This window comes from Acomys minous (assembly GCF_964271855.1).
Source record: "Acomys minous genome assembly, chromosome: 13".
In the NCBI taxonomy this organism is placed as follows: domain Eukaryota; kingdom Metazoa; phylum Chordata; class Mammalia; order Rodentia; family Muridae; genus Acomys; species Acomys minous.
Window position 1 is genome coordinate 32,305,236 of NC_140495.1, and position 60,948 is coordinate 32,366,183.

Sequence of the window (60,948 nt, forward strand, 5' to 3'; positions counted from 1 at the left end):
GACTACGATTAGGTTGAAATGGAGTGCTGGTCATCCAAGCAGAGGCAGAGAAAAATGTATGTGGCGTCAAGTCTGAGGAAGCTTTTATACTCTCCTGTCAATTTGGATGAACAAATGCTGCGGCCACAGTTTGAGAAGGGCACCATGGCTGGGTGCTCAAACCACAAGATAAACTATAAAAGACACCCTGACAGGATGAGAAGAGGTGCCAAGGCTGAAGGTCTTCTCATATGAAGGCCAGTGGAAGATGAAAGGACCAGCTGTGGCCTGGAGACCAGCTGCAATGGCAAATGTGTTTATATGTGGTATATACACATGTGTTCGCATGTATTTATATGGTGGGCAAAGACTGATACCCAGTGTCTTTCCTCTGTCAGCCACCACAATACTTTTATGAGACAATGTTATTCCGAATCTGAAACTTAGCGATTTGACTAGCCTCCTCAGCCGTCACGCTTCAGGGATCTGCTTGGCTTGCGTGTAGTCACGCCCACGGCTGGACTACAGGCATGCATTGCCTCGCCTGACTTTCCATGTGGGATATGGGGACTCCAACTCAGGTCCAGCTGCTTTCATAGTAGGTACTTTGCCAACTAAGCCATCTCTCCAGCTCAAAATTTGTTTTTTAAAGGGAAAAAGAGACACCCCTGAATCTTCAAGGGGCTCTTTCTAGAAGTTCAGCCAAGCACATGGATCTATGGCACAGAAGTGGACTCTCCACCCCCACCTTTTGCCCAGCTTCAGGACTGAAGTAGTTCTTCCTCCTCCTCCTCCCTTCTTCTTCTTCTTCTTCTTCTTCTTCTTCTTCTTCTTCTTCTTCTTCTTCTTCTTCTTCTTCTTCTTCTTTCTTCTTCTTCTACTTCTGTGGCTACAGGGAGTGTTGAAAGCTGACGCTGTAATAATCATCATGGCGATCTCTACTCCGAGATTTCTGAGGCCGACTCTTTTCCCGTGATCTACCATGGTACCTTTCTCTTGATCGTTCGGTTCTTGAGCCAGAGCCACAGGACTTGGACTCAATTCCATGAAGGCAATCTTGCAAAGAGCTAATAAGAACTTTGCAACGATCAGCTGCAGACACTTTGGATCGTTTAATTAAAGAAATTGCTGTTACCAATCTCGGAGTAGAGATCGCCATGATGATTATTACAGAGAAGCAGAGAATGAGGGAGACACCGAGATCGCGATCCGGACTGGAACCGTGAGCGCGACTGAGAGCGAGAATACCATCACCATTAGAAGCTGAAGGAAGAGGAGCACCTTCCAAGACAAAACAGTCTTCATGGGGGAAAAGTGACGCTGGTCCAGCAGTTTGCTTCTTGTGATTGAACTGAACCTGTAAGGAAGGATTCATGGATAAACTGAGCAGGAATAGATTTGAATAAAGCAAATCTGCATAAATGGTAACCAGTAGCTCTACTTTATTTTTTTTTAATATGTTGCTTTAACTGTTTTATTTGAAGGAAACCTGTGTGATTTTAAAAAGTTAATAGCTTTTGCAACTTTATTACTGCTTATATATATTTGGCCATTATCATGTGCAAGCAATTGGAAAAAAAAAGTCAAAGAAATGCTTGTTTTTATAGTAGTTTGTTCTTGTTAAAATGTTCATATGATAATGTCTGTAAACAGCACCACTTTGATTACAATAGATGTAGTGTTGTAATAAACTGTTTAACGGGGGGGGGGGGGGAGAAAGCTGACACTGTTTAGCTGTGTTTTTCTTTTCAGAGATTATCCTTGGCTGGAGAGCCAACTCAAAGTTGTGTTCCTTGGTGGTGCAGTCTACATCTCATGACGCTTAACATGGCGAGTAAAAGATCTGATCCTCTCTCCCCAACATGGGAACACTCTTGAGGGCTATCTAGTTGCCAACGTTTTCCTCACATGATTGGCTGAGGTCTTATTTCAATACACCACAACCAACTTTTGTCCACTCAGCCCACTTCCTTGACTCATCTGCAGACGCCAAAATCAGCGCCACATTCTAATTAACTTCCTTCATGCAAACATGCATCTTCAAGTCTGTTCCTGAGAAATGTAACTTAAAACAGCCCCATTCATTATCCCTCTGTAGGGGAGGGGCCACTCTGAGTTGGCTCAGAACACACCTGGACCTCAAATTCTCAGCACAAAGGAGATGTTTAACCCGGAGGGACACATGGAGAGGGAAGGGAAGGGGTTGACTTTGGATCCTGCAAAGGCAGACAGCAAGCAGCAGGTGTTTTTGTCTTTTCCTTTTTTTTTCTTTGTTGTTGTTGTTTCACAGAAGTGGGTTTTTAAGGAGGAAAGAAGAAGAAATCTGTGTTAGGGTGAGTGGTAAGTCCTGATTGGACAGATTATCCAGTGGAGCCAAGCAATGAATTTTGATTGCTGGACCTTGGTGTTTTGATAGTTGGACTTTAGTGATCAGACTCAAGAAGGAATCAGTGGTCAGATAAAGTAATAGACCTTGGGATTGCTTTAGGAATGCTGTCTAATAGGTTTGCAAAGGAGAGAGAAGGGAGAAAGGGCAAAACCTGTCTGCAGTGCTTGGGCCTGCTAGAGAGCCCTTCACCCTCCTTTTTTTACTAACTGCTAAAAACACTGTTGTGGAGAATTTGAGGGGATCAGTCTTGGGCCACGGCGATAGGATCACATTATATAAGTCTACTAAAAGCTAACAGGACTATGGGATCTTCAGGTGTTTCAGATAGCTTTGAAGCCGTCCTATCAGCCACAGATGTGTGATATGTGAGCTTCTGCCCTTTAAAAGTCTCTGTTATTTTGGATCTTTGTTACATGAAACTGGGCAATTCAGGTACATATATGCGGGAGTAGAGATGGAGAATATGAATTAAATAAATATAGAGATGAATAAAAAAGATTTGGGAAATAGACACTTGAAATAAACAGATAGTATTGAAAGCTGTGGAATGAGAAGAGAGAAGGAAGAGGAAGAGGTCAACAGAGGAACGTGGGTACAGAATTTAGAAAGAAAAGAAGAGGAAAGAGAAAAAAGAAGTTGAGAAACAACCCTGAAGGGTAACTAAGAAAGCGTTGCCAGCTTTGGAAGCCACAGGGAAAAGGAAAAAAGAAAGATGCTGCAAATAAAGTTTAGCTCGTGGGTTCTGATTCCCAGCGTGATGAAAAAGACTTGATAAAGAGCAATAGCGGTGCTTCCTGGTCAGTCTTTGACTTGATACTGTGAGAATAATCCGCTGTCTTTGTCACCTCTGCACCCTCAGGCTTCCCCTTTGCCGTCTCACCAGGCTAGCTTCTACTCGTCTGCTTTCACTTGGCTCACCACTAATCCATCCAAGAAGCCCTCTCTGAGTTAATTCTCTGCTCCATTCATTGCCTCCCAGGACTAGCTGTTTGCCTTTGGACAGCCATCTGTTTTCTATCATGGCCTGTTTGCTTTGCCACCATGGCTGACACTATCTTTTCACTGTCTGCAGCGGTTTGTGAACCTCTATGACACATAGTGTGGAACATCTATTTATATCATAGGTTATATTTGGATGCTAATGGGCACTCCTCTACAGGTATCTGTGGAATAAAATAAGAGTTCACTGCGACTTATTTAGCTTATTTAAGTCTTCCATCTATATAGGAATCCCATCACGAAAGTCTTTGTTAGGATCTTATACACATTTTAAGCTATTAGACACATTGAAGAGATCACGAGATCAGGGGTAAGAACTGTCCACACTGCTGGTTCAGCTTCCATCTGAACTCATGTCTCAGCCATCGGGGGGGGCCCTGCTCACTCTTCCACAAATTCTTGTTACAAGAAAATTTAGGTTGAGTTTTCTCATTCTCCCCAGCTACCTTTAAACCCTGTTCTATGAACAAGAGATGTTACCTCCCACTCTTGATAGGTTTCTGTGCTAATCCTAATTTGGAAATAATCACTACAAATTGGATTTCTATTCAGTACCTCCTACACCTCCCTATGAACTCTAGCACATTAACAAATACCGAAATATTCGTGCAAAAATATTTCTCCCTTTAGAGAACACTGTTCTCTGTCTCAGGTACCTCTGTTTAATGTCATCTGATCAGAGTTGACTCTGTGTTTAATTATAATTTTACTGTAGCCTGACATCATTGTGTCAGACATGCAGGGAACAGAACTCTGAGCTGGGGCTTAGGGAACATACAGTAGTAGAAATATAACGGTCCATAGGGTCCAGAAAACACCTCTCCTAGAACGTGAAAGACACTAAAGCAGAAGACACATCAAGGAATAAATAGATAGCATTCAAATAATGAAGGGTTACAACCTCCGACCCCGAATTTCAAAAGTGTCATGGGAGACAGAAGTTTCTAGAAGAAGCAGAGACTTTCTTTGCTGCTCCAAGGAAGTCCATCTACCACACATCTCACTCTGAAACCTCTGTTTGGCAGAAACCAATGGGAGCAGACCTGTGGGGAACCCCGGAAGAAGGCATGGAATGGCCCATTTTAAAACAGTGTTCTCAACGGGAAAGATTTCATCCCTCCTCTGTTGTGGAAGTTTCAGTTGCTTTAAAACCTCAGTTATGTTATGTAAACATGTTTTTGTTTTAATCCCAGGTGTGGGATATGGGAGCTGCTTCAGTTTGTCCACAACAGGTAACGGCCTTGTGAGAGGATGCGTGATCTTTTCCAGCTGGAAAACATCCTATTGGAGACTCTGAGAGGGTATAAATATGAGATCTGAGGGGTGGGGGGTAGGAGAGAAGAGAGCCTTGGAGGAGGAGATGGTCAGAGGAGGAAGAGAAGGCTGGTGCTGTGTTTGCTGTTGCTGGCTGAATATCCTGAAGACAGAGATTGATATTGCCACAAAGAACACTCAGCAGCCAAAGAGAACTATGTCCCTTCTTCCCACCAACCCTCTTTCTCTTCTACCTGGTGTTGCGGTGTTGAAAGGGATTGAGGTGGAGAAGGGAGAAAGAGATATATAAAAACACAATAAAATAGATTTTAAAAGTATACCAACACCCATGCAATGTTTGGAGCTGAGACATTCTTAGTTGTCAAGACCAAAGGTCTGGGTAGGGGTTTCTCTGGTAAGTGGTGGGTAAAGGCTATGAGTACACAATGAAACGCCATGTACAGGCAGACACACTCTATAACAGAGATCACTCAGCCTCCTGTGTGGTCAGTAGTGCTAAGATGGTTACCTTGAAGATAAATCATATCTACAGAAGGGAGGAATAATTTTGTTTTTCTAAGATCATAATTTTTGTGTTTAATTGGTCCCTTAAACAGTGTTTATCAGTCAAGTACAAAAACATAGCTATGCTGATTACAAGAGCTCATCTTCAAAGGCTGCTCCAGGGCATGGTACTTATCACAGAAACTCACAGCTGGCCATCGTGCAGAGAGCAAGCACCAGTAAAGTACTTAGACTGAAACCATAGATCTCCCCAAGACTCAGGCACCTTCTTAGACGAAGGGGAGGAAACATTGTAAGAACAAGGAGGAGGGGCCTGAAACAATGCCTTCTGGATATGACAAGGTCACTGCACTCGTGAACTCACAGTACTGTATTTGCCTGCACAAGACCAGCACACAGTCAAGCAGGTCAACATTCTAGTATGGAATGGGGAGGGAATCCCAAAACCCCAACCTTAATTGAAGAGCTATAAAAAGTGGATAGCTTCTGGGAGAGAACGAGTCAGTTTTCTCAAAGGGCGTGGCACCTGGTAAGTCAGCCATGCTGCAGTGGAAGGCCCCCTCCCCCACCCCCACCCCACAGGAGTATGTATATGGCCACCACAAATTGGAATTGATAGGTTATTTTAAAAATGAAGACCAAAAGTTGGGAGTACGCTGGATGTGAGGCTGGATCTAGGGGGAGTCTAGCAGATATGATCAACGTACGTGCATGATAATTTCCAAGAATTAATAAAAATATGTTTAAAAGGCTCTGCAGTCACATCAGAAAACTATGGTTTAAATATAAATAAAAGCTTACTTCAGGCAATAATAAAGATAAAAGTGGAAGTTTATGAAGAAGTGGGCAATGGCCAAAGTTGATACAGCTCTTTTAATCTGTCATTAAAATATCAGGACAAAAAAAAGTTGTAAAATCCACCCAAGAACTAAAAAGGAAAGGAATAGAGACAAAGTGGCAAGAGAAACCATTAGCTTAGCTTGCTTATGGTGCACTGGAAAGAGTCTGTTTCCAAAAGAGCACAACATTGTGGATGATAAAGTGAGCGCTGTACTAAAGACCAGAAAACCCATGCCCTTGTCAAGAACCTCTGGAACGTTCATTTCAAAACCGTAAAGCTGACTGTCAAGAGAAACAGTAACCTACCAACAATCAAAACAAAACACCAAAAGGACTGGTTCAAATAATATTTCAAGATCTTAATGCAACAAAACTAAAAATAAAGATGAGAGCAATAATGAAATGTTGGAATGTTATCTTTAAACAACTTATTTTAAGGAGAAGAACATAAAACTGGAATTCTAAGACTGAGCTTCATGCTGTGGCAGCCATTAGCTGCATGGGGTGCTGGAAACCGGGTCGGTCTGCACTGACGTTGCTATGAGGATAAACAGTGGTTTTCTAAGATATAGCATAAAGAAAAAGTGTGAAAGGTTTTATTAGTATGCTTTTTATTGATGACACCTTGAATGGATAGTATTTTAAGTATAATAAATTAACACATTATTAAAATCAATTTCACCTTTTCCTTTTTTCCGTATCTCTAAAAATATAGGTCCTATGTTTTGTAGTGACAGCCATCACGATATTTTGATGGAGCATGTTCACACTTGAATATCTGTGTTCACAAGAAACAAGAATATCTGTGTTCACAAGAAACAAACGGTCCCATCAGACATGATGAGATGTGGCTGAAGAAATCTTAGCAGAGAAGTTTATGCTACTAAGAACGAATAAAAAGGAATAAAACTAGCGAGTTAACTTAAAAAATGTAGAAATGGCTGGTCGGTGGTAGCACATGCCTTTAATTCCAGTACTTGGGAGGCAGAGGCAGATGGATATCAGAGTTTGAGGCCAGCCTTGTCTACATGGTGAGTAGTTAGGGCTACACAGAGAAACCCTGTCTCAGAAAACTTCCCTCCCAAATAAAAACAAAAACAAACAGAAAACCAAAAAAAAAAAAAAGTATAATTGAAATATAACAGTAATACATTGTCTGTGGAGAATATCACAAAATTTGAGTACAGAAAAGGAGATTTTAAGGTACTTTGCCTAAACTTGATGGTTAAATGTTAGAAAATCTAGATAAAATGTTTAAATTTTTAGACTGTATAAAATTTAAAATCTTCTGAACAGGAATCAGATCCAGGAGGTAAAATGATCTTTTAAAGAATCAAGTGCCCTGTCTATAAGGTAACAGCCCAACAACAGCACAGCTTTCTGGTCCAACACCAGCGCCTTAGGATTGTCCAGGCAGCAAGTAATCACAGTGTTTACTTACATGGCTTTCTGTGGCTGGAGGTTCCTACAGAATACTGATACACGTAGAAGAAAGATGAAAGAAATAAAACTGTAGATAGACCTACAGAGCAAATTATGATGACCAGTGCAAAAATCTTACATAAAATATCACCAGATGGGCTGGAGAGATGGCTCAGAGGTTAAGAGCACTGGCTGCTCTTCCAAAGGTCCTGAGTTCAATTCCCGGCAACCACATGGTGGCTCACAGCCATCTATAATGAGATCTGATGCCCTCTTCTGGCCTGCAGGTGTACATGGAGACAGAACACTGTATACATAATAAATAAATTTAAAAAATATCAACAGAGAGAAAATAGGAGACATTTAAAAAAATACGTTAAGAGAAATGAAACCTGGGAGTGTAAGGATGGCTCCACGTGAGAACAGCCCATGGGAAAGAATTTGTATGGACCAGGGCAGGTGGTTCTTCCTGTAATCCATGAATGCAAAAACTAGAGATAGGCAGGAGGTTACAGGTTCTAGGCAGGCCTGGGTAAGAGAGTCATACCCTGTCTCAAAAAGCCCTCTCCAAAGAAAACATTTGCAATTCTCAGCCTTTATTTTGGACCTTTAAATTGTTTTTTTTTTAATAGATGTTAATAGTTCCCCAACTTTATAAGAAGACTAGCGCAGTTTAACGCAAAGAGATAAAATCATTCCATTGAAATCAGAACTCCCATTACTGCTTATGAGAAAGACAAGTGAGGTACTGAATTTGGAATTATCTGCAACTAAAATTTAGAAAAAAATTAAAATTTGATGATTATAAATACTGGCCAGATAGAAAATTTGATGAAGAAAAGAATCCATTTATAATAAAAACTTCGACCCCAAATTCACCCTGCAGGGTTGTGTGGTGAGCACTTGTATCTGTGCTGTTATCTTGCTGGCTCGAAGTAAATTTTATTTGATATATTCTGTCAGGATTAGAAACAGAAAAACACCTGCAAACGAAGAGCAATACTGTGAATATGCTTCTGTTAGGTCTTAAAAACACTGTTTAGAACCCACAGAGCAGCCTCAGTGGCCCATGCTGAGACCAACCAGGGCGTCCAGATAGGATACTCACTTGCTTAAGGTCGACCCGATCTTGATAAATGAATTCTGAATTCTAGGCTAGTTGGGGCTACAGAGTGATACACCAAACCTGCCCGCCAGCCACCCTACTAAAAACATAGAACATAAACAAAACAATGCAAAGTGCTGCGTAAGCTTTACAGACACTTAACTATGTTAAGATTTTAGGGCAGAATTAAATGATGAGATCAATGTGAGAGAATAGAGAATCTAAAAGTGAATTTAAGGCCATTTGGGGAGTTGAATGTTTGATTAAGATGGCATAATGACGTTTTTTTTTTCCCCCAGTAAGAACAGGTTATTCCAACTGTGGTGCTGGGAAAGTGGCTAGTTATTTAAAGAGACTGCATTCAAACAAGAAGACAAAAGGCCTCCTGTTAGGTGAACACAGAAGGCCGGGTAAAGGCCAGGCAGATGGACAGAAGGCAAGACTATTCCAGAAAAATCCTGACTCCTAAAATGTACTTTTGTCAACCAGGCTTTGTCAAAGCCTGTATTTCCAGTTATCTTCTGAAGCAGAAATAAATGCGCACAACAAGTGTTAGGCCAAAGAGTCAGCCGTACTTAGAGCACATCTTTAAGAGGACACAAATAGTCTACAAAGACAGGAAATAAAGTGCCTAGAAAAGTGACCACTGACCAGCAAATATTAGGATGCTCAACAATTGCTGGTCAGAATCAGTTGAGAAGGTTCCATGGAGACCCCATTCTCTATGGCGAAAAGGAGTAGTGGATTCAGAGTGAACCCAACCGAGGATGTTTGTGACTCATGCTCAGAAAGCCACGGTATTTTTTTTAAAAAAGCATGCTCATGTATGCATGTTTGTGTGCCTGCATGCACATTCTTCTGTTCCAGCATGTGTGACGTCAGAAGCTAATGTCAGATTGTCTTTCATGACCGCCTATGCACCTTCCCTTCTGAGGCAGGGTCTCTCATTGAACCTGAAGCTTACCATTTTGGCTCAGCTGCATTAGCCAGCCCCAAGGGTCTGCCAGTCTTTGTCCCCCCCAAACCCACTGCTACACCTAGTTTTCCCACAAGTTCTGGGTATCCGAATGCTAGTCCTCATACTTATAGAGTAAACATTCCCCCATGGACCCCTTTCCCAGCCCCATCCCACCCCTTTGATTCTTTCAGGAGATCAACTTAAATGGAGATCGATTTTTTTTTCTGGCATATGGGAACAAAAGAATAATGAAAACATGTTTTTTTTTCCCTTGTATTACTTCACAGGGTGGGTGCACCCGATGCAGCGACAGTGCCCCTGCCTTTGTGTCTACTGAACGTTCGATGTGCCCTTCACCTTGCTGCTAAGAGGCTGGAGAGGTGGTCAGCATACCTGAAAGAACAAGGGGAGGTAGATTTTTGAGAAAATCCACTCTCATTTGGTCCACTGGTTGTCAAATCTTAAGCTTTTCAGGACACACACAGGTCAGCATGCCTATGCCCAGGCCTCCTGATTCAGTCAGCTGGGAAGAGGCTAAGAATATAGCTGGAAAATGCCCAGTGCTGTTGCTGCTTTTGGCCTGAGATCCCACTTTGAGACTTTCTAGATTATTCATGTGTCTTAGACACCAATGGAATGGAAACTGGAGACGTGGTATGGGTTCCGGGGTTCTTGGCTTCTCCTTTATTGCCAAGCACTGACCAATTTTTAGCATCATCCTTATAAATTTCAGTGTAGGCAAGGTGAGCTTGACAGGGGGCATCCAGTCAGTTTTTAGTGTCTTCTTCTGCTACTTTGTCAGTGAGGAAGTATGAAAGGGCTAGGAGGAATCCTTTCTTCCTCTCTCCCTTCCTCCCACCTCTTTTTGTGGGACTTAGATACACATATCATGAAAGTGCCAGCCCTTGCTTTTCAATGCACCCAGCTATTCCTAATGTAAATTGTTCAAAGCTATATTAAAACTTCATAAATACTATAGCTGGAAGATTAATGGCCAAGGATAAAAAGAGTTTTGATTGGGTGTAGAGAAAGCAAAGAAAGGAGGATTTAAGGATTTACCTATTTGGCATAAAATGAATAAAATCAGCCGGAGTGCAGATACAAAAAGATTGGGCCAAGAATTAGATCAAATTACATGGGAGACTCTGATGTATATATCACTAAACAAAAAGGCATGACCATGAATACCTGTAACCCCAGTACCGTGCTCAGTGGAGACAGAAGACTCTGGGGCTTGCCAGCTTCCAGCCTAGCTCCAGGGTTAGTGAGAGACCCTGCCTAAAAGAAATAAGGTGGAGAGTGATAGAGTAGGACATTTGATGCCCTCCTCTGGGCTCTATGCATACAACACACACACACACACACACACACACACACACACACACACACACACACACACCACTTAAATACAGCAGATCAAGAAGAAATGGCAACGAACTTCAGATGTTACCCTTTGGTATATCTATACCTCAGTGGAAATGTGTGTTGATGAAGGAAATAGCGCCGTGGAATGATTACTCTGTGCAGTGTAGCTTATCTCATTCAATTCTTATAGGAACCGTATGAGACAGCTATTGATCTCGGACTAAGAGAGGGAAACTGAGTCGGGGGGTGGGGAAGAAACCCAGTTGCTTTCTCAATACATGTCAGACTCCGTGTTCTATGTTCCTTCCCCGCGCTTGTCCATCAGACCAGGTCCAATGGAGACTGCTGAGCTGAGAAAATGGAGCTGGCTATGCCAGCACTTGACCGTAATCCAAGCATGTGAGGTGCTGAGCCAGGAGGTCCATGAGTTCCACGGAAGCTGCGGCAGGAGGCTCGGAAGGCCCTATGTAGCAAGACCATATATCAAAAATAAAACTAAAAGAGATGGAAACTAGTTCTATACAGGTGTGGGATGGGACAGCAGGGAAGGAACCACTGAGAACAGAGGTCGGACGGGGAATGAGGTTTTATTCCAGAGCTACAGAATGGATGACAGTCCCTGAAGAGAAGTGCAGGAGTGTGAAGCACTTGGTCCCAGGGAAGGCTGGATGCTTGGTAAAGAGAATCACCCTTTGTCACTTACCCTTAGGGACCAGATCCCATCTACCCCAAATATCCCCGCCCCTCCCCCATTATGGAAGACCTAGAGAAGGCAGGCAGTGTCCACAAAGCCAAATACATTGAATCCAGGAACTTATTTTTGAGCTGTATGGTTAGGTGGATGACTTGATCCAAAGTCTTTGTTTTCTCCTTTGTACCACAAACAACTTTGGTTGCCCTATAGAACTTAAGTGGGATTTAGTGAGACAAGTCAGGTAAAACATTAAACATCATAAATGGTACAAAGCAGGGTTTAATCAATATTTGTTGCATAAATGAGTGTATATACATACATAAATACATACATACATACATACATACATTTCTTCAATACATGTATTTGCCCATTATCTCTGAAGAAGTCTTGATGTCCACGAGGCTTGTTAACTACCTCTGCTTGGAAGATAGGAGTTACACTTTTTTCATCAGTTGTAGTTGAAACATTCCAATTTGGGAATCTAGGTCAAGCTGTATCACTGTGCATTAATTAATTAATTATAAGTTGTGATTCCAAAAACCTGTGGAAAGATGAGAAAATAGTCCAGCGCCTGCAGTTTCCCTCAGCAACAAACATGCGTCTGGTGACTTCTAAATGCACAGATCTTCACAGGTCACACGGAGGATACATGTAACCTACCTTCAAGGACTGTCATTGTGAGTCATTGTGAAGCGGATGAGATCTACAGTCATTTGGGTGCTGTGCCTGTGTCACACCTGTGGGGGATTATCTGTATTTGGGTTATTTGAGATAGAAAGACCATACACTGTGGGCTGCACCATTCCTAAGGCCTAGGATCTTGTAGTATATTAAAAAGGAGAGGGTGAGCTAAGCACGAATGTTCATTCATTGCTCTCTGCTTCTTGATTGAGGATGCAATGTGACCAGCAGCTTTAAGCTTCTGCAGATGTGTCTTATTCATCTGGACTAACTGTGAGCCAAAATGAACTTTTCTGCCTTAACTTGCCTGTGTCAGAGTGTTTTATCAGAAGTACAGGAAAAAGCTTGAGACGGTGACTCTGTCCACTCCTCTACTCTCTGTGCCTTGCTAGAGACCATGGAAACCTGCTCAATGATCTGGACCCAGCATCTGGTTCATAGCCCAACAGCCTTGATAGAGCTGAAGGGTGGGATGTGCGGATGGCTATACTCATTCATGACCCACTGAGAATATCTTGGTCAGCTTGACATTCAAGGCATTTACCACCTAAAGGAAGAAACTGACTTGCAAGTAGAAAACTGTGAGTGTAGGCTCCACTAGAGAGGAAGGGAATGGAAAATGTGAGGGAGTTGCTAATCACAATATTGGGACACACACACACACACACACACACACACACACACACACACACACACACACCAAGCCAAGCAGAGCTAGAGGTGGTTAAACTATTTCCTTTGTCTGTCTCAATGCATTTCTGAAACCTTGTATGGGTTTTCTTTTTTAATTTTAGCTGTACTGAATATTTCAGCCTTCAAGAGCGACAGCTGCAGATGGAGATGTGAAAAAGGCAAAGGTGTACTTGGGGCTGTAAAGGAAGAATTTTTAGGCTCCAGAAGCCACATTCTTATTCAGAATAGCTGGTAGAGGTTACAGTGGAGGGTTGGACAGTGGTATAAGGGCTTATCAGGCTAGGCCAATGATTCTATCTCACGAGGACAAAAAATTTGGTTACTACTGTTAAGCGTGCAGGTAAAGTTCTACCTGAATAGATGTGGAGAAGGTAACTATTTTGTAGGAGAAATAGACAGGACTGGGTGGCTGATGAGGGTGGAGGTATGGTTGGGAGAGGTGACTCACATGGGTGGTGGATATGTGGTAGCATCCATCATCAAGCCATAGATTCAAGGAGGAAAAGAGTCTTGTATGGAATCTATACTTAATTTTGGATGTGTGATTTACATCTTTGGACCACTAAGTGGAGGCATCCCTTCACAGAGAGGAAAAAAATGTCTGAAACAAAAGAAAGAAATATGGTTGGGAAGAAGTGCCCAGGTGTCCAAGGCCAGGGGCTGAGAGGGGATAGTTACTAACAGCAGATGTGAGTGCAAAATTTGGTGCCTCCAGTCTAGGGCTAATAAGAGGGCTGATTCTTTTCCTAGAGGAAGAGCTAATGGTTGAACCTGCTGGACCCATTCAGCATACTGGCAGTACTCTCACACTGAGTCTGCCCCTTGGGAATCATCTGGAAAGTCTACCCTTTGTTTCATGACCCAGTTCTAGACAAAATGACACTAATAATACACATTCGCTTCTCAGGATTGTGAAGTCAGGAGCTAATGCATGCACTGGGCTCATTATGCAAATGTCCTCTGGCAGAGGCATGGCAGGATCCCTCACTGTTCATTTTTCTCCTTTCCCTTTCCTGGGATTCTGAAGTTGTAGCAAGTCATAGCCCCCATATTCTGTAGGTATCTAAAAGCTTTTGCACGGTACCTCTTTAAAGCAGTAATCTTTGTGGTCAGATGTGTCTTTCAACTGTTTTGGGTATAAGGATGCTCGCTCAGCTTAGGTGATTTTCTATATCAAGATAAGAAAAGGAAGCACTAAAAGCACAGAGCCCCGGGACATGGGAGACAGATGCCCTGTGACTTAGGGGGAGTGTTCATGTCTGAATTTCTGCTTAGTAAGAGTATGATGTTACCCAAGTCAGCAAGACCCAGCTCAGAAGGCTGAGTCTATGACGTCTAGTTAACAAAGACGTTGTATCTTGCTAGTGCGCAAGTCAGGAATACTCAAATATATTCTGAAGCGAGGAGTTAAAATCTTAATTTTTATTATCTTTTTTATTCAGTCAGTAATCAGGTACTGAATAGCCACTAAAGGCCAGACCCTGTGGTATCAATGAATGGAGCATTGGCATGGAAACACACTGGCAGCCCTCTTCAGCATCCGAAGGGAGGTGTCTGGTTAAGACACTAGCTTCAAATGTAAGAAATTCATGGAGGGAAAGAGACTGGCCATCCCATGCCCCCCACTTGCCTGTGCCCACCTACCTTTGTTTTATAGAAAACCCTGCTGCTAGGCCCTAAACATATGAAACACCCCACAAAGAGCAGCCTGCCCCAGGAAGGAATGGGCCCTGTCCCTCAGCTCGCCACATAGCAGAGCCTTCCCAGTGTCACTGTGCATTGACTCCTCAACTTGTGACTAAACTATTTTTAACTGCCTGTCTCCATGGCAGCATAAGAACCAGGGGGAAAGATGTGGCCTTTCTGGCAGCATTCAGGATGCTGGCTGCCCTCTCTCCCCTGCGCACTGGGGCCAAGACAATCCACCTTCTACTAACAGAGATACAGATAAGACTTCTCAGTGTGCATCCTTGTCCGCAAAATAAGATTTTAATTTCAACAGAAAACCTCCCCCATAGGAGTCTGTCATAGGGTCCAGTTAGATTATTTAGAGAAATGAATGCATCTTTCAACATCACTTTCTGTTACAGTCTTAAATTACACCAGTCTCCCCGCCCCCTATCTCCATGGCACATACAACTGTTCTTCCCATTTCGTGCTTGTAAGCCTCCCACGAGTGTTTTTACAGGTGCCTGTACAGTCTAGAAACAGACAATAGCATTTACCTTTCTGCACACTGCTGATGCCTTTGTTGACATTGCCCACACTTGCCTGGGTTTCCAGACTATTTTGATTAGTTCTTTGAGAATTTCATGTATCTTGTTCGTCATATTCACCCCCTCCTCATTCCTTTCAGACCCCCCCCCCTCTTTTCCCCATCCATCTTGGTGTCCACTTTTCCTTTTTAGCCATCAAGCCTGTTTTGTGCTTCCCGTGTAGTTTTGGATGTTCGGTCATCCACTGGACTTGTATGGTCAACATCGCAGAAGGCACACACTTAAAGATCACTGACTCGCCCTATCCCGGTGGCTCTCTCACGCCTTCTGATGTGAGAGGTGGTGCTTATGCAGGACCATGAGCTCTCTAACTTCTTTTGTATTTCAGTCCCACCACTGCATCCTTGCCTTGCCTTCACATCTTGGGGAGCAGGGAATGAGTGCTGTTTCTCGGGTTATACCCTGGACTCAGCCTACAGCTGAGGACAGATCGATACTTGGTTAATTTGTTGTTGTTGTTGTTCTTTGAAGAAATGGCTGTGAGGCCAGTGTAGACTGAACAGTGACTGGGTTATCGCTAATGATGGGAACAAGTGAGACTCCATCAAGGACCTCGGTCAGGATGTAGAGGATGGGAATCAAAAGAGATGGCGTCTCTGAATCAACCCTTTAGCAACATCCACACTTGACTTCGGGGAGGAGGATGCTGGGGCTCAAGGGATGAGTGAGGGGCCCAGGTCACATGATCAGAAAATGGCTGAGACATGATGTGCATTTACTGGCCCTCTGGGAACAGGAAAGGAATCAGAGGTGAGGTAGGAGACATTTCTAGGAGAGACACAGGGAAACTATTGGGGAGGAGTCACAACCTTCATGTCCAGAGCCCTTTCTGCTTAAGTTCTCCCATGTCTGAGAAGTGATGGTACTAGGCAGTGATGGTGCTAGGTGGAGGATGCAGTTATATGATATGCAGTTATATCTTTTCTCCTTCTCCTTCCACAGTGAACTTTTGTTCTCTTACACCAAGACTAAGCACTCAGTTCTCTTCTTTTTGGGACACTGGTCATGCCCTGTGGCACTAGTTCTACTCTGAAGCCATGGCCATGTATTTTTTATTTTCAAGTTTTGGGGTTTTTTTTGTCTTTGCCAGAGAAATTATAAGATTTATTAGTTAAAATTTGAGTAACATCAGTGTCTTATAGAATCTAGTAGCTCAAACAGCTCATTATGAACTCTCCAGCTAGATAAGCCTCATGGCCACTAAGGCCATACACAGCTGAATGTGGCCTCTTACTGAGGACATCAGGCTGTCATCTGCCAGGGTCACAGCATACCTGCCTTCATAGACATGATGTCTTCTCAAGGAAGAGTTGTCATGATAGGGAGAGATGGCTCCAAGAAGTAGGAGCCAGGGACATACAATGAGAAGCCACTTTGGGATGTCATGGAAAAATGGATTCTCCTCGGACATGTTCCAGCAAAGTTCATGACCTTTGATTTAGTGTGAGTTCTGCAGAAAGCAGGAAATCTGCATCTCTAAGCTCAGCACAGAAGCATGCCTATAGGGGATGCAGCTTCATGATTTCTCCTCAGGGAAACAATAGGACATAAGTAAGGGAGCCTTCTAATCAGAGAGGCTAAGGTCCCTGGGTCCTGGCCAGCATAGCTTTGATGCAGTGAAAAGATAACACTCTCTAGGGAAAATTCACCCAGCTTTTGTGCGTGCTAAGCTGTAAGTCCAACTTTCAGGAGAGTTGAGAGGACACGCTGTGGGGTGTGTCTGAGTGGGATAAAGGGGACACATATGGGCTCTGAGTGGGAAGATGCTGAGTCACCCATTGCTGCATCATCCCTGCTCCTCCCAAGCTTCTACCAGAGGCAAGACTTGAGTAACAAGGCTCTGCTCTACATCCTTATCCTAGTCTCCCCCGCCCCTAGGATCATTTTGGAAAACACTGTTCTCTCCCTTTATAAGAAAAAATGAAAGAGTACAAATAATATAAAAGCTGTAAGCCAGCTGTAATCCAAGCAACCAGATATTAACCCTTCTAGGCAGTCCTTTGTGAATAGGTGGTACATGGGTACATAAGCGCCCGCACATAGAGACATTTATATCTACTCAACGAGCATGATTTTTTTGTTTGTTTTGTTTTTGATTTTTTTGTTTGTTTTTTGTTTTTTTGTTTTTTTGTTTAAAGAAAACAAGGCATCACTTTGTGTTTGAGAACTCCCGTCCTGGCTCTGTAGGTGGCTCTCATATTATCAGTCTCTCTGTGCCTCGGTTTTCTAATCTTTAGAAAGCAGACGAGGTTGGTGAGACATGGTGTTGCCAGGATCTGTAATTCTCTATGGGTGGTTTTTGCTTCTTGCCGTCTGCGTCTACATCCTTTCCTTCTATTATTCACTGTCATTGATGCCTCTTTAACTTCCATCTTGATTTCTTTCTACCAGCATCTCCCCCCCACCCCAAATTAATGTTCATTAAAGCATGCTCCAGGGCTGGGGTTATGCTCACCCACCATACACAAGGCCCTGGGTTGAGTCTCCAGTGCTGCATAAACCCAGCATGGTAGCAAACGTCTGCAATCCTTGCACTCCCCCCACACGTACCTCGTTCATGTCCCTTTCTCTACCTCAGACTGGTGGCTGACCTACAAAACCCCTTGGAGCAAGATTATTAATGACATGTCTATGCTGAGTTCAGCCAGTGTCTGTGTTTACTCTCAACGGCTGCTGGAGTTTGTCAATAATGCCATCTCGCATCTCACTATCTTTTTTTCTGTCTCCTCTGACCATATATTCTCTGTCTTCCGGTCTGGTTTCCTGTGTCCACTCTATCACATCCCTTTATCTCTAGGTATTCTTTCTTTTAGTTTCTTTTTGCTTAGTCTTTTCTCCTAGACCCTTCCGCCCTCTGTGATGCTGACTGTATTTACCCACATCAGCATCTTCATTGCAGTGTAAGTGTAGACAGTCCCCCAATCTCCATCTCTACCATATACTGTTTTTCTGAGTCCCAAACTCAGATACCCAACTAGGTATCTCCATGGAAGACATCTACACAGCTCTGGAAATCTATATGTTTCCCAAATCCTCTTCTTTGGTTTCTGTCTTTGGAAAGAAAATGTCAAAACCACATCCTTAGTCAAGCATCAGCAAGCCACTGCCATCTCAAAGGGAATCGACTCAGTAGTTACACTTATGTTTGAAATTTTGGAATGGGAAGTTGGAGGTTCCGTATGCAAGGGGCGTCTGGCCTTGCCAGGGGCACGACTGCCACAGAGGCTGCCTTGCTTTATATTGTCCTACATGATAACAAACGTGCCTAACTACTAAATTATTGGAGACACGCTTCATCAGGAAGGGCTGTTGTCTAGGAAGGGGTTGGTGTTTCTCAATACGTCACAAACAAAAAGATTCTTCGAGATCCTTAATATATATATTTTTTTAAATGTAGGATGCTGAGATTGAAAAAGGTAATGCTACTTTGAATTTGTCTAGAAATAAATGAAATGAACAAACAAAGCGTTAATAGGAAGGAAGACAGACATGAACTGTGGGTATGCAGCTGGGAATGAGGCGTGTCCTGCCTTCTCCGGTACCTGGGGATTTTCTTCTCTGATACTTTGTTGGCATATCATAAGTGTCATAGTGTTGGTTGTGGGACGCAGGGTAACCCTGATAAAACACCCAGCTTCCCTTGCTTCTGGCCACTTTGATCACCCATTTGAGAAGTTGTTCAGAGAACAGTAGTAAAGCGATCAGCCTTCCTATAGACACCATCACTGCACGCCATCGCTATGGCAACCATTACTTGCATGCATTCAGGCATCTGGACATATCCTTGTCTGGCTCAATCACCAGCCCTCCTTTTAGGTCCATGCCAGTGTTGTAAGGGCCACTTTACAAAGTAGAGGACCTCCAGCTCCATCCGTCGTGCCAACACCATCATTTTCTGAACACGCATTCTATGAGGAGTGGTGACGCTGGGTTACCCACACCCAGACCACCAGTCAGTTCACTTCCCCCCAACACCGCAGGCAATCCTGCTTCTTTATCCCACAAATATTCTTAAGTGATATCTTAAGGAGGAAGATTTGAGACTCAGGGCTTCTGCCTCCTTACAAGTAAATAAGCTTCTTAGCTGCTGAACGTGATCTCCACGAGCAGCATACAGTGATTAAAACAAACAAACAAACAATCAAACAAACACAATACCTGTTTGGGTAGCACTAATGGTGATGAATCTCAACTCTACTGATGTATTTTATATATTCTTTATATTAAAATCTCAAGAAAATTTGCTCAACCATGTTCATAGCAGCCTTATTCATAATAGCCAGAACATGGAAACAGCCTAAGTGTCCCTCAATAGAAGAATGGATAAAGAAACTGTGGTACATATACACGATGGAATACTATTCAGCTATTAAAAACAAGGAATTCCCAAAATTTGTGGATAAATGGATTGAGCTAGAAATGATCATAATGAGTGAGTTAACCCAGAAGCAGAAAGACTCAAATGGTATATACTCACTTATATCTGCATATTAGCCCAAGGGTCATGTCCCACAAAAGCCTTCACTTACCAGGAAACTGAGACAGAGGGGAGGACATTCTAGTGGGACTCTAGATGAGAGAAGCATGGGAGAATGGCAAAGTAGAAGGATCCAGAGGGTCCTAGAAACCTACAAGTAGAACATTATGATAGGCAGATTTGGGCCCAGGGGTCCCGCTCAAACTAAGGCACCAGACAAGGACAATACAGGCGGTAAACCTTAAACCCCTACCCAGATCTAGCCAATGGACAGAACACTCTCCACAGTAGAGTGGAGAATGGGATATTACTTTCTCACATACTCTGGTGCCTCACCTTTGACCATGTCCTCTGGAGGGGGAGACCTGGTGGCACTCAGAGGAAGGACAGCAGGTTACCAAGAAGAGACTTGATACCCTATGAACATATACAGGGGGAGGTAATCCCCCTCAGGAACAGTCATAGGGGAGGGGAATAAGGGGAAAATGGGAGGGAGGGAAGAATGGGAGGACACAAGGGATGGGATAACCATTGAGATGTAACAAGAATAAATTAATAAAGTAAAAAAAAATCTGTTGTCCTCTTTGTACTTTCAGTGTATCTTTACACACAAGTGTTTTTTCATTTTATTTATCACTGGTCATTTGGAGAGCCCTAGCTGACTAATTTGTACCAATCTTAAAAATACCAATGTCTTTCCTGATACAGGATTCAAACACACATATGTTCACATAGACTTTATCAGAACATCTTTAAAGTCTGGCAGGCTGGGGATATGCATTTTTAAAAATTCTCATTTTTATTTGAAAGATCAGATTTTTATGACTGGCTCTACTTAAAGGATGCTTGATTTGATTGGCTTTTCTTTTTCTTTTTCTTTTCTTTTCTTTCTTTCTTTCTTTTTTTTTTTTTTTTTTTGAGGCAGTGCCTCTCAAATACTCAGGTCTGACTTGACAATTATTTATCTGATATTGTTTTCAAGTAAACATTGTGTTGCATGGAAAAAGTGCCCAGCTCAACCTGAACCTGAAAGAACATAAATTCTCTTCTGGGAGACAGTGAACACTCTGTTGGCATGCAGTGTGATTGCTTCTGTTTCCCCACAAGAAATATTGAAAGGATATAGTGCAGAAAGGTCAAGTTTGTGCAGAATTTATGATCTTTATTGCTTTGTGATGTACATCCAAATTGACTGTTTGGATGTTTTGTCTTACTCTGGGCAAGTGGCCCTGAGGAATTCGTGGTTACCAGGATATTCACACCATGTTACATCATCGCTTCTGTGTCATCAGCACAAATGTTAAAGCAGTCCCAAAGGTAAAGAACACCTAAGCTTGTGACAAAAATAGTTTTAACTCTGGAAACCACTGGAAAAAAATCTCAAAGATCTCCAAGGGTCTAAAAACCATTCTTTGAAAATTCAGCTTTTAAAGCAAAAAAAAAATCCAAGATTCATATTAGTCACCCATGTATACCTAATAGTCATTGCCAATGAGAGCTTAAAATAGCTTGGACACTGACAATCATATCTAATACAACTTACAAACATACTTTAATGTCATTTATTAAGAGTTGGGTTGCACCTAAATTTTTTATGATGCTTCTTTTTTTTTTTTTTTCTTTTTTGGTCATTTGCTTTGACTCAGGATCCAAACAGCTACACATGGCATTTTTTTTTTTACACATAAAACTTGATTTCATCATCTGCTGTTCTTTCCATTTTCATTCTGTTTGTTGACGAAAACGAGTCACCTGTGTTACAAAATTTCAAGTGTTCTGAATTTGACTGATAGCATCCTTCTGCTGTCACTGAACATGTTGTTCCCATCACCTTGTGAACAGACAGTAGGATCTAGAGCAGAGTTTCTCAAACTATTGATGTCTTCATCAAACTGATTGGTTGCTGGTGGGAACTGTATGTGTACTGTGGTTTCCAAGCATCCCTGTCCTCTTCACGTTGAATGCCAGCCATGCTTTCTTCCATGTTGCTGTGACACCTGAAATTGACCTTAGACGTTGCTAAGTGTTCTCTGCTGGGGACTGATAAAGACTTTACCTTCAGTTTGTTGAGGATCAGTTACGGGACTCTAGAAAATTAGATTCAAAGTTAGCTTTTGTTTTGCTAAGACTAGGTCACTGGAATGGAGGTGTGGTTCAGAGTGGCTCACAGGGCCTGCCTAGTGTGTGCAAAGCCCTGGGGTCTGTCTCCAGCACTGTGCAAAACTAACAGAAACAAACAAACAAACAAACAACACTAGTCATGGGTGAGGTCACTTTATCTCTATGATGTTTCATTGTCCTGTTTTCAATAATGCTGACATTCATGCCTGAGTTCCAGTGTTGTCAAACAGCTCTATCAAGTTTAGAGGTGCTGAATAAGCCTAAAAATTCTATCACATATTATATTAGTCAGGGTTCTTTATTTAAAAAAACATATAGAATAAATCTCTGTCATCTATCTATCTATCTATTTATCTATTTATCAATCATCCATCTGTTTAATCATCTATTTATATGGTATTAATTAGAATGGCTTACAGGCTGTAATCCAGCTAGTCCAACAATGGCTGTCTACCAATAGAAAATCCAATAATCCAGTAGTTGTTCAATCCACGAGGCTGGATTTCTCTGCTAGTCTTCATTACATGCCAGAATCCCAAAGAAGTATGCTTAAATAATTGTGAAGAAATTGGACTTGCCAGTGAGAGTGAGAACAATCAAGCAAAGAGAGGAAGCTTCCTTTTTCTATGCCCTTCTACAGAGGCTGCCCTAGAAGCTGTAACCCAGATCAAAGGTGGATCTTTCCACCCCAAAAGATGCAGATTAAAAATGGGTCTTCCCATTTCAAACTATTGTATTAGGAAAATAATCCACCATAGATGTACCAAGCACTTAGGCTTTAGTTAATTGCTGATGTTGTCAGCCTGAAAGAATAATAGCCATCACACATACTGATGAATGTGGTCTAGATCTGTTATCTCATTGAGGATTGAAAAGTGAGAGGTTGATTTCTTCAGCCACCACTACTACTACCCAACCCCCCCAAATGCCCCCTGACACCCGTTATCCTGAAATTAGAACTATTAGCTTTTCATTTCTATGACAATCTTTATGATTAAGAGAAAAAGTTTATTTCTGGTTACAGTTTTATACATTCCAGCCCATGATCGGTGGCCCCACTGTTTTGGGCCTGTGCTGGGGCACAGCATCATGGCAGGAATAGATGAAAGAGCAAAGCCATTCACATTGTCAGAGGAAGCAAAAATGAGAATGAGAAAGGGGCCATGGTCTCAGTATGCCCTTTGAGGGAATGCCACAAGCAATCCAAGGACCTTACACAAGCCTGCTTTCATCCCTTCCCAGTAGTACATCTTGGGGACCACGCCTTTCTGACACAGCAGCCGCTGGCACCCATTCAAGGCTCAAACTACAGCAGCTTCAGAGCAGGACAGGCATCCATAGTTTCCATTTATTCACTAACTTGCAGAAAAACAAGTCAATGTCCTCCTCATATTTTTGCTATCTTTCCTCTCTACTTTAAAATAGTTTCAAACTTACAGAAAAAGCTACAAGAGTCTTTCAAAGGGATTTTTTTCCCTTTGCTTGAACCATTTGAGAGTGAACTGTTGACATGATGTCCCTCGATTTCTACAGCACATAAGAACCATATAGTGCAGCCATTGACTGATACTCTGTACAAGACAGCCACTGTCATCACCACCACACTCCATCCCAAGAACACAAATGTGCACGTGCGTGTACACACACACACACACACACACACACACACACACACACACACACTCATCTCACCACCTGGCTTCTCTCTTCAATTCACACCAGGCTTCACAGGCTGCTGAATGTGGGCGCTTTAGGCATCTCTGTGCAAAGATGTGCAAAGAGAAGCTCAGTGCAAGCAGTGTGTGAAGTCACTTGAGTTACAGTTGTGTAACAAACCTGTTAAGTAGTTTGTTTCAGGTTGTTTTCAGTCTGGTAAAATGGAAATTTTATTTACTTGACATTTTCTGTTATATGAAACCATTTCAGGGCTCCAAATTCAAAGCTAAAATACAAGATAAGCGTAGTCTCGGGAATTCAGAGGAGGCTTCCTGCCTCCCATGTGCCCCCAGTTCTGGCTGCTTCCTCTCTTTAGAGATTAATGCTGTGTTAATTTTTGCATCCTAATACCATAACGTCTGCTGTAGATATATACTCCTTCTCAAATAAAAAATAAGTCTCACTCAAAATACTCTACTTCTCTTTATTTTCAACTTGGTACTATGGCCTGGAGATTTCTTATATTTCTAAATTTTCTTTTTTCATAACAGCATAATATTGATGGAGTAAGTTACAAAGATGATTATTTGGGGTCTTACTTAGTTCCAGAGACCTGAAGTTGAGGGATCACATATAGTAATGGACATCTTATTGTCAGAACCCAAAAACAGTGCAGAACATCAGATGGTGAAGTGTGTGTGTGTGTGTGTGTGTGTGTGTGTGTGTGTGTGTGTGTGTGTACGCTCTCAGGTATTTTTCCCTCTTGTAAACCCTCCAGTATTTCACCATAAGGTGGTATCCTACCGGCCTGTCTAATACTCATTAGCTCCCAAAGGCTATTTATTTATTTGAGGCAGGCTGGCCTTGTCTCAACTCCTACGGTCTTAGCTTCCCAAGTGCTGGGATTCCAAGCCCAGAAGGCTCTATCCGTAAACATCATAGATTTTGTTTCCTTCCTCTTAACTCACAGTGGTGATTAAATTTAATCAAATGATGCCTTAGGGAGCCACTCAAACCATAGCCGTACCATAGTGTCACCTCTGGACAGAATGTTGGAGATGGCCTCAGTCATTTTTGCTTAATAGTTTAATTGAGGAATTCTTTGTATGCTATAAAACTTGACTGTAAATGTAAATGTATAATTTAGTGATTTTTAATATATCTCAACCATTGTTCAAGCATCATCTTGACTTCAGAACATTTTCATCATTCAAAAACCCCTGCTGTGCTCATTTGTTAATGCCCATCCCTTCTTTAAAAATTCATTTTTTTTTTATGACCACAGCCTGTCAGGTCTCATCTGGATAGCTGGCTTCTCTGTGGCCATCTGGTTGGGGAGGAACTCCCTTCCTGTCAGACATCTAGGGGAGGGGAAGAGGGAGGAAGAGGGAGGGAAGGTAGGAACAGGAAGACTCAAGTGAGGGGATAACAATCGGGACATAATCTGAATAAACTATGATAAAAATAATTATCAGTATCAAAATTATTTTTTATTTGGGATATTTTTTGGGGGGAGGGAATTTTATGTATGAGTGCTGTGTTTATATCAGTTCCACCTCCCGCTTCCCCCTTGAAATATTCCTTATGTCAATTCCAACTCCCACTCATCTTCATGACTGCTTCTTCTTTTATTATTATACACACACACACACACACACACACACACACACACACACACACACACACACGTCTACGTAAATAAATGCATCCCTCGGAGGCCTTTCACTGTTGTTTGTATGTGTGTGTGGTAGGACTGACTACTTGGAGTTGGATAGGCTTATCAGGAGTCTCGTCCCTGGGGAAGAGCAATTCTCCCTTCAGTAGCCGTTCATTGCTTACAGCTCTTCTTCGAATCCCAGGCAACCACTCGGCTACCTTCTCACTGGGAGTTTGTTTCCTCTGAGTGTTTCATGTTGTCACATGATATCTTGTACTTTACCTTCTTCACTTATTATGATGATTTCTGGGCTTCACACATGCAGCATGAGTCAGTACATTCTGAATTTTAAACTTTCTGATTTTGTTCTATAGTATATAGCATTTGTCCTTTTGATGGCCATTATGGTTGCTCCCAGGCGCGCAGGACACACACCACACACACACACACACACACACACACACACACTTTCCATTTTGCTGTTATAATCAGCCATGCGATGGGCAGCCTGTGCATTGGTCATCTGTTTCTTGTACTACCATGTCATTTTTCTGGGTTGCTAGACATGGATTTGCTGAGTGGAAGACTAATTATGTATGCAATTTAACAAGTGATTGCCAAATTCTCTGTAGCCCTAACAGAAGGCGATGAGAGCAGTTTTCCACAGACTTCTTGTTAGCACATCTTAAGTATATGATAGGTTTAAAAATTGCTTCAATATTTTAATTTGTTCTCCTTTCTTATGTGCTCTCTTGTTTGTTCATCCATGCATCCATCCACTCATGCATCCATCCATCCACCCACCACCTATCCATCCATTTGCATAGTAGGTGAAGTGCTAGGGTATTCTTGGTGAGAGGCAGCTAGTGCCTTCCTGGCTGTTTTTGTTTTGTTTTGTTGTAAGATGACCACGAACAGTGCGTGCACTCTGAATGACCTTACAGGACGATTGTCACAGGCTAACACTGCTGTAACTAGCTGGGGAAGGTACAGAGAACGAGATGGAGTTTTTGTTCACAGCTTCAAAGTGTTATGAATACGAAAGAACATTTCTCTTTCTAAATCTTTTTTTGTGTGTGTGTGTGGACTTACTGTGTGATACTGTCCAAATAATGTAAAAATGGGCAGAAATCCCAGTCATACAGAAGAAACACTGAGTGCCCACAGATGTAAGTAAGCATGTGGAAAACTCCGTCCCACAAAGTATAACATGAGTTCCTTACCTCCTTTCATGATGAATTGCAATATTTTTTAATCAAAGAAATTTACTTTTGTGTAATGAACGCACAAATAAAAACACCATACCAACCAAATACGGCATGAAATATTATTCAGTGTAAAGAAAAAGCAACTCAAAATTTACAGGAAAATTGATGGTCTTGGGTTAGTATTAAAGCAAGGTAACTCAAACCCCCGCATGTTTCCTCTTACATGAGGATCCTCGCATCTAATGTGCACATATGGTGTATGTAGACGGGTGTGAGTGTGAGCACAGAGCAGCTTTCAAACGGGACCCCGAGAGAAGGCAATTTTGGTGCTAATGAAGGATGTAGGATGTGATGCAGGAGAAAAAGACACATCCAAGAGTAGCGAAGGAGGAAATAAAGCTTTTTTTTTTTCTAGTTTCAACTCTGTCGCTTTTTTATGGTGGATAAATGAATGAAAATGTAAATGCGGGGCTGGAGAGATGGCTCAGAGATTAAGAGCCTTGTCTGCTCTTCCAAAGGTCCTGAGTTCAATTCCCAGCAACCACATCGCGCCTCACAACCATCTATCATGTGATCTGGTGCCCTCTTCTGGCCTGCAGCTGTACATGCAGGCACACATTCAGTAGAGCAATGTATAAATAATAAAATAAAAAACTTAAAAAAAAATAAAAAGAAAATGTTAACTGCTAGTGAAAGTGTAAAACCTTAAGTGTCATTGTTTTAGAATGTCCATTCTAACTGGGGGCAAGGTCACAGAAAGGTTTAGAGTTTGGGGTGAGGCAAGTGTATTTTTGATTGCTTATTCGTTTTTGTTGTTGTTGTTGTTGTTGTTGTTGTTGTTTTGTTTTTAGTGGCTATTTTAATGAAGCAATTAAAAAAAAGATTGGGTTTCGCTTTTATTTGTGTGTGTGTGTGTGTGTGTGTGTGTGTGTGTGTGTGTGTGTGAGAGAGAGAGAGAGAGAGAGAGAGAGAGAGAGAGAGAGAGAGGGAGAATGCATGTGAAATGCCCTGAAACTGGACTTAAATGGCTGTAACCCACTGGTACATGCATGTATATACTTCAGTGCATCTGCAGAGGTCAGAGGACATGTCGAGTTGGTTATCTCCTGACTTTACACGGGACCCAGGGATCAAACTTAGTCATGCTTGAAAGCAAGTGGTTTTACCTGCTGAACCTTTTTTTTTTACCGGCTCATGAAATAGAATTTTTAAATCCTAAAATATCCAATGAGTATAGAAGTACAGTAAAAGACATTCTTTACTATAGGATGAGTGGGCCAATAAATTGCCACCTCCCCTTTTCTGGTTATCATATTGTTACTGTTCCAATAGTCTTATAATTGTTCAAAAGCAATAATTCATTATTTCCTGGAGCCTGTCATCAACAAACAATAATTTTAAATGAATAGTTCATGATTATTTCTTAAAGAAGAATGTAAACCACAAGCATCTAAAAATCTAGGAGTGGTTCATTAATTATGGTCGAATGGTAGAGTCAAGAAAGCAAACTGAGGAAGGCATGGGGAGTACGTCAGAAAGCGCGTTCCTCCACGGCTGCCACTTTAGCTCCTGCTCCCAGTTTCTGCTCTGATTCTCTTTACAATTGTAAGCTGTATGGTGAAATAAAGCCTGCCTGAAGTTGCTTTTGGTCGTGATATTTATCACAAGCATAAAAAACAAATAGGACATTCAGAAATAAGTATTTCTGAGTGACAGTTTTTCCCAGGTGTCATGGTCCCTAAGGGCACAAAAGCACAGACCCTCTTCTTGCCACTGCCTTGGTCAATCCCGAGCTCAATCACCTCATTTCCCTGTACTGTTCAAAATAACAATGGCTGGGTCTTTTTCAACCAATAAAGATCTGTTTCACAGTTAAGTGGTCACCTGGTCTTTGAGACCCCTCTCTCCAGAAAGTTCTCTTAGGTCCCACGGCTCTCCCATCTATCTACCTCAGACACTCCTGTATTGTTTGAAGCTCTGCTGTCGGCTGAAGAGCTTCCGAAGCCATTCTGGATCCTTAGGAGACTGACTTAGGCACGGAGTCAGTCAGACGAGAGACTTCGATGATGCCGCAGTAGTTTGAATGACATGTTCCTATAGCCTCTGGAGTTTAAATGCTTGGGTCCCGGTTGGTGGCCCCATTTGGGTAGGTTTAAGAGGCATGGCTTGCTGGTGGTAGTGTGTCACCGGAGGTGGGCTTTGGGGTTTCATAATCATGTGCTATTCTTATTTTCTTTTTCTGTTTCCTGTTTGTGGTTTAAGTGAGCCCTCAGCTTCCGGCTGCATCCCTCTATGCGTATGTCTGTTGCCATGCTTTCCCGACCTAATGATGATGAAAGTTTAACCCTTTGGAACTGTAAGCCCCAAATAAATCTTTCCTTGAGTAACTTGTCTTGGACGTGGTGTTTTGTTGTAGTGACAGAAAAAGTAGCTGAGACAATGCTTTCTTGGCCATGTCCACGGGCATAAAGTTTGTTTTAAATACAGGGTCTCATGGTGGAGACCAGGCTAGTTTTGAAGCCATGGCAATCCTCCTGCCTCAGCATTCCGAGTGCCCGAAGTACAGACATGTGTCATTATGCCTGGTTCCCTTAGTTTTTTAGTCACTGTGCAGATTTCAGTAGTACTTGACTCATCCCCACACAAGCTGGGCCAGGAGATTCCTTCCCTGCTGCAAGCTCCATCAGTTCACGATCATGGCCCAGGCCAAGTCAGAAATTGAATCAAAGTGCAATATCCACCCTCTACATCTGCTTAAAAAAAAAAAAAGGAGTGATTAGAATGTAAGGGCAGAGACAACCTTGACGTGACAGACTGTGTCATCCCATTATTACCGGCAGGGACATGAAGCCCAAAGGAAGTAACCCAGAGGGAGGGTCTCAAGGAACTTCCTAGCAGCACTGTCCACACAGTGTTCCCTGGGGACAGCCAACAAGGGCTGCATCTCCAGACAGCTCAGGGCTTGGCTGCCAGTTCCTGGAAACTTGCATCTGCTAAATCTCCCTTGGGAGAAACGGGGTTTTATACAAGATCATTACTGTTATTGTTTTAAATACAAGGCTCTCACAGGACCCAAAAGCGCAGACTCCCAGGTTCTAAGTAGGCTGGCTAAACAAGGATGCTCCTTGGAAGGAGGTGCAAGTGTGGGCTCTATTTTAGGCTTTTATGAGGAACACGGGTGATCATGACTTCTACTGGATAGAGCAGCTATTTAGGGACATTTATTTTTTGCTGAAATGTTTGCTGAGTCTTTTTATAAAGTACTTTAAATCTGAAAAGACTAAATTGCTTCTGTAGAAGCTCTGAGAACGGGGTGGGAAGGAAGAGGGCATCCATAATGTTGTTGCTTTTATGTAGTGGTGACACCTTGGATTCAGTCTCCCTAGGGAAAAGAGAGAGAAATGAAGCAGAGGCGGTGACATAAATATCACATGGGACAGCTTGCTGCCTCTGCAGGCTTTCCCAGAGCTGCTGTTCCTGCTGATGGACAGGGCAATAGAGAAGACGTTTCATGTGGCTTCTGAGAACCCTGGCTTCATTCGGGTCTTGGGATTCTGGATTTTAGGGAGTCACTGTGTCACACCACCCAATATGGTCACTTACATCCCTACTTCTCTGGAAATTCCTTTCCAATTACTCAATAATTCTCCTATTGTATATATTCTTGGGCCTATAGTCTTGTTATAGCTGTAGAATATAAATACCATAGAATGCTTGGGAATCTCTGTAAATATACTGAGATTCAGTGCATCAAGATCATATATGACAGGAGAATTTACTCTACGGAATCAGCAAACTCATCAAGGCTGGACTTACTGGCCTACCAATTTGTCTGTATTTCAGGAAATAAGCAATGGAGGGAGTTTCAATAATGTAAATTAAACTTGAATGCTGGAGTAGAAGCACGTTTTAGTTTAATGACTATTATATATGTATATATACATCTATGTAATATGTATATGTATGTTTCTCACAAGAATGAGAAATAAATTGATGCTACATCATGAATCCAATGAGATGACAACAAACATTATTAGGAAATGAGTTAGTGGTTGGATTGTTTCATAGTTTGATGAAGAAATATGAAAGATAGTTAAAATCCATAAAATCATTCGGTGAGAATTAATTAATCAGCTAGAGCTTACCCAAAAGGACTTGCATATTTTATTATTACTATTTATAAATAATGTACTACTCAAGTTTGAGCTGTTATGTCTGGCAACATATGCATTTATACAGATAAAGAAAGGTGTAACATGCACATTCATTTTGCCAACCAGAGAGCTCATGGCATTCAACAGCATTATACCAGATAAAAAGATCATAATTTTACAAAATGTGTTCTCAGCTTGCCTGCCTAGTAAATATGTTTGAAATTAGAAACAGAAACCTGCATGCGTGCATAGACTCCCAATCTAAAGCTGCAATGAACAGAGTCATAGAGAGTGACAGTGTCTGACTGAGGTCTCTGAGCCCCATGTCTGGAAAGGCAAAAGGTCTTTCCAGCGGGAACTGCTGGAGAATCTGGGCAAGAAGACTGTGGTCTACATTTAATTAAATTTCCTCTTGGAAAGAAATTCAAAACAGCTCCTTTTCCAGGGCTATGGAAAACCGGTTGCATGGTGTGCTTCAAGGTTTCTGATGTTACCTTTTTCATTCCTCTACCCAGTGGCATCTACAGCATCCACACATCATTCAACACACACTCCTGCTTAGCACCTCCTAGCGTTAAGCCTTTGAGGGGGGTTCTATTCACAATGAGTGAAAGATGGGGCTTGCTTCCAAGAATATAGTTAGAGAAACACACAAATACGAAAGAATTTCAGGTTCCCCCCACTTTAATGTGGTCTGTCAAAATCACAATAAAACCAGTTTCTTGTTGGCAGAATCATACTCTTTGCCCTCCATATTTGTGGATGCTTGGAATGTACATTTATAAACCTTCTCTGGGCACCATCTTACAGAACATCGTTCACATGGACTAGTGCCAAAGGCTCAGCATGGTTCAAGAAAGTCACGCTCCCCGATGGCACTCATGTTAGCTCCTTAAAAATATTGTGACTCTGGGTGACTCATTTCAATTCCTGGCTGGATGAGCAAGAAAAGATATTCTAGGCAATCTTTGCAAATATTTCCATTCTTTTAGCATAGATGTGAAGTGCTAAAAGGATGTAGGAGTGGTTGTCAGGGAATGCTGCTCGTACTCATTGGATTCTCAATCAAATAAACAAAGAGCAACTGTGCACAAAAATCAATTCAAAATGGATCAAAGATCTTAGTTTGAAACCTGAAACATTGAAAGTTCCAGAAGAAAACATAGGGAATACACATCAAAATATTGGGGTAGGCAAGGACTTTTAAAATATACTATCAGTCAACAACACGAGAGCGTCAATAGATATCAAACATCAACAGTATCATCAGGTGAGGCTGTATGAAAAAAAATACTTCCACAGAGCCAATGAAACAATTGGCAGAGTTGACAGGCAGGCCACAAAATAGGAGAAAATCTTTGTCAACTACACATCAGGCAAGGAGCTAATATTGAAAATTACAAAGAATTACAGAAATTAAATACCAAAGGAAAGAAACTTCCAATCAACCAATGGACAAACAAATGAATGAATACTTTGAAAGAAAGAAAAAACAAAAGACAGACATAAAATGGCTAAGAACTACTTTGAAAAGTGTTCCGTATTCCTAGGCACCAGGGAAACGTATATTTGAGATATAACTTCACCCAGTTATGATCAAGAAATTTGACAACAAATGTTGGAGATAATGTGAAGAGAGAGAGAGAGAGAGAGAGAGAGAGAGAGAGAGAGAGAGAGAGAGAGAGAGAGAGAGAGAAGGGACCCCTATTCACTGTTTGTGGGAGTGCAAATTAATACAACCTCTGTGGAAATAAGTTTAGAGATTTCTCAAAAATTAAAAATAGAACTATCATGTGATCCTGGTATTTCACATCCTATCATAGAGATAGTTATACCCCATGTTATTGTTGCTTTATTCACTATAGAAAGGAATTGGAGTCAACCTAGTTGTTAATGAATAACAAATCACACATTCACACATGCACACACACACACACACACACACACACACACACACACACACGTGTACTACTCGGTTCTAGACATATTTGAGGTTAAAATTTTACAGGAAAATGGAGGGACTCTGCTATATGTATTAAGTGAAGTCACACAATCTCAGAAAGAGTAAGCCACATGTTCTTTCTCATCTGTGGAGTCTAGCAAATAAACCATGACTATGTGTAAACAGATGTACATGTGGGTACAGTATAACCCTAGGAAAGGAGAATAAGGAATAACGAATATGAGGGACTGAGGAAGGTCTGAATGCAGGTAAATGTTTTTCTAGTTCTAATTCTGTCATGGATTTTTGTTTTGTTTTGGTGTGGACAGATGCGTACATTTTACATGAAGCCTCACAGATTCCATTTTGAATGTCAGTTGTAATTGTACATAAGTTCATTATGTTGTACAGCCTTTGAGGCTGTTTAACTTTTGTGTATGGTGTTTATATTTATTTCCAAGTTTTTCAAAACAAAGTAAAAAAGAATATTCCAATTAAAATTATGGCATAGAATTAAATGATGAGTTTTCAAAAGATGAAATAGATGTAACTAAGAAATTTGTTTAAAACATCTAACACAGTTGGCTACTAGTTTCCAGCGCCCACATCAGTTAGCTCACAAACACCTGCCAACTCCAGCTCCAGGGGATCCAGCACCATTTTCTTCCCTCTGTGGATACCCCACACACATGGTACACAGTTACACATACACATAAATAAAGGACGTCTTAAGTTCTTTGTTAAGGGTGTGGAGTGATGGCGTAGAAGTTAAGAGCATTTGCTGCCCTTTCAGAGGTTCTATACTTAGCACCCACGTGATGTCTCACAACTCTCTGTACCTCTTCAGGCCCTCACAGGCATCGGGCATGTATGTGATGCACAGACACATGTAGTCCACATGTATAAAACAGAAAATTTTAAAAAAGCAGAAATGGATTAGCCTTTTGAGAATTTTATGCAATGTGTTTTGACCATATTTACGCCTCCCTCAGCTCCTCCAAGATCCACACTTTCTTCTCCATCAAGTTTAATTTGTGCTCCCTTCTGTAGGCAATCTTTTCATTTGGTGTTGTTTCCATTGCTGTACAAGAACATTCTCATCTCATGCAACCCTGTTTCTCAATTCTAGGCACCATTTCCTGAGCTGTTAGTGCCTTCTTCAGAAAGTTCTTGCTTATACTTGTACCTTAAAGTGTTTTGCCTGCTTTCCTTTAAGAGTTTCTGATTCTATATTAAAGTCTTCAATAGCTTTTCATAGAGCAAGAAACAAGGATTTCATTTGCTTATCTACATGTGGACATCTACCTTTCCTAACATGGTTTGTTGGAGAAGCCATTTTCCCCCTCCAATGTATATTATTGGCATCTTTGTAAAAAAAGAAATCAGGCGGCTATAATTGTGGGGTTTGTTTCTGGGTCCTCTAGACCATTCTGTTGACCTGCATGTCTGTTTTTGTATAAATCCCATGATGCTTTTGTTACTATTGTTCTATAAGGACTTGAAATCAGGTATGGTGGCCTCTAACATGGTTCTTTCTGTTTTGGATTGCTTAGCTATATGAGGGTCTTTTGAGCTCCCACAAGAGCTTGAGAGTTTTTCTAGTTCTGCATGAAGACCGTCATTGGAGTTTTGATGGGTATTACAATGACTCTGTAGATGACTCTGTAGATGTAATATACCTATTTTCATGATGTTAATTCTGTCAATCATGAGAATAGGAGGTCTCTCCATCCCTTTGTGTCTTAGTCAATTTTCAGTCTTTTAGAAAGCGTTGCATTTAGGGCTGCTATTTTACTTTTTAAAAAGCTATTGTGAAAGGGATTTTTTCAACTTCTTTTGCAGCAATTTTGTTATTGGCATAAAGAAAAGCTTATCGTATTTTTAAATGTAGATTTTCGTATGTTACCACCTTGCTAAACTAAGGGTTTTCTGATGACATATTTAAGATCTTTTAAGTACAAGATAGTGCCACTTGTAAATAGAAATAGAATTGCTATCATTGTGTTTCCTGAGTTCTGGTACTTTATGCTTCCATTTTTATTTTGATTTTAGGAGTTTTAAAGTTTTCCTCCTGATTTCAACAATTCATTCAGTTCAACAGTGTTGTTCAGTTTCCATGAATCCGTGTAATTCTATGCTCTTGTTGATTTTTAGTTTTATACCATTGTGATTAGGTAGAACACAAGAACTATTTGACTTTTCCTGTGTTTGTTAAGACTTGCTTTGTTTACTGAAGTGTGGTCTATTTTAGAGAAAGTTTCATGGACTGTTGAGAAGAATGCGTGCTTTGCAGCATTTGGGTGGAACATACTATAGAAGTCTGCTATGTCCATCTGCTTCATGATGCCATTTAACTGGGATGCTTCTTCATTTATTTTTGCATGTGGTACCTGTTTGTTGATGGGAGAGGTATTTAGATCACCCACTATTATTGTGTTGTAGCCATTTTTTAAAAACAGATAGCAGTGTTTCTTTTACAAAATAAATGCACCAATGTTCGGTGTGCATATGTTTACAACTATAATATCCTCTTAGACTGTTCAACGTGTAGTGACTTCCTCTCTTCTAATATTTTCTAGAGGCCTATTTTGTCAGATATTAGAATTTCCGCACCAGCACGCTTTCTAGTTTTATCAGCCTAGAATATCCTTTTATATCTTTTCATTCTAAAGCTGTTTGTCTTAGCCACTGTGAAAAAAATACTATCTGAAGAAAAAAATCCACAACTGATAGATAGATACACTATGAATATAGAGCAATAGCCAGTTGCAAACAAGTGCTCCTTCAGATCCAATACTTGTTTTTATAGAAAAAAAAAACCTCACTGCTGTGTATGTTACTGTGTAAGTTACTGGGCTGACATAAGCCAACATCCATGTTTGGGAGGCTGAGGCAAGAAGACCTTTAACTTTAGGCCAGCTCAAGTTCATTGCAAAAGCCTATATAAAAAGAAAAATTCAAAGAAAAAGAAGTGTGAGGGAAAAAAATGGCTCCACTGAATTAGCATTGGGTGTTATATATTGGAAGCATAAAAGGAAAGCGTCAGATGGATGTGCACAGTCTATATATAGTATCTGTGGTGGGTTTGTGCATGATGGCGCCCATCCACCATTTTGGTTTGTGAATGCCTATTAGTCATCTGCATGTAGGACCAGCTCACGCATGCTGAGTTTGTGTCTATGGCTCCAACCAGATTTCCACTTCATTGAATACTGTGCCTGTAACTCAGCATTGCCCTACTCCATCCCATCTACAGGCATCTGCAGGCAGGTTTTGTGTAGTTGTATGACTCTTATTCTGGCTTCCTTGAGTATGCTGCTCAGGAAGAGGCTCTTGTGTCTAGAGTCACCAAGATACCAATTCAGCATAAGGTTTTAAAATGACTTTCTGTGCTGAGAAGAGAGTGCATACAATTTTCTGTATTATTTAAAACGGAAACTATGTGAAACCTTAATGTTGAATTAGAGAATTGGTTAAAAGAAGTCTGGCTTGTGCAAATATTAAAATATAAGGTGGCCTTTAACAATGACAGAGAAGATAGCCCATAATGATATAGAACTACCATATAAAGGGATATAAAATTAATTTAAATTAATAGCGTTGTAGCAAATGTTGTAAGGAAGGCCAAGAGGAGGGTTTAAGATGAATATCTTGTGTTCTATGGTTTAATTTCTTTTACGTAAATTGTACTGTGTCATTTAACATAAGTGCACATAATCTCTCTTTCTTGCAAAATGAAAATAACAAACATGATAATCACACTAGCTGTTTTTTGTTTTTTGATAAGGACATGATGATTTTTTTTTTGGAACCAGCTATAGATCAGGACCAAGAAACAGAACCATTCTTTTGGTTTCAGCCAATAACACTTTTGTTTCCCATATTCCCAGCATCTTTTCCATATGACCCATTTGAAGTAAAATATAAGTAAAGATGGTTGTGAGATGTGTTGCTGGGGCAGTTTCGGTGTAAATGCGACCACACCCTTAAATCCTTCCTGTCTGGGATGTGGAGATATTCTTGTAGTTTTTAGCATCAGTCTGGCAACAAGAAGGCAAAGGCAGAAATAACTGCTACTACCCCTGCAAGCTGTGAACCCCTGAACCACTCATCCAAGGCCATGGCTCAGACCTTTTATTTGATAAGAAAACAAACCCTCCTCTAGTGATGTGCTGGACAGCACTGTGCCTACTGGCAATGCTATGTTGTACTTTTATTATATTTTTGCTTAAGCGAGCCTACCAGAATTTGAAATGAGGAAAGAATACAACCTCTATGTTGTTGAAACTGAGGGCTCTGTTAATTTCTGGCAACTCTGGGCAGAGCTTGAAAGACAACAATCATCTCTTAAAGGAAAGACTGGACAAGAAGGACTTGAAGCATTCCAGGTAAGATACTGGGCTGCTGCTGTGGAACCTGGTGAGGGAGAAAGAGAATAAGAAACAACAGGCTCAGTTCAAAGTGGAAGAGAAGAAGATCTTCAGAAGTTCCCAAAAAGACATCTGAAAGGGGCAGCGAAAAATATCAGCCGTTGCCCAGAAAGATGTGAGCTTAAGTAAGTAGACTTCTAATTGCGTGGCTCCCCAGAGGGAAAGCAGCATCCTCATTCAAATGGAAAACAGGCAGCCCAGGTGGAAAGAGACAGGTCTACTCTCTGGGTAAGCCCATGCTCTCACAAACCACAGATCCATCTGCAAGGTTTGATGAGAAAGTAATTCCTCTGCGGGCCAAGTTACCAATAGTGGACAGTGTAATTCCATTTCTTACGCTATACAACTTAGACTGGGGTTGCTGGGTACCACCTTGAAAGGAAATCTGTTGTTTAAAACTGCCGCTTTGGAGAATGGAGAACAACCATAAGTCAGTAAATCTAAGTTTAACCTGCCACAAAATGAAGGTGAAAGGCAGCCCTGGGACGTAGTTATGAAGTGTGAGGGGCCCAGGTATGGGCAAGCCATAAAGTGCAGGCAGTAAGCTGGGTTCAGACAAGAACATGCATGGGGAAGGTAGCTTCATCCTCAGTTGCCAGGAACAAATCTCATCAGCTGGGGTGACCCTGGGGTTTGACACCTTGAGCCCAGTGTCAGTGGGTGGTGGACACAGCTCAGAAGCCACCTGCCAATACTGATTATGCATTTTTTCACTGTGGGACAATCTTTTTCTTTTCCTCTCCTTTTCTTCCTATGTTTCTCTTTTAATTCTTTTGTTTGTTTGTTTTGTTTTGTTTGTTGAGAGAGCATTTTTCTGTGTAGCCCTGGCCATTGTGGGACTTGTTCTTTAGAACAGGTTGGCTTGGAACTCAGAGATCTGCCTGCCTGTCTCCCAAGTGATAGAATTAAAGATATGTGCCACCTGGCTTCCTTTGTTTTTATTTTTTGCTATACTTTTAGTAATATTTTGAACTTTATTTTTAAAGATCTTCTTCTTTTAGCTTTGCTAAATTTATCTAAGTTTGTTTATAAAAGAAAGGTTCTAATTATTACAAAATATTTTTTATTTTGGGGGTTTCCAGATTCTTTATCTTTTCCCTTTTACTCTTCTCTTTCTATTTTTCCTTTCTTTCACTTTATTTTGCTACTTCACAATTTTACCCTATCCTTGATTTTACTCTTTCACTATCCTAAATTATTTTTTTAATCCATAGAACACTTAATATTAGTTTTGTCATTTTCTGTTTTATAGAAATAATAATAGGCATATTAGTGGGCTTTGATCCATCTTAAGTATATAGTTTGATGTTGTTGTTACGATTTGTTTTCTTTATTATGAGATTGTGCTCCTCAATAAAATACAGCTCCAAACATTCCCAAATAAAACCAGAAATCAGAATTCAAGCAACTTGATTTCTCCAAAAGTCATAATGCCTCAACGACTATATTCAAAGATACTGAAATACATAAGTTGTTGGATGAAGATTTCAAAAGTTAACTTATAAAAATGATCAATGATTGCAAAAAGGATACAAATAAACAAACAGAATACAGGATCTACAGGAGAAAGTGAGTGTCATAGAGGAAAACTTCAGCAAAACTGATGAGAAATTCAACAATTCAGATGTTACAAGTCAGCAATGTGGAAGAATCAGGAAGGAGGCTGAAATTTTGAAACAACAACGATAACAAAAGACAAATAGAGATGAAAGATTCAGTGAATCAAAAGAAAAGCACATTGAAAGCTATCACATTAGTCTTGACTAAGCTGAAGAAAGACTAGCAAAGATGGAGACCCACGGCAGCGGCCTTCCTTCTCCTCTTCCTCTCCAGCCATCTCCATTCCTCCTGGTCTCTAACTGCTTCCTTTTCCAAGAATCTCTCTATCCCACACCCCTCAGAACCTTAGTTATGCCTATCCCATTTGCCTTGCCCAGGTGGGTTGGCTTTTTATTGGTCAAACAGGAATACGTTTTTAGGCAAGGTTACAAACATTTTAGGGCATGTGAGTCTGCTAATTTGGGAAACAACCAGACCCAAACCCCAACACAGTGTCATCCATTTGGTACCAGCTTTACAGCCATGAAAGGTACAAGATTGACAGGGTCTCAGGGTCCTATTTCAGAAAGATGTTGATGTGATGCCAGGTAATGTATGACAGGTCATAAGCCCTGAAAGGAGTCCTGAGAGGCTATTATTTCAATCTGTGGAGAGGAAACTTAATCTGTAATGGAAATCTGGGGCTGTTAGAGATTCCAAAGATGGCAGGACCTTGGGATGTCCACCAAGGAAGCTGGAGAGAGAGAGGGGGGGGGGAGGGAGAGAGGGAGGGAGAGGGAGAGGGAGAGGGAGAGAGAGAGGGAGAGGGAGAGGGAGAGGGAGGGAGAGGGAGAGGGAGAGGAAGGGAGAGGAAGGGAGAGGGAGAGGGAGAGGGAGAGGGAGAGAGGGAGAGGGAGAGAGAGAGAGAGAGAGAGAGAGAGAGAGAGAGAGAGAAAAGAAGAAGAAGAAGAAGAAGAAGAAGAAGAAGAAGAAGAAGAAGAAGAAGAAGAAAGGAGAGTAGAGTAGAGAATACATACTGTTGGCAGCAGAGCTGGAAGAATGGGGCTACCCAAGGCCCTTGGAGCCCAGATGCCTGTATGAAGCATCCCAGTTTCTACATGGGGGCTGCTGAATGTGGTCTTTGTCCTTTTGCATTTTGATCTTTTTGCTTTTCTCCTATCATTCCTTGCTGTCCTTTTCTTCCATATTGCAATGGTAGTGATCACTTTCTGCCATTTCATGTTGGGAATTTGTAACTTGCTTTTATTTTACAGGAGCTTACATTTCAGAGATTTCCTTGAGCCTCAGAAGACACTTTAGCTTGTTAAATTGACATTGCTAAAGCCCGTGGGAACTTTAGAAACTGGATTGCATTATGAGATAAATGCAAGATTTTGAAGACAAGGAATAGATTTAAAGTGATATGTTTGGGTGTTAAGTTGACAAAGGATAGAGCTGTGATGGTTAAACTCAGTTGCCAATTTGATGCATCACCTGGGAGATGGGCCTCTGGGTATGCCTGTGGGGAATTGATTAGGCTAATTGAGAGGGTCTTCCATTTGGGGCAGTATCAATCCCTTGGCTTGTATCCAGGCGGCCCTAGCCAGTATCCATTATTTTCTGCTTCTTGACTGCAGATGGGATGTAATCAGATGGCCCAAGCTCCTGCCAGTGCCATTTCCCTAACATGAGGGATTTGATTGTAACCTCAAAAATCTACTCCAAAATAAACTATTCCTTCCTTTAAAAAAATACAGGATCAAAATTTTGGGCTTCTAGTTTGATAAAACATACACTATTGAGTATGTCATGTCAAATGGGTCCGATAAAAATAATGGGTGACTTAAATACTTCACCTTCATCTTTAGATAGTTCATCATACAACTAAAATCCAACAAAGAAGTTCAGGATTAAACTGTACCGTGGATTATTAGAGTAAACAGACAATTCCACTGAACACCAATCTCAGAAACTTATAGAACTTTCTCTAAAACTGACCACATTCCAGAAAGTCTTACCAAATACAAAAGAATCAAAATAACACCTTGTGCATCTCATCAGATCATATTAGAGTAAAACTAGAAGTCAATAGTAAGAGAAACTACACAAATACACAGAGCATGACTAATACAAACTATTGAATGGCAAATGGATCATTAATAAAACCAGGGAGGAAAAATTCAAATCCTCCAAATCCAATAAATATTAGAGAACAACTTACTGAAAGTGTTGGGGGATGTAAGTCAGTTCTAAGTGGAAAGTATATTGCTTTGAGTGTTTACATTAAAAAGTCAATGACTGTATGTAACTAATGGGCAGTTTGATCTTCATGTGAGTCCCCCTAGTAAATTGAGCAGGTGCTGTTTATGACATGGACTCTGTTTCCTGCTTTCAGTTACTTCACACTAACTGGGCTGCTTGCCTGACCTCAGTGGATGAGGAGGTGCTCAGTCTTGATGCAGCCTGATGTGCTGGGGTGGGTTGGTGGTGAGCTCCCCTTTTCTGAGGACAAGAGGAGAGGACGGGGTAGTAGGAAGAAGATGAGAGAGAGAGGGAGTAGAGGAAGAGGATGGAGGGGCTGCAGTTTGGATGTAAAATTACTTTATAAACTAAAACTAAAATAAAATCTTAAAATTTTCAATGGCTGGAGAGATGTATGGCTCAGCTGGTACGAGCAAAAGTGTTAGTTGCATAAACCTGATGATTTCAGTTTGAACCTCGGCTCCCATGGTGTAAGGAGAGTATTGAATCTACAAAGTTGCCCCTTGACCTTCACACATGCATATGGCATGTTATACACACACACACACACACACACACACACACACACACACACACACACACACACAGAGAGAGAGAGAGAGAGAGAGAGAGAGAGAGAGAGAGAGAGAGAGAGAGATGTATAAAATAAGTAAGTAAATACATACAATTTTTTAAAATTCAGAGCTAGCTCCAACAACCTAATGATGTACCTAAAGGTCTTGGAAGAATAAGACAAGCCAAATTAAAAAGCAATGGAAATCAATAAGTAATAAATAACAAATTTCAGGGCAGAAATTAATAAACTGGAGACTCAAACAATAATATATAGATTCAATTAAAGAGTAGGTTATATTAAGAAACAAACAAACAAACATCTAGCCAAACTAGCCGAAAGGAAGGATGGAAAGACTTAATAAAATTAGAGATGAGGAAAGGAAGGTTACAATAAATTCCAATGGAATCTAGATGACCATTAAGCAATACTTTAGAAATCTGTATTCCCCTAAACTAGAAAATCTAGCATAGATTCCAAGATGCATACGATCTACCAAAACTAAACAAAGAAAGTCTAAACAACTTACATAGATCCACTATGGGGAAAAGCATTGAAATAGCAACAAAAAGTCTCCCAACAAAGAGAGACCCAGGGTCAGGTGGATGTGCTGAAAAATTCTACCAGAGCTCTGAAGAAGAGCTAATGGCAACATTCCCCTAATTGTTCTATGCACTACAAGGAGCAGGTACTCTCCCAAACTCAGTCTATAAAACTTGCATTAGGCTGGTGCTTACATTAGATAAAGACATAACAAAAATGAAAATTACAATTCAGTTTCCCAATGAACAAAAATACAAAAAAATTTTAACAAAATTCTTGGAAACATATTAAGAAGATCATATGCCATAACCAAACTTGTTCCTTCCAGAGATACAAGGATAGTGGCTATATACAAATCAATAAATGTAATCCAACACATAAACAGGTTCAATGACAAAAATCACATGATTATCTCAATAGATACAGAAAAATTTTCTGACAAAGTTCACTGTTCCTACATATTAAAAGTCTAGAGGAAACCAAGACTAGAAGGACATACTTTGATATAATGAAAATTAGAGACAAGGAACTTATAGCCAAGATTATACTAGTTGGGAGGAAACCGGAAACCATTTTCTCTAAAATCAGGAACAAGACAGAGTGCTGACTCTTTCCATTCTTGTTTAATTTATTGATCCAAATCTTAGTAGAATTAAAAACAGAAAGAATAAAAAGATACAAATAGGAAAATTAACTTTTTTTTTGCAGATGGCAGTATTCTATACTTTATTCTAAAGATTCCATCAGAAAACCTATAGATTTAATTCACAATTTGAGCAAAATATCAGGGTTCAAAATCAACATACAAAAATCAGTAGCATACTGGGGAGATGGCTCAATGCTTAAGAGCACTGGCTGGAACCAGGTTCAATTCCCAGCACCCTTATGAAGGTTCACAACCCTCTGGACCTTCCACTCCCCAAATGCCTTCAAGGGCACTTTACACATATAAAATATGAAAATAAAAAGTCTAGTGAGTAGCTTTTCTAAATGCCAACAGTGAACTTACTACAAAAGACATCAAGAAAATGATAGTATTCACAACACCCTTAAAATTATCTGGGAGTTGGGTCAGTGAGATGACTCAGGGGGTAGGACACTTGCTGCTAAGCCTGACGATCTGAGTTCATTTCCTAGAACCCCATGGGAGAACGGGAACAAATTTCTGCAAGTCGTCCTCTAATCTCTACATGAGCTCTGCAAACGTGCAGAATAAATGAATGCTTAAAAAAAGTTACACAGGAATGATACTGATAATGAACGCTTTAAGAGACCGGAGACTTTGAGGAAGACACCTGAAGACAGGAAGACCTTCCTTGCTCCTGGGTTGACAGAAGTCAGAGTGTGACGTGGCTAAATCACTTAAAGAAATCTATAGATTCATTGAAATCTCAGTCAAAATTCCAATGGCATATGAAAAAGAATTCTGAGAGTTCATGGGGAAATACCTCAAATAGCCAAAGCGATCTTAAACAGAAAGAGTAGTGGTAGAGACAGGGTAATGCCCACTCATTAATCTTATTACAGAGACACAGTAAATGTTGTGGCACAAAACAAACAAACAAACAAACAAACAGATGCACATACCAGAAGGGTAGAGTGGAGGACCATAAATGAACCCACACAGCCACAGGCACCTAATCTTTGACAAAAGAGTTAAAACTGAATATTGGAAAAAAAGATGCAACCAGTGGTGCTGGGGAAAGGAACACATGCATGTGTAAAGGAGTGAGATGAGACATAGACCTTTCATCCTGCAGAAAAGCCAATTCAAAGTTTCTTCATAAGACCTGAAATTGTAAAACCACCAGAGGAAAGCAAGTATGACATATCAAGGTACAGGCATAGGGTATAGGGCTCAAGTAGCATACAGGAAAAAATAAAACAGAAGAACAAAACAAAACAAAACAAAACAAAAAACCTCAAGAATTTATAGCCCTAGTGGTCTAGTGTCTTTGGCTGGAGGGTACTGGCAATATATATTATAAAATTTTATTGGTTTTATTAGTACTTAGTTTTAAAACATTGTTACTGCTGTTGTGGTTAACTGAGTGGGTCCAGTAGAAAGGGTTCAGAAAATGGCTGACAAGCAGACCTGGAGTAGTTTGCAAAGAGCGTTTGTTTCATGTTGTCACATATGACATTGGTAGCATAACATAGAAGAACACACACACAAAAGTGAGGAGAGAGATGGAGGGATCTTCAGTAGGTCCCATTGCAAAAGAAGACAATATATTTGTCTTGTTCACTGCTGAATCTGAGCACACCAAAGAGGTCAAATGAGGGCATAATAACCCAGATTCAATGATTTTTTTCTTTAAAAATAGTCTTTCAAATATCTTGCGATGCTATAACAATTTGTTAAAAATATTAGCATATTAAATACTAACAGACATACTAACACATAAATAGACACAGTAATTTACCCTATTTTACACAATGGGAAATTGGGGCAGGAAGAGGTATAGAGTTTTCTTTCTCACCAGAGATCCCATGGTTAGCAAGGGATAAAACTGGGATTCAAATACAGGCAGCTTGTCTCTCTGATCTGTGCTCTTAACCAACAAAATATAATGTCCTAGAGTGCAAAAAAAAAAAAAAAAAAAAAAAGATGTAAAGGATACATTTGTACATATAACATAAAATGCCACTTTCTCACTGAAACTTAAGGAGAATGCTCATTGAATATTTTGAAATGGTTATATATAGAGACTATACAATGGAAATTATGTAAGTCAGACAATTCAACTACATCAAAATAACACTAGTTACAAGCAGCAAAGATAATGTGTGAGAACATGAAATTAGTAATGATGAAAGAGGCAAAAGATTCAGTTCAAAGAAGAGCAATTATGAAAGGAGAATTTGTAAATGGAAAATACAAATTTAAAATATAAAATAAATAGTCTATTTTTCTCTAAGCAAATGCACACTATTGAAAATTGACTCAATCAGAGTTAAAACAAATTAACAAGCAAACAAACAAGAAACCAAATAACAGCAACTCCAGCAGTCATCAATGCTTTTCAAAAGATAGTAAAACAAAAATCATTTATCCTTTTAAAATCCATGAAGCACAGCTGGTTTTTGAGGGTCATCTAAAAAACTCTCAGTGAATAGAGAACCATGTTAATAATTTAAACATCTCCACTGGGAAAACTGGAATGCTGGCAAAATCATTCTTTTGGGTTAGTATAATTCTGTATTAGAGCTCAGTGGGACATCACCCATCCCTAATAAACAATTTACTAACAGGAATGGAGAAAACATAAGTAAATGACCTGATTGCAGCAGTGTGCTTGCAAACACACACACACACAAAACCAGATATGGTCAAGTAGAGTTTGCAGACTATAACACTACAATGTCAGAAATAGGATGTTAAATAGGAATCCATAAATAGCACTCAAGACATTAAAAATCATGGGAAACTTCCATGTGAGGTACTATGGAATCACCTACTAAAAAGGGCACAGTAGTAGGAATAATATTTATACATTTAAAAGATTGGCAAAATCGATAGCCATCTAGTAAGTTTGGTTTTTAAAGTAAGCGGTAGACAGGGTGATAGAAAATGCCAACAGAGAATATTAGGAATGCAAAGAAGATTTTCTCAGAGTAGTCTCTCCCCCCCCTCTCTCTCTCTCTCTCTCTCTCTCTCTCTCTCTCTCTCTCTCTCTCTCTCTCTCTCTCTCTCTCACACACACACACACACACACACGGACACTATAATAAAAATGGTAAGATAACACTTTGAAACTTTGTGCTAGAACATTGAACATATAAATAAAATAGATAATTTTCAAGGAATATAGATATTACTAAAGTTGAGTCAAGAAGTAGGACATTTTGGGCTAGGATAAGTAGATGCTATGTGTGCATATATATTTAGAAAAAAATTCAGCTTACCTCTGGGAAGCTGACTAGTGGGAAAAGGGTGCTACAGGGCTCGGAGGAAGGAGGCATCCACTTCCTAAATATAGCACTCTGCTTTGAATGATATGCAGTAGCCATGAATTAATTTAGCTAAAAGACAGCAAAAATTGTTAGTGATGAGTCCATGAGAAGTCATGGGAGTAGGGAGGAGGCGGCTTAAAGGATGGAATTTGTGAAATCCAGAAATATGCCATGTGAGAACTGTCACAAATTATCAGATTCTCACTCCTCTCCACACTGTGGACTGTCATTGAGAGACCCCGAGGAGTTTATCAAGGAAATCTGAGGCATGTAGAGCCATAGGAAGACTAAAATAGACATGAGTTCGAATCCCTACCGGTGCCAGACTTTGCAAAGATCCTTTCAAGTCTCCAGACCCAAAGGTCGCTGGCCTCGAGTGCAGGGACATCAAGGCCTCTAAAGCTTCTGCCAAGTTGTTGAGCCGATCTGATTTCAACCAGAGCAGGGAAAGGGGGGTGGGGCGGGGCGGGGCAGCGGCTCCTTTTCCCACAGTGGCAGGTAGGTACCTCCCACCCCCGCTGCCCCCTCCTTCCAGCTTCCTCGCTCACACCCACCCACACAGCCCTCTCCGTTTGCGGCTGGAGAGCCATTCTCGGGCGCCAGCGGGCAGCAGTGGCTTGTCAGCCAGCAGAAGCCAAGCTGCAGGACTGGGCTGCGCAGGAACTCTGCAGCCAGCCGCTCCAAGCTGAGAAGCGTTCTCACATTTCTTTAATACTTCCTTCTCTTATTAAACGTCTCTCTCCTCTTGGCCGCCACAAGTTGGAAGACCAGAGAGTGATTCGAGTCATTGGCACAGAGGTTTCATTTATGGCCCCCGAAGAAGTTCTGAGCAAGTCATTCAACGGCATCCACGAGGACAGGACGAGCCCAGCTTCTGGCCTTGCTTCAGGCAGACAGAGTCCTCTGGCAGCCAACCTGGAGCCACAGGAGGAGGGGCTGTGATGGCACTGTGGAAGTCCTGGACCAAGGCAGCATCTCTGGGTGAGCAGGTAAGCATCCCTACTAGGTAAGTGCACCTCAAGGGCTTTCCACTGGCCACCTAGATGAGACTAGAGGCTCCCCAGAAGTAAGTCCGCGTTTTCTAGCCAGGGCAGGAGGCGGGGCTGGTAGGAGAGAGCCTGCTTTTATCACAGGAAATTGTGGGAGACTGGAATGGAAGAATTGAGTTTAAAAATATATATATTTGCATTAGTGCGTGGGGATGAGATGCGTAGGAGACAGAGATTTTAGTAGGAAATGGTTGCAGATTGGGGCTGGCTGTTAGGCGTCTGGGTTTTTACAGGAACTGAAGCCGGAGCAAAGCCTTACATTTTTTGCATAAACCCGAGGAGTGGGCTATGACAAGGTATGATTCTGAAAATATGCACAAAATCGTAAAGCGTATGTGTCCGGGAATTCATGAGAAATAACAGGAGTACCATTTATGGCTCTGGCTTCACCTGATCCCTGCCTCCCACAGACCCTCATATTTGGCCTTCGGCGGGATGCTCAACGACACCAATAGCAATGGACGCCCATACAGCAGGCGCGGCCGCACTCTGGGTTTCAGCACCTCGGACAGAGCCCCCATCCTGCACCCTCCTCCCCCATTTCCCCCCTTCCTCCCCCGCAGAGGCTCTGATCAGCTCCTAGGCTGCTACCTCTATCAGTGGTGGGCGGCGACTCCTGGGTTTGGAGAGACAGGGCTCTTGAGCTGCAAAGACAAACGCGGAGTTCAATAGTCTTCTAAACCGCTTCCCGTGACTACAGAAGGAAGGGGCGGAGTGCAAAGATGCCCTTCCAAGCTTCCGCAAACGCTGCAGCTGAACAAAGTGGCCTCCTCAGTTTTGGAGGGTGTACCCAAACTTTCCCCAGTACTTATCATCTATAAAGCGCTTACCCTGTGCCAACACCTCGTGCCAAACGCTCTGCATAGATTACATAATTTCATATACCATGATAGTTTCATCTGTACGCTATTTTTATAGCCATTTTTCAGACGAGGAAAAAAAATAAAGCAAGAGAGACTAAGAAACTTGTCCAAGTTTATACAACCAGGCACTGTTACAGCGTACTGAATCATAAACTCGTCCCCACCCTGCAGGAGGTGGAACCCTAAGTCTGAGCAGTGTTCCCTCTGTGAAACAGCTCGAAACCTGGGGGTTATAGGAGACAGAAGAGTGGTCAGAGTTGTAGCGCTATGTATGTCTTTGGACAGAGTTACTGCATGTGTTTGAATTAAGGCTCCCTGTTTGGGGCTGTAGCTCAGTACTGTAGAGTTTATGTCCAGCATGCTCAAAGCCCCGAGTAAGACCCTCACAATCAGTAAAACCGGGCACAGTGGTTGCATGCTTGCAATCTAAGTACTCTGGATGTCAGAAAGGCAGGCCGATCAGAAGTTAGAGACTATTCTTTACATAGGACTTTGAGGCCACATTGTGATACATGGGAGCCTGTTTCATACATACATACATACATACATACATACATACATACATACATACATACATGTCTGTAACTTTTAGAATAATGTTTCCCTGGTAGAAAGTGTGTGTGATTGTGTGTGTGTGTACGTTTGTCGAACTTTGTGGTCCGGTGGCACTAGTGAGAAAGGAGCGGGCAGATGGAAAAGCTACACGGGAGTAAAGAACAGTACTATCACACTGCAGGCCTGGGCTCAGAGCAGGGCAGGCCTCTATAGAAAGAATATGGGACAGGCTTGATTCAGTGTGATAATCGGGATTTTTTTTTAAAGCAGAACTTCCTACAGGACATTGACACACTGCCTATCATTTGATGCTCATAACAACACTGTGAAATAGGCAGGGCTTGGGGTTATTCTACATATTTGGCAAAAGGACACTTGTCCCGAATTCCAATTCCTTATGTACCTATGCACCTACCTAGCAACCAAGCTGAAACTCTTTTTTTTTTCCTCATTAAATTTATGTTATGTATTCACTTTACCTCCCGATCTCTTGCATCTTTGTTTTGCAGTTCTCCTGCCACAGACTGTTACTTCCTTAGGAGCTTGGACTTTGGCAATTTCAGCACTGAACGTATTAACATGTGACAGCAACGACTTCTAAACTAGTTTTGGTTCAACTTAATAAATGCATTTTAACTATATTCTATTTGCTTCACAATGAACTCAAAACAATCTTTAAAGGTTCACAAGATACCAGGCGTATTATATTCAGTAGTAGTTAGAAGTAGAGGGGACATAAGATGAAACTATAGTCAAAAACAAATGAATATAAAATGTATAATAAAAAGTCCTGGGAGCCCACCCTGGGCCTTTTACCTAAGTCTTTTCAGTAAGGTACAAATAATTGTGAAGAATCTCAGGGAAAAGTCTATGGACCTTTCTCTTTTGCATAGAGTCATCTTTCAGATTATGGAAACATTTGCGTGTGTAACAAATGAGGGACAATACCTGGAAGTTTGTTGGACCAGTGACTGAAGAAAGTGGCCATAAAGTGAATGACATGACATTACATCGTTACCAAAGTAATTACTAGTTACATAATTTATGATGGCTCACTTGACCATATGCATCTTAAGCTTTACAAGAAATGCACGCACCTCTACCTTTATTGTTTTATTTGAGCCTTCTGACAGCTTTTAAGAGGTCAGCAGTAGGAAGTAAGAGAAAGGGCAAAACAGTGGCGAGATGGCCTTTTGCTTTTATATGCAAACCTCTGTCCCTACATAACCTACATAAGTAACAGCTGCCCGCATAAGGCTGGATGTAAGACTATAGAGAATGGCAGGGCCTTCTCATACTAAAGAATGACTAATCCTCCTTAACATATTCAAATACAGTAATTAAAATATTATGTCATGGGCTGAAGAGATGGCTCAGCTGTCAAGAACACTTCTCTTTCTTGCAGAAGGTCTAGGTTCTATTCTCAGAACCTAGAAGTCAGCTCACAAGCATTCCATGCCCTCTCCTGACCTCCTTAGGTACCTGGCAAGCGCACAGTACACAGACATACATTCAAGCAAAACATTCATGCACAGAAAATAAAGTATATAAACCTAAAAACATTGAAAATGCCATGCCAGTCAAACAGTGCGTGACTGTGGGCAACATGGCTCTCAGGCCTTCAATTTGAGGACGTGATCTGAAATACTCAGGACAAAGACAGAAAGATACGGTAATGAAGGATTCTAAGTTCAAAGGGAAAAAGGCCCAAAGCCTGCCATTTTTACTTCCTATTTTTAAATAATGAAGATTGGACTTAAACAGGACATAAGACTTATATATAGTTTTGTTTTGTTTTAAATCACCCAGGAATGGTCACTGTACAATGTTGCTTTCTTTAAAAAAAAACAAACAAACTCATTTATTTATTTATTTATTTATTTATTTATTTATTTATTTTATATGAGTGTTCTATTTGCAGGTATGACAGAAGAGGGAACCAAATCACATTATAGATGGTTGTGAGTTACCATGTGGTTGCTAGGAATTGAACTCAGGACCACTGGAAGAGCAGCCGGTGCTCTTAACTACTGAGCCATCTCACCAGTCCCCATGACTTATATAGACAACAAAATAATAGAAAGACTTCAGGACAAAAATGATGCATATCCTTCCTCTGTTGTGCCAGTCAAACAGTATATGATTTAACTTTTGGATGCTGGTGGTATTTAGTCTTCAGGATTTATTTTGTAGCCCGGGTGTCTTGGAAGTTATGTTAATTATCATCATAGTTTTAATGTTAAACAAGTTAAAATCTTAAGGATCATTGAGAGGTGTGTGTAGTTGGCCTTCCAAGAGCATGAGAAGAAAGGGGACCGGGAAACACTGCTCTTGTCTTAGTTTATTTTTTTCTGATACACAAGAAAATTACTTTCTTTTGAGTTATGTTTTGTTTAACTTTTGTTTTCTTTTTTTGTTTTGTTTTTGTTTGTTTGTTTTGAAGACAACATTTCTCTGTGTAACAGAGCCTTGGCTGTCCTGGACTCACTTTGTAGACCAGTCTGGCCTCGAACTCACAGAGATCTGCCTGCTTCTGCCTCCTGTGTGCTGAGATTAAAGGCATGCGCCACCGTGTCTGGCTGTTTTGTTTATTTTTCATCTTTCTTTTATTTTTGAGACAGCTTCTTTCATTGGCCTTGAACTCATCAAATGGGCTAACCTGGATGTCCCAGGAGCACTAGGGATCTTCCTGCCTTTGTCTCCCTCAGTGCTGGGTTTCCCAGTGCATCCTACCACACCTGGCTTTTTCATAGGAGTGCTGGATCTCAAATTTGGGTCCTCATGCTTTCAAGGCAAGTATTTCCTGGCCCAAACATAGGGTGATGTTTTAAAGATAAAATAATGGCATCTAGAGCAGCCAAAGTGATAGGATTTCCAAATTCAGAGGATGTGTCAGCTGTTTCTGGTGAGACTCCAGTAAGGTAGCATTAGGTGTTCTTAGCACTCACTTTGTGGGGAACAATCCAGGGTAAACCTAGACCTCCATTCAGATCTAGCCAATGGACAGCCATTCTCCATGGTTGTGGGGAGAGCAGGGAAGTCTGGTGCCCCCTATTTGACCACTTCCCCTTGTAGGGGAACCCTGGTGGCATGCAGCGGAAGGGGAATCAGGCTATCCAGATGAGACCTGATAGGCTGTGATCATATGGAGGGGTAGGAGGTCCCCTTCCATAACAGGTCTTGAGGAGGGGAATAGGGTGAAAGAAGGGCGGGGGGGGGGCAACAGGAAGATACAAGTGAGGTGATAACAATGCAATCTGAATAAATTATTTTTAAAAAAAGACAAATCTCAAGTGAAAGGAAACTAGGCTTTGGTTGACTCTCACATGAATGAAGTGTATCACACTGGTCAGTTCTTCCTTGCCCAGCCTCTGTGCTGTGATAGCTTCAATTCTCTTTATGTCCAGAAGGCTTTTATGTGGCCTCCCAGTTTTCCAATCCATTTGTACCCTCTCACCTATGATTATGCCTCTTTTGCCTTTACAGCTCTCCACTATTTGACATTTCTACAAACTGGCATCTGTCTTTAGTACAACAGTCTAAGGGGTATTTCCTATCATACTAGTTAGCTCATGCTACCGATGCTGGGCTCTTTTACTCCTGCCTCTATCCCGTAAGACTGCCTTTCTGAATTTCTGTGCTAAGTTACCCTTTTCTTTATAACCCCAGGTGTAATGATTTATATATTTTGGTTCAAGAAACTTCTATCCCTTTTTTTTCAAGGGCTATCCCAATCGTGTGTTCACTAACAAGCCTTTTCCAATCTGTACTCTTAGTTCCTTATGGTAGCCTTCTTTCTATTGCATGTTTGTCTTCTATTCGAGGACTTACTGCACCAATGTACAATTATTTCATATCAAGGTCAAGAACATGGGCTTGGAGGTGAGACTGCTGGATTTGAATTCTAGCTCTGCAACCTACTATGAAGATGATTTTTATTTTTATTTTTATTTAATTAATTTATTCAGATTGCATCTCAATTGTTATCCCATCCCTTGTATCCTCCCATTCCTCCCTCCCTCCTGCTTTCATCCTATTCCCCTGCCCTATGTCTGTGACCGCAGGGGACTTCCTCCCCCACTAAATGGTCTAGGCTTTCAAGTCTCATCTTGGTAGCCTGCTTATTCTTTCTCTGAGTGATTTTTAGATAAGTGGCTCTATCACCTTAATGCCCAGTTTAAACTTCAGATTAAGAAAGTGATGCTATTACTATCCATCTCATGTTTTTGTTGTAAGGGTTATGTGACAATGCATAAAGACATTGTTACTATTCGCCATATTGCTTGTTCCATGGCAAGCATAACGTGAAAATTAACTTCCTTCTAGATTGTAAATACCTGAGTTCCATAATCTCTTTATCTTCATACCTGGCATGAGTAATGAATGAATAAGAAGATAGCATTGATACTTTAGTCAGGACTTAATTATAAATATCAGAAAATTTAACTCATACAAGCAGAGCAAAAAACATACTAATTAACTGGAAGTCTTCTAGAGTGTATTTTCTTGTACTCCAAAGGCATAAATAAGTAAATAAATAAATCAGAAGAAAGCAAGAATTTTTTTCTCCAACTCTTCCCCCAACTTATTGGTTGTTCCAATCAGATGGTTGCAATTATCTGGTAGATGGTTGGGGCTAGACAGATGAAATAGTCTCATCTGTATTTAAGAAGGTAGCTACCTGATCTTTCTGGTGGGATATACCAGTCTTCCTCATAAGATTGCTGGGTTCCAAGAGGAAAAATGTAAATGTTGCAAGGCCTGTGACGGCTTTGCTCAAAAGTGATGGTGTTATTTTGCCTATTTTATTGGCTAATTTCTCACACATGTACCAGAATAGGAGGATATTGTAGCCATGATTTATAGTTTACCACAAGTATTACCCTAGGTATGGGATGCCTGGGCGAGAATGTAGGCTTTAGTTTAGTATCGTGGTATCTATTTAGACCTCAGCAGGTTCCTGATGGCTTCTGACTTCCTGCATCCTTTGGTTGCCATTCTGTGTAACACTGAGTGGTACCTTGTGTTTGATTTGATTTTTGCTTAGGTACTGATGAGGCTGAGTACCTTTGATGATCACGTATAACTCATGGGTCATTTTTGTATCCTCTTTTGGAGGAAATGATTTGGAGGAGTTCTTTATATAGTCTAGATGAGTCATTGTAATTTTACTCAACTTTCCCTCTTGGATCTTGATTGATTTTTCTCTTGATTACAAAGGAAGTAACATTTGAGCTGATGTTTAGAGGTTGATGAATAATTAAAGAAAGAGCAGGGAGTCCTTAGAGTTAGAAACAAGCGCAGTTCCAGGAAGGGAAAAAAAAAGTGGGTGTATTTAAGAGACACTGACATTTTAAGGTAGGCAGAATATGAGAAGAGTTGGCATTGCAGGAAATGACTCTGGATGGGAAGCTTGGGTCAGAGAAAAAAGGGCTGTAGTGATGAAATGAAGACAAGTGTTTTCATTGGTTAGTGCTTGGAAATTCTGCTTTTGGTCTCCAGGACACAAAGACCAAGAAGCTTATTGAATATTAAACAGTTCAAGACTTTAACTTAGCCACCATAGGTAGCACACCGTTAATGAGATCATTATAATAGCAGCAGGGGGGTGGAACTAAGACCAATGGGGTATTAAAGGAAAAAAGAGAAGAGGGAGGAGACAAAAATATAAACACACCGATACATCAGCTTTGCAATGACCTCAAATGACAGCAACTTTTCAGAAACTCTCATGGAAACATACAAGCACAATGGCAGCAGGTTAGACGAAGAGTCTTCAGTGTGATGCATCTGAAGTAGTGAGGAATGCATCAAACCAGGAAGATAAAGACAGGGGCTGCTGCTGATTTTTTTTTTTTTAAAGGAGAGGGCTTCCAGTCTGGATGGATGAATGAAATCTCCTCTTAATGTAGTATGACGTGGTGGTGATGGTGACAGTGTGTTCATGTGTGTGTGTGTGAGTATGGAGAGGCCATAGGTCAACCTTAGGTGTTATTCCTACGGAGATAACCACGCTTTTAATTTTGAGACAAGGTCTCTCGCTAGAACCTGATGTTCGCCAATTAGGCTGAGCTGGCCTTCTACCAGGCCCCAGAGATCCTTCTCACCAGGCTCTTCCTGTCTGTAGGATTACAAGTGTGTTTCACCACGCCCATCTTTTTAAATGGGCCCTGAGGATTTAATTCAGGTGCTCACGCTTGCATGGCACACACATCACAGACTAAGCTATCTTTCAGGCACCTTTTTTTCTTCTTCTTCTTTTTTTATACATTAAAGTTTTTTAAAAGAATGTGCACCTATCTCTTAACTTCAGCCAAGAAAACCTTGCCTGCTAATTCTATTAGAAACAGAAACTGAGAAGGCACTGTTTGGAGTAGTAAGGAAGACAAAGATTGTTGTGGATCAGGTGAGGAGGAAAGCACAGGCCACCAGCTTGTGAGGGCCAGATAGCCAGGGTATCCATTTGGAGAGGTCATTCTTGCAGACATGAATCAATATAATTGGTACCCATCGGCTGGCTAGAGCATCCGTGCTGGCCTTCTCATCCCTCCCTTCTTATAAAATGCATCTGAAGCACACAGCGTGGATATTCTGAGTCCGTGGACTGGACAGCTCATGTGAAGAGAAAAAGAAAACTTGATTGTGACAAACATTGGCGGAGGAAACTTTGGTTTTGTGTGAACAAGAATTCAACCCTGTTCTCCAGTCTTTGCCATAGATCAGTTCAACAAGAAAGAAAGACACAGCGTGGCATGGTGGGAGCTACTGTGAATTAGACAAATGAGAATTCTGACATCTGCTGGGAAAGCGGGCACTAGAGCCTGGGAAAGGGTAGTTATATTGACTTGATTTTATATATTTGTTTACTGCATTCTTCCCATGGACGTAGTGACACCTATTTATTTTAGGAACACAACAAAAAGAAGAAAATGGATCCCTCCCAAGACCTATTACCTAGAACAGGGATCAACATGGTAGTGTATTTTCTGCCAGCTTTCCAGATGCGCATCGATAACCGCTTTTAATGATTATTTGTGAAGTAGCCTACTCATTATGTGTGAATCACTGCTAAGTGCCAAGGATCCCACAGTGAAAAATAAAACAGATATGAATGTTTATTTCCTAGAGGAACTTAGATTTCTATATTTGTATTAACTGAGCAGTCAAACACAACCATATCTTGCATTTTAAAAATTGTTACTGTGTGCTCTGCGTTCTGTTAATCACTTTTCATATGGCCAGGTGGTTTTGTATGCATTTGGATGTATATTTTACACATGGTTTTAGACTTACTCATTTTATCTTATGTGTGTGAGTGTTTTGCCTTCCTGTATGTATGTGTACCAGGTACATGTGTAGTGCCCAGGGAGGCCAGAAGGTGTTGGGATCCCTGGGACTGGAGTTAACAGATTGTGAGCCACTATGTGGGTTCTGGGATTCTGAAAGAGTTCCAAATGCTCTCAACCTCTGAGCCAATGCTTCAGGCCCTGGAGAGGTGCTTTATAAACACTATCTGAAGGACTCTTCAGACTAACCCTAGGTGGTAGGTCACTGCTATTTTCACCCCTGACTATAGGTGAAGAAAGAAACTCACTTGTAGCCATTAGATAACTTAATTGAGATGACACAGCTTGAAGTCAGGCTGGGACATGATCGTACCTAGACTTTGAACTAATCATGCTGCATAGAGTAGCAGTGGACTAACACGTGTCCTTCTTCTTCCCTTGCTAGGTCTGATACCCCCTGTGGCTCCGAGGTCGTAGGCTAAAGCCGCCATGATGGATGATGACACCGAGTTGAGGACTGATGGGAACTCTCTCTTAAAAGCTGTGTGGCTAGGGAGGCTTCGGCTGACCAGACTTCTTTTGGAAGGGGGCGCTTACATCAATGAGAGCAATGACAAAGGTGAAACAGCTCTCATGGTGGCTTGCATTACCAAACATGTGGACCAGCAAAGCATTAGCAAGTCTAAGATGGTGAAGTATCTATTGGACAATAGGGCAGACCCCAACATTCAGGATAAGTCTGGCAAGACCGCACTCATCCATGCTTGCATCAGACGAGCAGGGGGAGAAGTGGTGTCCTTACTGCTGGAGAACGGAGCAGACCCCAGCCTTGAGGATCGCACCGGGGCTTCGGCTCTGGTTTATGCAATAAACGCAGATGACAAGGATGCACTGAAGCATCTCCTTGATGCCTGCAAAGCCAAAGGTAAGGAAGTGATTATTATAACAACAGACAAATCGTCTTCAGGCACCAAAACCACCAAGCAGTATCTGAATGTCCCTCCTTCACCCAAAGTGGAAGATAGACAGTCACCACCACTGTGTACGTCTCCTTCCGGCATTGAACTGAAGGCTCCTGGTCTGGGTTCTCCACCCAGTGAGAAGGATGATGACTTCTTCGTCCTCCAAACAGGACACCAAAGTGGCTGTAGTACCTCTAAGGTCCTTAATGAGCCTGCATCACCGACAAGGAAAGTGCCTAATCTCAAAAGGGCCCGTTTGCCCCAACTGAAGAGGCTCCAGTCTGAGCCCTGGGGCTTGATAGCTCCCTCTGTGCTGGCAGCCTCCACACGCCAGGATGAAACCCATGGCACAAGCACAGACAACGAGGTCATTAGGAGCATCAGTGACATGTCCTTCCCTAAAAGGGGGCCCCTTTCCAGAGCCAACAGCATTGACAGTAAAGACCCTGCTCTCTTCCCCACAGTCCAGGAACAAGTTCTGAAGGTTCCAGCTTCAGCACCAGCTTCCTGGAAAGCGGCTTATGAAAAAGGCCAGGCTTCCCACCCACGCCTGGCCAGGAGAGGGACGCTTCCTGTTGACCAAGAGAAGGGTGGGATGTGTCCACCAGGTCCCTCAGCTCTGAAAGATCCAGTGTCTCTGAAGTTGTCGGAAAATGACCTCTATGACTTAGATGTACAGCCAGGGCCTGACCCACCCAACTCTTTGTCCCTTGAGTCAGGCAAAGGGCCTTTAGATAGAAAGAAGCTCAACAGCTCCCACTTGTCCCTTGTCCATGGCTCTCGAGAGTCCCTGGACGCTGTACCCAGCACATCGCCCAGCTTGGGGCGCCGCAGGCCACCTCATCTTCTAGAAAGAAGAGGTTCTGGAACTCTCTTACTAGATCGCATTGCTCACACGAGGCCTGGCTTTCTGCCCCCTTTAAATGTGAATTTAAACCCACCTATCCCAGATATTAGAGCCAGCAGCAAACCAGCTTCCCCACTTGCCAGTGGCTTAAAATCTATGGTTCCCGTGGCTCCAAACTCACCAAAGAGAATTGACCTGAGAAGTAAAAAGAAACTCCTTCGAAGGCATTCTATGCAGATAGAAATGATGAAGCAACTGTCTGACTTTGAAGAAATCATGACCTAGACCCCATTAGAAACAGCCCTGCCCCATTCCTAATCTATAGAATAAGGAAGCGACCAACTCTAGAACAATGCAGCCCCACCGACCCTCTTCACCCCAACCATGATGTGTGCCAACATCAGAAAACATGGTGACAGGGTGTAGCTTCACTTCTGAGACAAACCCAAGGGTTACTTCAGAGTGCTGCTTCTGAGATAACACCCCCCCCTCCCGCCCCACGAGAGTTGCTGCTGCTGCCCCTACTGTCATTTTTGTATACTAAAAAGAGCTCAGGTTAATTGAATTTTGGAGATGAAGCTACAGGAATAAAAATGACTCCTCCAAAGGAAATATGCCTTTGTAGTTGGAAGGTAGCCATGCACGTGTAATGGTTGGTATTTTCTGCTAGAAAGTTCAAAGAACATAAGTTTAAAGCATGAGATTGTATCTGGAATATGTCCCTTGTAGTTTATAAAGTGCCTAAAAGGAAAATGAAGCTTTCATATTTTTTTTTTCTGGGAATGTAGAGAAACTTAAAAACACCTCCAAACTACTCTAGCTGAACACCTGCCTTCTATCTAGTGAAGAAGAAGCAAAGGGCTCCCTCATGGGAGAGGGTTGGTATGTGGGCCTCACCTCTTGCTGTGCTATGAGTGTTGTCATGAGTAGTAGGGACCACTCAGATTCCCTGCTAATATATTTTGTTCACATACTAATTCGGATGTGCCGTAAATCCCCAAATAGCACATCTATGTGAGTCAGCTCTGATGTGACACGGTAGCTGGTAACTCAAAGCTGAGCCTTCCTCCAGAAATGAAACCAGAGACACCACACAGGCTCCATGTTGAAATTGTGTGGAACACCCACTTAAAAAAAAAAACAACCCAGCATAATTAACCAAATTGGGCTTGAACACGATGCAATTGACCCCACAGACCTTTACCAATGTCTCCAGATTATCTTTAAGAGAGCTTTGGGAGATTTAAGGGAAGCATAATGATAAATGACCATAGGGTGTGTACAGTGGGTGACTCTCCAGCTGGATGCAGCAGAAACAAGTTAAAATTTTTTTAAAGCCTAAACATTTGATGGAGGTGAAAACCATCACTCCTCTTCAATGATGAGTAATTTGAGGGCGAGCTGTTTTTTTCTTTACCTGCATTATCTCGGTGATGGAGCATTTATATAAAGTGTCTCTACAGCTCTTCCAAGGCTAGAGCAGAGCACACAGTGGAAGAGACGCAGCACATTTGGCACAGTGCAGTTACATTATAAGCGAGGAGATCCTGGTCCCACCCCCCATTTAACTTTCCTCTCCTGCTGCCCAGAGGAATTTGATGGTTAAGAAGCTCAGGTGTGTCCCTGTAGGCAGCATTGTGCTGAGGGAGAATCGGGCTTCCGGTCTGAGATATTAGGGTTTGCATCCCAGCCTTTTCATTTTCAAGTGTTTGATTTTAGGGAAGTAACAATACTGCCTTGAGCCTCCGTTACATCAGCTGTGAAAGGGGATTCACAAGGTCTGTAAATTCGTGCTAAGGATTTAAACAATGTGGCATATGGAAGAATCAGATTATGTACCTGGCCAGGGCATAAATCAGTAGATTCCAGGTCGCCACACTTTAAGTTATTTCTTCAGATCCTGAACACCTCAGAAATCTCAGCCAGTAAGTGATGCCCTATACAAAATAGAGCCAAGCCTAGCTAAAAGACTCCGGTGTCTCTATGAGACTCCCAGTAATTTTATAAGTATCAATTCCTAAAAATTCATTTATCACATAAAACAATTACCACAGAAGATCTATATCTTACTCCACTTCTATAAGGTCATAACAATGGAAACTTATCTATATATTTCAAAACAGTTAGTAATATTTATAAACAAAATACGTATTTTTTTAAAAAAGCGTCCCCTTAAGGCAAATGCTTACTGCATCTTTTAGCACTTGGGGCTGGTAACTGTTAATGGGATGTATGTCCTGAGCATTGTGGGAACAATAACAACAACCTTGGCATTACTCAGTAGAATACACTCTGGCCCCCAAATTACGACAACCAGAAAGACTCTAGACATGTCCCGATGACTCCTGTCAACCACATCGTCCTGGTTGGTCACCCATGCTTTTCGGAAATCCTGTATGTGGTAGAAGTATGCCATGAACCACAAAGCGAATTGGAGGAGTGGCCTTCAGGATTCTTAGCAAATGCACACAAACAGGAGAATTAAAAGCCTCTGCTAGTAGTACCTAGCTGTGAGGATTATCAAGACAACGCATAAGAAAATGTCCTGAATCTTTAGCTAAGATTTGGAAGCCTAATTTATCCTATGTAGTGACTGTGATACATTCATATTAGTTAGCTTAGGTGAAATACCAAATGAGAAACTGTTCGCTCAGAGTAGCCGGTCCATTGCACAAAAAAACATATGATCAGATATTTTTTATGCTGACGTCAGTCAATTGTGACCTTTCCATCAGTCTTTCTCTGGATAGTTATCAGGGGATCATCTTATTTTACCACTTCCTAGTGACGTATTAGTCAAGTTAGACTGTCCTAAGCTGGTATAATGGCCAAATTATTGCATCACTGGTCATGACTAAATCAGTAACCTTGTCCATGTCAATGAACTTCACAGAAACACATACAAATGTTTTAGACTCATACACGCTCTCTAGTCAGGGCTTGGCATTTCCCTTCGGAAATCTAGTCACTCTACACATTAGCTTCAAAGTATGGTTTTAATATTCTATCCACTTAAGCGTCTGCATTGCTCCTAAATATAATTTAGAAAGTGAACTTAAAGTTTGAAGTCTAGAACTTTCATTTAACCTCTAGATATTCCAAAGCCTTTTTTTTTTTAAGACAAATTACTGTTGATGTTCTTAAAACTTTCTTAGTAAATGACACCTTGCACACGCAGGCTGTATGTGACCTTAGATGGCACCTCGCACAATGCAGGTTGTACATGTGATCTTCCTGCTTTGTGTATGTGGTGCTCCTGATGTAGCCTGTGCTGCCTGACCTGGTTTCTCTGCAGTGCTCTCTTCTAGTCTCAAGCAGAGAATGTGTTCAAATATGTATCCAAGTATCCATGTCCACTCAATGAAACCATTTAGATGTTCTTAAGATGTCAATAAAAGATGTATTACAATCTTTCGATACAAATGACTTGGTTTTTTTTTCCTTTTCAGAGATGTTTCAAGGTAAGTGTTATCTCTGCCCATTTTCTTTCTGATCTTTTAAAGGCAGAGTCTCACTGTGCTTGGGCTGGTATAGTCTCTCTAAGATGCTATTGATAGGATCTCCCAGCAACACCACCTTCAGAGGACAGTCAACATTTTACATTAACACAATTTGAAAAAGAAACTTTAAGTTATGTGAACACTGTGATTGGCTTCTCTCCTGTGAGAAAAGAGTTCAACCAGTGAGAATGTTGTGTTGCCACT

General features: G+C 41.3%; 1 protein-coding gene and 1 long non-coding RNA gene across 2 annotated transcripts; one reads left to right on the plus strand and one right to left on the minus strand.

The window, feature by feature from the left end:
* Positions 1-26,407: 26,407 nt before the first annotated feature.
* Positions 26,408-47,402, minus strand: LOC311582084. Its single transcript, XR_014774006.1, has 2 exons — positions 47,323-47,402; positions 26,408-29,052 (listed from the first exon to the last, which is right to left on the minus strand). It is a non-coding gene; the product is annotated as an uncharacterized lncRNA (long non-coding RNA).
* On the plus strand, positions 46,150-60,636 carry ANKRD34C (ankyrin repeat domain 34C). The gene is made up of 3 exons (XM_084754813.1): positions 46,150-46,180; positions 46,442-46,671; positions 55,881-60,636. The coding sequence occupies exon 3, from the start codon at positions 55,925-55,927 to the stop codon at positions 57,527-57,529; it is 1,605 nt and encodes a 534-aa protein (XP_084610939.1). The 5' UTR covers positions 46,150-46,180; positions 46,442-46,671; positions 55,881-55,924; the 3' UTR covers positions 57,530-60,636.
* The last annotated feature ends 312 nt before the right edge of the window (positions 60,637-60,948 follow it).

Bases quoted from the DNA above. Each gene is read 5' to 3' on its own strand.
- ANKRD34C (XM_084754813.1), top strand. From the start codon at position 55,925: ATGATGGATGATGACACCGAGTTGAGGACTGATGGGAACTCTCTCTTA.